General features: G+C 44.0%; 1 protein-coding gene across 1 annotated transcript; it reads right to left on the bottom strand.

The window, feature by feature from the left end:
- Nucleotides 1-12503: 12503 nt before the first annotated feature.
- Nucleotides 12504-18589, bottom strand: LOC140202047 (interferon-induced protein 44-like). The gene is made up of 4 exons (XM_072266904.1): nucleotides 18521-18589; nucleotides 13377-13539; nucleotides 13193-13290; nucleotides 12504-12834 (listed from the first exon to the last, which is right to left on the bottom strand). Exons 1-4 carry the CDS (start codon nucleotides 18587-18589, stop codon nucleotides 12670-12672), a joined length of 495 nt encoding a protein of 164 aa, XP_072123005.1. The 3' UTR covers nucleotides 12504-12669.
- Nucleotides 18590-72089: the final 53500 nt, after the last annotated feature.

The following is a 72089-nucleotide window of genomic DNA, read 5'->3' as shown; positions in this document are numbered from 1 at the left end:
AACTTGAGGGTTGTGCTTGGACTTGACTGTCCTGCTATAGGGCAGATGGAAAGATTTCGGAGGACGCTGCCAAGACTGAGGGACTGAGTTTGGGGAGAAATTGGACAGGCTAGAACTTTGTTCCTTAGAACATAGGTGACTGAGGGGTGATTTTACAGAGGTACAGAAAACCATGAGGGGCTATAAAATGCTGAATACACTCAATGCTTCCACCCCAGAGTTGGAGAAACAAGAACTGGAGGCCATAAATTTGAGACAAGAGAGGAAAGATCTGATAGGAATTTGAAAGACAACTTTTTTTTTACACAAAGGGTGACATGTATATGGTATGAGCTGTCAGAAGAACTTAAACAACAGTTTCTCAGGTACATGGATGGGAAAGGCTTAGAGGGATATGGGCCAAATGGAGGCAAAAGGGGCAAGCGTGGTTGGGGCATCTTGGTCAGTGTGGACTAGATTTGCAGAAAGGCCTGTTTCCATGCTGTTTGAGTCTGTGACGATGACTGAAGAGGTGGGGCTTGGACGATATATGTCAACACAGAACATTGGGTTAGCTGAGTGTGCACCATTGTCAACACTGGGCCGACACAGCCTACCTGTGCTTTGATGTTGCACTGTCACCAGAGTCTTCTTGTGAAGAACCTGAAATGGAAGTTCAAAACAATATGTATCTCAAATAATGATGAGTTGGCATACAGCAATGAGGCTTAGTGAGAAGGTGACTTTTAGAGTCTTCATGTCTTTCTGCTCAGTGAAAACAGAGGGGATTACCCATCGTGGAACCTGCCCATTCTCTGCAACTCCACATAATGGTGTTCACTTTGGTCAATGAGGGACCGATCACCTTGAAACTCAATCTGCCCTTTCTCCACCCATATCTGCAACTGATATACATCCAGAATTCTTTGCCAGTCTTCTGTGTATCCCCAATCCCACCAATATTCTTATCCTCATACACCTTCTAATTCAAGATAGTGTCTCTATACAATACTACTACGGTCAACATCTTCTGCATATATCATGAAGCCATATATTTCACTTCTTTTATGCTTCTTACGTTTGTTTTTAGATCTTGAATGTGATTCTGGAACTGTTGGAGATTGTTTGTGTGTTTCAGTGCTGTGTAGTCTCTGGGAGACAGAGGCAGCATGTGGGAACCTTGTGGACAGAAGGCTGTGAGCTGATGTTTGACTCCACTTCACCGAATAAAGTGACGAGGAAGATTGCAATACTGCCTGCCTGCCGTTTTATCGCTGGTGAGATTGCTCTGCATAGAGAGGGAGACTGCCTTTTAGTCACTGGTGAGATTGCTCTGTGAAGGAGAGAGAGAACATTGCCCAGGTTTTCTGTGTTTTTGGACGTGGACTAGAAATGTGGATTTTTTTCAGTCTCATGGGTTTTTTTTGTATTCTGTGTTTCTTACCCAATCTTTCTTAAAATTCATGTGTGCAGGGGATGGGTGGGGGCATAGGTGGAGAGGGATTTGAGGGCTGACGTGCCTGTTATGTTTTTGTTCATTTTTTTTGTACGTGGAGGGGGGATTTGGGTGTTGATGACTGTGCTGCCTCTCTTTTCTTTCTTGGTTTCATGGCTATCTGGAGAAGAAGAATTTCAGAGTTGGAAACTTTGATGATAAGTGAGCCTTTGAAATTACTAACCCACCTATCTACATTTTTGTACAAGTCATTTACATACATCACAACCAGCAGAGGTGCCACAATAGGTCCCTGTGGAACACCACAAATTACAGACCTCCAGCTAGAATAAGTTCCTCCAACCACTACTCTCTGTCTTTTGTAGGCAAGCTGGTTTTGAATCCAACCACCAATTAACCATGAATCTCATGCATCTCCATTTTCTGGATGAGCCTCCCATGAGAGACCTTGTCAAACAACATGCAGACAACAACCACTGTTCTATATTCATCTACCACCCTCATCACCCTGTTAAGAAATGTAATCAAGTTAGTAACACACGACTTGTTGTGCTCAAAGCCATGGGGGCTCTCCCTAATTTGGCCATGGTTTCCCTAAATGAAGAATTCTGTCCAGGAACTTCCCACCACTGATATAAGACCATAAGACCATAAGATGGAGGAGCAGAATTAGACTATTTGGCTGATTGAGTCTGCTCCACCATTCATTCATGGTTGATCCTTTTTTACTATCTCCGATATAAGACTCACTAATCTATAGCTTCCAAAAAAATCCCCAGTTTCTGTCCTGAATAATGGAACAAATTTAACTACTGGTCAGTGCTGCAGAACCTCGCCTAGAGCTAGAGGGGACAAAGTGTTTACCTGCCAGTCCTCCACGACCCAACCTATGACAAGAGCACATGAGGATATTGGTAATGACACAGAAATCTCATCTCTTTCCTCTCTCAATAAACTGGGGAATATCATATCAAGCCCTGGTGCCTCACCTTGGTGCCTTTAAGAGACCCAATATTACCTCCTCTACCTCAAAATACCCTTGCATACTAATACGCAGCATTGATCTCCCAATCCTCCAAATTCTCCTTCTTGATAAATATTGATGAAAATACTCATGGAGGACCTCACCCACGTCCTCCACATCCAAGCAAATGTCCACTGCCCTTCTCCTTGAAGGGTCCAAACCTCTCCCTAGTTATTCTCTTGCTCTTGATCTGTGTATCGAATGCCTTGGAATTCTCTTTAATCCTACTATCCAGGACATTTCACAGCCCCTCCTGGCTTTCCTAATTCTCTTCGTCAGTTCTTTTCTGGCTTCAGATGCTCTGTTTGATTCTACCTTCCTCAGCTTTATATAAACGTACAGTGTCTGGTGAATGAAATCGATGATCCCTAAGCTAGGGTGCTGAATCATTAGGACCACGTGAGTCCTTTGTTTCACGGAATCCTGATTAATCCCTTCTATACTGGATGCAGCAGGTCAGATCAATGAGTTTGCCATACATCGTCAGGATAGATCTATAGAGGCTCTCAAAAGCAGAGGTGAAGGAGTATGTCTCATGATCAACTCTGCTTGGTGCACAAATATATCAGTGCTGTCCCAGTTCTGCTCACCAGACCTGGAATATTTAGCATTTAAGTACCATCCTTTTTAACAAGAGATTTCCAGGATCATTTTGGTGATGGTATACATTCCACCTCAGGCCAATGTCAATCAGACTTTAGATGATCTGAGCAATGGGATCAATGTGCACAAAACAACGTACCCTAACACTTTCACCACCATTTTGGGGAATTTTAACCAGGCCAGTCTGAAAAAACTACTAAACAATTACAGATCACTTGCAATATCAGAGGAAACAACACACGGGACCACTGTTACACCACCAAGACTGCCCACCATGCTATTCCACACCCTCATTTTGTGGGAAGTCTGATCACCTGGCTGTACTTCTACTCCCTGAGTATAGGCAGAATCTGAAGACTGCAGCACCAGCAGTCAGGACCAAGGATGTATGGACAAGGGAAGCACAGGGGCACCTACAGGACTGCTTTGAATCGGTGGACTGGACTGATTTCAGCGATTCATCTTTGAATCTGGATGAGTATGCTGCAGTTGTTACTGACTTCATTAAAACCTGTATAGATGAGTGTGTGCCTAAAAGTTTTACTGTACATTCCCAAACCAAAAGCCGTGCATGAACCAAGAGTTACGTCATCTGCTGAAAGCAAGATCTGTGGCATTTAAGTCTGGCGACCCAGGTCTGTACCAGAAAATCAGTTATGATGTGTGGACGGCCTTTTCAAGGGCGAAGAGACAATTTCGAATGAGTTTGGGGGCAACATTGGATGTACAACTACTCTGGCAGGGTTTGCAAGACATTACTTCCTACAAAGCGAAACCCAATAACATGAATGACAGCGATGCATCACTACAGATGAACTCAACGCCTTCTATGCTCGCTTTGAAAGGGAGAATGTAACTACAGCAGTGAAGATCCCTGCTGCACCCGGTGACTCTGTGTTTTCTGTCTCAGAGGCCGATGTTAGGCTTTCTTTAAAAGGGGTGAACCCTCGCAAGCTGGAAGGTCCCAATCAAGTACCTGGTACTTGTGCCGACAAACCGGCTGGAGTATTCAAGGACATTGTCAACATCTTGCTGCTACGCGTGGAAGTTCCCAGTTGCTTCAAAAAAGCAACAAATATAACAACGTCTAATAAGAATAATGTGAGCTGCCTTGATGACTATCACCCTGTAGCATTCACATCTACAGTGATGAAATGCTTTGGGAGGTTGGTCGTGACTAGACTGAACTCCTGCCTCAGCAAGGACCTGGACCCATTGCAATTTGCCTATCGCCACAATAGGTGAATGGCAGATGCAATCTCAATGACTCTTCACACAGCCTTAGACCACCAGGACAATACAAACACCTATGTCAGGATGCCATTCATCGACTATAGCTCAGCATTTGACATCATCATTTCCATAATTCTGATTGAGAAGTTACAGAACCTGTGCCTCTGTACCTCCCTCTGCAATTGGATTCTTGACTTCCTAACGGAAGATCACAATCTGTGCTGGTTTGTAATAACATATCTTCTTCGCTGACGATCAACACTGGTGCATCTCAGGGCTGTGTGCTTAGCCAACTGTTCTACTCTTTATATACCCATTGCTAGGTATAACTCAAATACCATCTATAAATTTGCTGATGATACAACCATTGTTGGTAGAGTCTCAGAAGGAGATGGAAGTGCGTACAGGAGCGAGATATGCCAACTAGTGGAGTCGTGTCACAGCAACAACCTTGCACTCAATGTCAGTAAGACGAAAGTGCAGATTGTGGACTTCAGGAAGGGTAAGACAAAGGACCACACACTAATCCTCATAATAGAGTGATCAGAAGTGGAGAGAGTGAGCTGCTTCAAGTTCCTGGGAGTCAAGATCTCTGAGGACCTATCCTGGTCCCAACATATCGATGCAGTTATAAAGAAGGCAAGACAGCGACTATACTTCATTAGGAGTTTGAAGAGATTTGGTATGTCAACAAATACACTCAAAAACTTCTATGGATGTACTGTGGAGAGCATTCTGACAGGCTGCATCACTGTCTGGTATGGGGAGCTACTGCACTGCTCCCAAGGAAGCTGCAGAGGGTTGTAAATTTAGTGGGCTCCATCTTGGGTACTGGCCTACAAAGTACCCAGGACATCTTCAAGGAGTGGTATCTCAGAAAGGCAGCAACCATTATTAAAGGACTCCAGCACCCAGGGCATGCCGTTTTCTCACTGTTACCATCAGGTTGGAGGTACAGAAGCCTGAAGGCACACACTCAGCGATTCAGGAACAGTTTCTTCCCTCTGCAGTCCATTTCCTAAATGCACATTGAACCCCTGAACACTGCCTCACTTTTTAAATATGCAATGATTTCTGCTTTTTGCATGATTTCAATCTATTCAATATAGGTATACTGTAAAGTGATTTACTTATTTATTATTATTATGTTTTCCTTCTTCTTCTATAATATGTATTGCATGAACTGCTACTGCTAAGTTAACAAATTTCACGACACATGCCGCTGATAGTAAACCTGATTCTGATTCTGACTTTTTCCCTCACCTTCTTGACTAAATTCATCCCTTCTCCCAATGTCTAAGTTTCACTCGCCTTGTCATCGTTGTCTTTCCTTCAGAGTGGAACATACCTGTCCAGTACTGTGCTGTTGGTCTTTAAACATCCTCCATGTGTCAGACGTGGATTTGCCCAAAAACAGCTGTTCCCAATTAACTCTCACTAGTTCCTGCCTCATGCTCTGGTAATTTGACCTGCTCCAATTTATCCTTCTCCCACAAGGTCCATTCGTATCTTTATCTGTAGCTACTTTCAAACTAAAGGGATCTGGTCACTGGTTGGTCACCTGGCCGGTCTCATTGCCCAACACAAGGTCCAATTCAGCCTCTCCTCTTGTTGGACTATCTACATGTTGACTTAAGAAACCCTTCTGGATGTAACTAACCAATTCTGCCCCATCTAAACCTCTTACACTAAGAAGGTCTCAGTTTACATTAGGGAAATTGAAGTTCCCCATGATAACAACCCTGTTGATTTTACACCTTTCCTTAATCTTGGCTAGCTTGCCTTCGTATCTCATCTCTTCTCCCCGTATTGCCTTTTTAGTAAGATTACTACCAAGATTACTACCGTTGAGGTCTGGCTACTCAGCTTCCTTCCTAACTCCTGCATTCGTTTTTCAGAACCTCCTCTCTTTTTCTTCCTATCGCATTTGTACCAATATGTACCACGCCTTCTGGCTGCCCAGCCTCCCTTTTCAGGGTATCCAGAAACATCGCGGACCCTGGCACCTGGGAGGCAAACTACCACTTGTGTTACCTTTTCACACCTACAGAATCACCTATCTGTCCCCCTGACTCTATAGTCCCTTATTACTGCCACCAGCCTCTTCAGTTCCCTACACTTCTAAGCCACAGGTCTAGACTCAGTGCCAGAGGCATAACTGCTGTTGCTTCCCCCAGGTAGGATTCCACCCCCGCCCCACCCTGCCCAACAGTGCTCAGAATAGAGTACTTATTGTTGAGGGAGATGGTCACAGGTGCTCTCCACTATCTGACGTTCTCCCTTCCTTCCCCTGACAGTCACACGCTTACCTGTCTTCTGTAGCCTTGGAGTGACTACCTCCCTGTAGCTCCTGTCTATCACTGTGTCACTTTCCCTAACAAGCCAAAGATCATTGAGCTTCATCTCCAGTTCTCTAATACGGTTTCTAAGGAGCTGCATCTCGATGTACGTGGTGCAGATGTGGCGATTGCGCCGTCTGGGAGTCTCCTGGAATTCCCACATCTGAAACCCACAACAGAACACTGGCTCTGTAGACATAACCCCTATTTTCTCTAGGGTTAAATAAGATATAAGGAATGAACTTACCTAGCCTCTGCCTGTTCTTGCCAAAGCCCTGTTGAGGCAAAGCCTTACCATTCTGACTCAAGTCTACTCTGACGACCGCTCCCATGATGACCTCTCTGCAAAGTGGTACTTCTGTCTTACAGAGACTGGGTTTTTAAAAGCTCTTTGTTGGACTTGCACGGGAATGTTGTGAATGTGCTGTACTCTGCTGAGACTTTATAAGATACTGGTGAAGCCTCACCTTGACTATTGTGGACAGTTTTGGGCTCCTCATCTGAGAAAAGATGTGCTGGCATTGGAGAGGGTTCAGAGGAGGTTCACAAGATGATTTGGGAATTAAAGGGTTATCATAAGAGGAATGTTTGATAGCTCTGGGTCTACTCGCTGGAATTTAGAAGGAGAGATGTGGAAAGGGTGTTTCCCATGGTGAAGAGTCTTGGGCAAGACGCCACAGCCTCAGGATAGAGGGCGTGCAATTAAAACAGAGATGCAGAGAAGTTTCTTCAGCCAGAGGGTGGTGAATTAGTTACCACGGGCAGCTGTGCAGTTCAGGTCATTTGGTGTATTTAAGGCAGGGCTTGATAGGTTCCTGATTGGACATGGCATATGTTTAATAAGAGGGAGCATTATGGACTGTATAATTCAGAATCACTGCCTTCTGAGAGTCGACTTTCATGTGACCAAAGAAATAAAAGACAATCGAATATCTGGGTCCAAGTGTTATCTTGAATTCCCCCACAATATCAATATTTGATTCCAAATGTTATCTGATTTGCCCTTACAATTGGACATCAGAAGAATGAGGGGTAAACTTATTCTTCCTGCCCACTCACAATCGGGCAGTGTGCTGAGTGGCTCCCGCTGGAGCCAATGGTATTGCAGCCCGGATCGGTGGGACCATCCCCCAAAGGTTCGGAGAACATGGAAAGAACAAGAGCAGTTCAGTGAAAGGTGGAGAATTGATGGAAAGGTGGGTCCTGGGGCGGTGAAATGGGATGAGATAAGGAGTGATGGAGGGGAAGGATAGGTTGAGAAGGAGAGAGTGGAAGGTAGGGTGGGAGAGGCGAGGAATGACCTCTTCTCTTCTATGTGACCCTTCTGGCTACAACACCCCTCCCTGTTTCTGTCCAAGAATGAGGAGTGGGAGAGGTTTATAGGACTGGGAGCAGGTGGGTGGAGTGAGTGGGAGAAGTGGATCTACTCCCAGTTCCATAGGCATCGGTCCCTCCACTCACTAGAACATTCACTGTTCAATACCTTCCCTTAGACTCCCCATCGAAGCATCACAGGGATGTTTCCTGTGGTAAAACCACAATGAACCTGATATGTTCGCATCCCTCGGGTTCTGTGGTTCCTCAGACACAGTCTATTGACCCATGATGGTTGGCATCCATATCCAAGCTCCAGTGGGTCACAGGTCGATACTCTCGTTCTGTCTCTCTCCGACTTGATGACATTTTCTCATTGGAAGCTGTGCTGAATTTTGCCTCTTCTCTCCTATCCTTCAATAATTGTGGAACATAAAACAAACTGTGGGAGAACTCAATGGGCCAGGCGGCATCCGTGGAGGAGAATCCTGCTTTAGAATTGTGAAATGTCGCCATCCCTCTGTCTGCATAGACACTGCCTGACCCATTGAGTTCTGAATTAGGTATATTAGCAATGAGAAGAGGGCATGTCCTGGGTCAGGGATGTCTTTAATCATGAATGTCACCTTTTTGAGCCATCACTTTTGAAAATATTTTCGGTGTTGGGGAGGCTAGAACCCATGATGGAGCTGGCTGAGTTTGCAACTTTCTGCTGCTTTTCCCATTCCTGTTCTTTGGCTCCTCCATACCAGATGGTCATTCAAGTTTCAAGGACATTTATTATCAAAGAATGTATAAATTATACACCTTGAGATTTGTGTGCTTACAAAGTCACAAAGCAAGAAACCTGAAGAAACCAATTTAAAATAAAAACATAAACGAGAAAAAAACACACATCCTATAAACAACAGTATTCTGAACCAAAATGAGTCCTTAGATCTGCTCCTCAGAACAGTCGGAGTAGGCCCAAGCCTACTCATATTAGACACCTCAGTTCATCATATTAGCAGGGTAAAAATACCGCAAAACTCAGAGACAAAAGGTGCTATTTGTAATGTTTTTAGCTGTACTTCTCGCAATCTGAACTGTTGCACAACTTTGGTCGAGCCATCTTAACATTATGACCGGACAGCCAGTCAGATACTCTTCACAGTACATCTGCAGGAAATTGCGACAGTCTTTGGTGACATATCAAGTCTCCTCAAACCCCGAGTGAAATCTAGCCACTGGTGTGGCTGCTTCATAACTGTATCAAAATATTGTGCCAGGATAAACCTTATGAAATGCTGACAGAGAGGAACTGGAAACCACTCACCCTATACACAGCTGAGCCCTTGATGAGGACTAGTGTGTGTTCCTCTGATTTCCCTTTCCTGAAGTCCACAATCAATTCCTTGGTCTTACTGTCATAGAGTGCAAAGTTATTACTATGATACCAGTCAACTAGCTGATCTCTCTCACGCCTGTACATTGCCTCGTTATCATCTGAGTATCATCAACAAAATTATAGGTGGTGTTTGAGCTGTACTTAACTACACAATCATGGGTTTAGGGAGAGTAGAGCAGTGGGCTGGGCACACATCCTTGAGGTGCACCTGTGTTGATTGTCAGTGAGAAGGAGATGTTATTATCATTCCACACTGACTGTCATCTTCCGACGAGGGAGGCACAAAGGTCCAGGTTTTGAATCTTGCTGATTAGTGCTGAGGGTATGATGGTGTTGAACACTGAGCTGATCAATAAACAGCAGCCTGATGCAGGCATTGCTGTTGTCCAGGTGATCCAAGGCCAAGTGGAGAGCCAGTGAGGTTGCATCCACTGTAGACTATTGTCGCAACAGGCAAATGCAGCAGGTCCATGTTATTGCTTAGACAGGAGTTAATTCTGGCCACAACCAACCTCACAAAGCACTTCATCACAGTAGCTGTGAGTACCACTGGGTGATAGTTGTTGACGCAGAGACAGGTAAACCCTGGTGAATGAAATCTGTATAATGCCACCACAGAGAAACAAGGGGTGAAAAGAGAAGACATCAGTATTGTGATCCTGCTGGATAAGTGCTTGAATAAAGTGTATAAACCAGTGGAATTTGCTCACTGGGGAATGTTTGATGCCAACACTGTTGTTGTGTGGATTCTCTGGGAGCAGCGGTGGAATTCATCTGTTAAAATTCAGGAGAGTGCCAGCAACAAGGAGGCGATGGACAAAGTGAAAAGGAGCATCAGCAAGTGTCAGAGTGAGTAAATATTTCAACGCAGACGTTTTGCACTTGTTAATGCCAGTGTGTGATGTACAGACTGTGACGATACCTTTCACTTTGCTGAACTAGTCTGATCTCCACACCACAGGAGTCAATTCTTCACTGTACAGTGAACTGACCAGGGAAACCATTCAGTTCTACAGCAGAGAGGGACACTGTCAGGTACTGTCACATCTGTCCATGTATTAAAGATTAAATTACATTCCAGTTCCTCTTGTACTGCCCTAGAGGTGAAATACTCAGACAATGGGCTTACCGAATACTATTTTCCTTTTGGACCTGGATATCAAGTCTGTCCAAACAGTTTTCCATGATCACATTATCTCACTGGATTCCAGCATTTTCCTGAGATGGAATGATGCAGAATAACCAGTGATTCCCAGTTTCCACTCTCCTTCCCCATATTGGTTAGTTGGGAATGGGAATCACTGTCTCAGGACAAAAGTCACTGAGCACTGAGATAAGGAGATATTTGTGAAGTGTTAGATCTCTACCCCGGGAAGGTGTCATTACCCAGTCATTGGGGATATCCGATGGAAGATCGGTGGAATAAGTACCCAGAACCTGAGGACTGGTTGAGTAGGTGGAGCTGAGGTTGGTGATCATTCAGTAGGGTAGGGAGGTGCGAGGGAATGTGAGCCTCCTGCTGTTCTATTTTCCTGTTCCAGTCTTCCAAACCTCTGACAGTAACAACAAAAAACATCGTCGTTGCTCAGTGGATCTGAAGGTGAGCTTTGGACCAAGATCACTCCGTCTCTCCACACCACAATTCTGTTTCCCATCCAATGGAACTCCCATTTCTCCACATTTATTATCACCTGCCGAGGAAAGTGTCAATCAAAAAGTTGTTGTGCTGAACTATTTAAACTAGTTGACAAATGCTTAACTAAACTAACCTGTTCTACCTGTACATGCTCCATATCTCTCCATTCCATGCACATTGACGTATCTGTCTAACAAGCTCATGAATGTCTCTGTCTATTCTGCCTCCTCCACCCCAGCAGCACATTCCAGACACTCACCACTCTCTGTATATTTCGAATGGGATTGGGAATTGGAAAATTAAATGTTTGGCCACTGGAAGTTCCAGTTTTGGTGGATGCTGCAGAGGTTCTCGATGAAGCAGTCTCCCAATTTCAACAAGTCTCACCAATGTAGAAGAGTCCACATCAAAGCACAGACGTTGAACCCCTGACATCACCTCACTACTTTGTTTCTCTCTTTGCACGACATATTTAACTTCAGAAACAGCTTCTTTCACTCTACCATCAGATTTATGAATGTCCATGAACACTACCTCATTGCTTTTGTTACGCACTTGCCCTACTTTCATCATCAAATCTAACAATAAGATGGGAATTATAGGCCAATAAGCTTGAAGTTAAGGTAAGTTATTGGAATCTATTTTAAGAGACAGGATATTTAAATATTTGGATAGACAGAGTCTGATTAGAGTTAGTTAACAAGGCTTAGTTGGGTGAGTCGTGTCTCACAAATCTTAATGTTTTGCAAGGAGGTTACAAGGAAAGGCAGTGAACATGGACTGTCCACATGGACCTTAGCAAGGCCTTTGACAAAGTCCTGCATGGGAGGCTGGTCCAGAAGGTTCAGTTGCTTGGCATTCAGTAGTAAATTGGATTCAATATTGGTTTAGTGCGTGGCCAAGCGGTTAAGGCGTTCGTCAAGTGATCTGAAGGTCGCTAGTTCGAGCCTTGATTGAGGCTGCGTGTTGTGTCCTTGAGCAAGACACTTAACCACACATTGCTCTGCGATGACACCGGTGCCAAGCTGTATGGGTCCTAATGCCCTTCCCTTGGACAACATCAGTGGCGTGGAGAGGAGAGACTTGCAGCATAGGCAACTGCTGGTCTTCCATACAACCTTGCCCAGGCCTGTGCCCTGGAAACCATCCAAGGTGCAAATCCATGGTCTCACGAGACTAATGGATGCCTATATATAGCGGGAGGAGACAGGGATTTGTAGTAGATGGTTGCTTCCTAACAGGAGGCCTGTAACTGATGGTGTACTGTGAGGATCAGTGTTGGGTCCATTGTTCTTTGTCATCTACAGTATATTAACAGTTTCATGAATGATGTGGTAAACTGGATCAGCAAATAGCAGTTCAGCACAAACTAGATGGGCAGAAGGGCCTGTTTCTGAGCTGTAGTACTCTATAATTTATAATAACTTCATGTCTTTACATTGTACTGCTACTGCAAAACAATAAATTTCAGGTCATATTAATCAATGACAGTAAACTTGATTTCAAACTGTCTTCATTTTGGAGTCAGGGAATTTGTGTGACATTTTGAAACATTCTATCTATATAATTGAAAAATCCTCAGCTTTCAGTCTCCTTCACACAGCAGGTTTACAGATGTGAGCTTCTAAAGCAGGCTGAAACATTGTGCTTCTGAAACAGGAACAGGTCAACAGTTCTGTACAAGGTCAGGTGTAGCCATTACTTCATCACTTTGAGAAACTTGTCGATGTTTCTGATCATATTCTCCAGAGTGTACAGGGCAAGGATGCATTTGATCATCTCAATCTGATCACCTCTCCATTGATTCGAAACCACAAACATGGAACGCTTGTCCATCCCAGTCAAGTCTGACAACATCTTAAACTGAGAGTGAAGAAGGACAGGGGTATTAATGTACTTATAAACTCCTCAGGGTGATGACAAGTTATGCATCAAATTCTGGATTAATAAGTGGAGGAACAGTTCCTTGTCATTTATCAGTGGAATCTTGCTGTGCACAGTTTGGGTGCTGTGTTTCCCACACCACAACATGGAAAACACACCACTGACTGAAGAACAGAGAGATCGAGGGGTAGAAGATCATGATTCACTGAAAGTGGTGACACAGATAGAGAGGCCGGTGAAGGTGGTGTTTGCCTCACTTACTTCATCAGTCAGGGCACTGAGTATAGGAGTTGGGACGTCACATTACAGGTGCACAAGACATCGGTGAGATCATTACCTTGTCCTGCAGTGGCTTGTATTCATGAATTTGATTATGGCCTTTCTCTTTTATCCCTAGTAGTTCAAACTTGGTCCCAATCACAACCCTGTAAATATCTGGAAGATAAAGGTAATCAAGATATCATTGTCAATCTACCACATCATGGTGACAATGGTTACACAGACCAAAAGAAAGCACTTACATTTCTGTGCCACAATCATCTGTAACTCCTTAAACAGGTTCATTTGTTCCTTAGTGATGCTGTCTATAGTGTTCACGTCAAAAATGAATGCAACTCCATGAATTACATTTTCTGGCATAACTGGATAGTTAGCAACATCTGAGTCAGGATTGAAACTGTGTAACTAAGTGAGACAATGAAGAACTGGTTACAGAGGAAGCAGCAAGAACACTGATGATCACAATCACTCAGCACTGAGGTGAACACTGACTGGAGGGACCAGTCCCATCAGACAATGTCCAGTGGTCACGGTCACTAATCTACTGAGATCCAGATGGGCCCCGCCTTATTCTTGCTTCAGGGATCAGCGGGATCTCTCTAACCCTGTTAATCTCCAGCTGGGAATGTTGCTCTGTCCAGTTCACTGTTACTCTTCAGTTCCTTTCACTGTGGGTCCACTCTGTCCCCACGAGCTGTTTCAGAATTTGATCTGAGCTCTTCAAAACTCAGACTCTTCCTCCGTCTAATGTATCAACATTTTTATCTAATGTCAGGGCATGATAACAAAGTTTTCAAATGATCCAGAAACTGCTTGGTCCTTCACACTGCAGGATGATACAGATGGTTGGTCAGTGTGTAAACTGATGGGAAATTTAATCCTGAGGATTGTGAGCTGTTCGGTCTCCATCAGTAATGTGGGAGAGACAATCGTGTATATTGTATCCAGGATAGTGAGTGATAGGAAGGTCAATGGTGAATTCAGCAGCTTTTGTTCATGTTTGTTTCCTGAGGCCATTCAGCCTGTCTAGTCTATGCTAGTTCTCCATGAGTTCACACTTGTCTCATCTCCCCATCATCTCCCCACCATTCTGACAACCCACTGGAAATGACAGCAGCAGACTGTCCCAATGACCTACACGTCATTGGGATGTGGGTGCAGAAACCAGGTTCATCAGGGGGGAAACCCACATTATCACAGGAAGAACGTGCAAACACCACACAGACAGCTCCAGAGGCTGGGATGGAATCGGAATCACTGGATCTGTGAGGCAGCACTACTGACTGCTCCATCACTGTGTCTCACAGTAGTACAGACGACTCGCTCCAATTCTATCGGGTCCTGGTGAGGCTTGTGCACAGTTCAGGATTCCTTACCCAAGGAAGGATTGCAGCAATGGCTGACCAGGCTGATCCGGGGATGGTGGCTTTGACGAATGAAGAGAGATAAGAACAGGAATGGGAACCGTGTGTTGGGGAATGTAATGGGTGACAGACGGCACATATTGTTCTTCACAGAAACTGTCCTACATGATTCACAAACACCATCATTGCTTTGTTGTGTTCACTTTAAGAAATGGTGTCTGATATAATGACATCGGTTTAAGGTGACTGCTTGTGGTTTTTCTCTAACGGAAGTAAAGGACTTCAGATTTTGTTTAACACATAAAATGAACCTCGAATGTCTTACTCACAATATCCTAAAGGGATAAACACACCATACCCGACCTGTCCATCCACTAACCCCAGCCATCTCCTCCAATTCAGTAAGCAGAACTGATCTAGTCTGCACCTCAGCACCCTTCTTCTGATGGCCTATAGCCATTGACTCCCGAGTGTCTGTTCTCACATCAGTTTGGAAGTCAGATATGATCTCTTGGCCACACACAGAATTCCAACATCAAACCCCACATGGTGGAGAGGTTGGTCCATAATGGACGCCAGCAGAAGGCAACATGGGAGGCAAGGAGGAGCTGCTCCAGGTGAGTTGGAGCAGGGGTCGGACCATCATCGGGGCAGGTGACCCTGTGACCTTCACTAGCATTGGAGCGGATGCTGGGGTCATGTGTTGCTGGGATTGATCCATTTCCCCATTACTGCTCCGTCTCCTGACGTGTACCATGTGGAGGATGTCAGCACACCACTCAGTCCTCCCTCACATAGACAGGAGCTTAACGTGTCACAACAATGTGTAGAGGGCAGATGAGGTGGGGAGGGCTGACAGAGAGACGCCGGGAAGAGCAGTGTGTAACTCCCCAGTCAATCCCTGTCACTCTGTTCCCATGTGTTACTCTGGGACTAATCTCTGCCACTGTCCCCATGTGTTACTCTGGGACTAATCATTGTCACCATCTCCCTGTGTATTACACCAGGACTAATCTCTGTCACTGTATCCTCTTGTGATACTCATTTGTCGCTGTTATCCTGGAATTTCCATATAACTTCTTTTACAGAGTGCAACCCTCCCTCAGCTCTGCTTGTTGCTTCATCCCCATTGTAACATGAACCCCAGTCTTCTGAACCGTGGTTGTTTTGTAGAAATTTTTTCTTGGAGCCATTTCTCCTTTCTCTCTAAATTTGTTCATTGTTTAATGAAACTCCAGTGGTCTGTATCAGAAATGTGAAACACAGAGGAAACTCACGTTTATTCCCTTGGGAACTCTTCCTTCCAGGATCACCTGTAACCCTCTCTTTGACCGATCAGTGTTCTCCAGAGCATTCCATCCAGCTGAATCCTAAAACTTTAAACTCCCTGCTCTGTAGGACCTGAGCTGTAAATTTTCAAAACATTGTGCATTTGTATGGCACCTTTCATGAGAGTGAAGTTCTGTGTAATGTAGAACACAGGGCAGACAGTGTTTATACAGCAAGATTCCATAAACTACAGAACAGTGAGCAGCAGAAAATCTGTTTTGTGGTGTCAGTTGACGGCTAAAAATGTGCACCAGGACACGGGAGAACTCCCTAATCTTCCGTCAGTGACAGGACGTCCCAGGACACAAGGAAACTCTGCTTCCCTTGCTGCCATGGGAACGTTTACACCCTCCCAGAGGGCAGATGAATCCTTGGCCTACAGACCCTGAGACACTCTGACTACAGCAACATTCCTCTAGATTGCTGTGATTCAATCTCTGGATTCACCTTTCAATCTGAAACTCTCCAGCTCACTGAGAAAAACAAATGAATACAGACAGTCTTGGGATGAGAGAAACCTGGAATGTGGAATATTACAAACAAGAGAAAATCTGCATTTGCTGGAAGTCCAAGCAGCACACACAGAATGCTGGGGGAGTTCAGCAGGCCAGGCAGCATCTGTGGAAAGGAGTAAACAGTTGACATTTCAGGCTGAGACACTTCACTAGGACTGGAGAAAAATAAAGATGAGAAGTCAAAGTCAGGAAGTGGGAAGAGGGTAGGGGAAAGTACAATGTAGCAGGTGATAGGTGAAACTCCAAGGCTGGAAGGGGTGAGATATAGAGCTGGGAAGTTGATTTGTGAAAAAGTTAAAGGGCTGGAGAAGGCAGGAATCTGACAGGAGAAGACAGAAGGCTGCGGAAGAAAGGGCAGTGGGAGGAGCACCAGAAGGAGGTGGTGGGCAGGTAAGGAGATGAGGTTAGAGAGGAAAATGGGAAAGAGGAGGGGGGAATTACCGGATGTTCGAGAAACTGATGTACAAATACTCAAGAGATCAGGCAGCATCCATGAAGAAAGAAATGGGGAACGTTCTCAAGGGAAGGAATTTGTAGAATGACATTCTAACTAGGTGTTGTGAAATAAATTGAATTTGATTAGTGAGCTTAAGGTAAAGGAACACTTATGAGTCTGGGTTCATAATATGACCAAGTTCCCCTGAAGGTTTGAGAGGTAGAAACTAAAAGACGATTTATCTGGGAGGGGTGCTAGTCAAAGTTCATTAGAAGGGACAGCAGCAGGGATGACAGCAGAACAGCAATATCTGGAGTTTCTGGGAGCATGTCAGGGTGCTGAAGCAGGGACCCAATCACAGACCATGTGCACTGTGATATTCACTGAGTAGCAGACCCAGAGGGGCAACGAAGTTGGCATCAAAGTTCAGGTGGAGATCAAAAATTCCAGAGAAATCCTAAAAACAGAATCGGCAAACAGGCAGAGCCGATATTCGGATGGACAGAGTTCAGATATGAATGCTGGAAAGGCTCAGGAAAACTCATTGGCACAATCTGGCAACAAACCTGTAAATATACACTGAGCAATAAACAGAGAGGCAGATGATAGGTAGAGCACAATGAGACAGAAGTGGCGCAAAACAGGTAATAACTAGAAACAGGTGAGAGGCGGAGTACTCAGTAATACAGCGGCCGGAGTAGAACAGGGGCAGGGACAGGAGCACATGGAAAATGAAAACAAACAAGAGCACACGGCAATACAAAACCACAGACTGACGGCTCGGGGGAAAACACACAAAGCGACAAGGTTCAACTGAAGGTACTGACAGAAAATTCAAAAGGCGAAGGACAGATTCATCCCAAAGTAGAAGCATTCTAAAGGTTGGGGTATAATGAGGTAACAATGACTAACAAGGAAAGGTCAAAGACAGCAGAAAAGCAAAAGACAGGGCGTATAAAGTAGCAAAAAATTAGTGGGAAATTAGATGATTGAGGAGATTTTAAAAATCAACAGGAGGCAAATTTAAAAGCCATAAGGATAGAAACGAATAAATATGATAACCTACCCAATAATATAAAAAGGATACCAAAAGATTTTTCAGATATAAAAGTCAAACAGAGACAAGAGTGGACATCAGAGCACTGGACAATAATACTGGAGAGGTAGTAATGGGGAACATCTCAACGGCAGACGAGCTCACAAAGTATTTTGCATCGATCTTCACTGTGGAGGACATCAGCAGTATACCAGAGATTCAAGAATACTGGGGATTAGGAGTGAGTGTAGTTGCTGTTAGTAAGAAGAAGAGCTTGGGAAGTGGAAAGGTCTGAAGGTAGACATCACCTAGACCAGATGAACTGAACCCCAGGGTTCCGAAAAGGGTACCTGAAAGAATTAGTCGTGATTGTTCAAGAAACACTATATTCTAGAATGGTTCTAGAGGACCAGAAATTTGCAAATGTCACACCATACACCCATTCTCCCAATCTGTCTCAGTTCTTCTGAATACACCCTGCTTCCTCAACACTACCTGCCCCTCCACCTATCTTTGTATCATCCACAAACTTGGACATAAATCATCTTCCAAATCATTGCCATATAACATGAAAGAAAGCAGTCCCAATATCGATCTCTGTGATTACCTCTAGTCACTGGGAAAAGCCCTATCTATTCCTACTCCTGCCAGTCAGCCAATCTTCTGTCCATGCCAGTAACTTTTCTGTAATACCATGGGCTCTTACCTTATTTAGCAGTTTCATGTGTGGCTTCTTGTCAAAAGCCTTCTGAAAATCCAAGTGAGCAGCATCCATTGACTCTGCTTTGTCTTTCCTGCCTGTTACTTCCTCAAATAATGACAACAGATTTGCCAGGCAAATTCCCCCTAAAGTAAACCAGTCTGACTGTGGCTTATTTTATCACGTGATTCCCATACATCAAAACTTCATCCTTATTAATGGACTCTAACATCCTCCCAACCACTGAACTCAGTCGAATTGGTCGATAATGTTGTCATTTACAACTCCTCCATCCGCCACCCCCTCCCTTAAGTTTCCAGCCTATTGTTTACTGATATCAGGGACTTGTACCTAAATGGCACCTTTCCCAGCCTCAGGACCTCCCGGGGTGTTTTCCATACAATAGATTGAAGTGGGATTATTGGACCGTTCACTGTCTCTGATGTGGACCCTCCGGTATATCAGGGAGACAGAGAATAACAGACAGTGAACAGAGCAATGTGTGCAGTCTGTGTGCTTATATTAAATTGACAGCAGTGTATGTACCTCTGGTGTGAGAGGTGTGGGATTTGTCCCTGTCAGGACGCAGGTTATGGTCATTCCTTGTGGATCCAGAGCCGAGAGGAATGTATTGATGATGGATGATTTCCCAGACCTCGCAATACCAAAGAGCAGAATGCTTATCCCGCCTACACAGCCCTCAGGATGGTTGTAATTACAAAAATAGTTCCTCAAAGTGCCCGGATTCCTGCCAGAGACCAGGGAGACAAAGCATTAGCTGTCTGGGTAAAACGGGTTAACGAAATCATCACATTGACCTCTATCCAATTCGGATGACACACCCTGATTATGGGAAACTACCGCTCGTCCATGGTTGGATACTTTGAAAAACAGTCGTCCTTTGGAAAATCTGAAATGCAACGTGAAAGTATGTTTTTTTGTTTTTATCAAAGAAAGTCTTTGTTCTATGGGGGGGAGAGTTTCAGTAACGGATTGAGGATAAAACTCTCCACTTCCCATATTTGTCTAGGTGTAAACCCAGTGATCGACGCTGGTGTGTTGACTGCACTTTAGCCCGTGAGAATCCAAGTCTATTTATTGCTTGTACTTTCACTTTGCGACTGGTTGATGTGCAAACTTGGGCAGGATGATCAAAGTGAGACAGGAACCAATAAAGAATTTTACTGTGACATCGCATTGAGTCCACTTTTGCTATTGGTCCGGATCCAGTGACACCACTCAGGGCAGACATGTTAACTCACAAAAATAGTCCTTTCTGTTTACAATACTATCACCCACGATCAGGAAACATGACGGGACATTCCATCAGGAAAATTCTGTCGCATTGTCCTACGAGGGAATGTTGCTGACCTGCTGCCCCTACAGTACCACCGGGTGAATTCCTGTTCCTTCACTCTCCCTGTGGGTTTGGGAAAAGTGGGTGCTCGGTCTCCTCGCGGCCCCTCCCTCGTCCAACACATCGGCTTCATCTTTGCTCCTTGATCAGCTGATATTGTCATAGTTACCCATATCACTCAATCCCAATGGAAGCAATGGTTTCCCAGGGTCATTTGCACCTAGCCTGGGAACGGCTTCAGGAAATGAAGGAGTCGCTTCAAGTAAGACGTGAGTGAGGACTGTGGAAATAAACAACTCAAATGATTTTGTTTTTGCTTTGTATTGAAAGGAATGGAGGTGGCCATTTTGTGAGATGGTTCTCCAACCTCCATTTTGTGAACCATTTTGTGAGAAGCTTTTTCTCAGGAGTAGATGGATCAAAGCACTTAAAAGTAGACAAGGTGAGGCTCCTCCTGTTGATCAGATGAAATGGAGTTCAAGATCAAGATCCATTAGGTAGCTGATCATGTAGTGTAGTTAGAGATTGTTAGGTAAGTCATTGTTGGCATTAAGTCATGGCTGAAAAAATATCATAGTTGAGAGCTTAACATCCAAGAACACACATTGTATCAAAATGACAAGCAGGTAGGTAGACGGTGTAGTGAGCTCCTGTTGGTAGAAACTGAAACCAAATTCTTAGAACCGGGTGACAAGGGATCAGAAGATGCAGGATCCTCATGTGTGAAGTCAAGAAACTGTAAAAGTAAAAAGACCCTGCTGAGAGTTATATAAAGGCCTCCAAACAAAGCCATGATGTGGATTTCAAATTACAATGAGAGATAGAAAAGGCAAGTCAAGCGAGCAATGTTACGATCATAATTGTGTTTTTTCATATGCAGGTAGATTGGGAAAATCAGGTTGTGTCTGGATCCCAAGGGGGAGAACACTAGGGGAAAGGTGTCATGTAATGAACCAGATTTAATTAGGGAGATTAAGGTAAAGGAACGCTTATGAGTCGTGATTCGAAAATTATAGAATTCTCCCTGCAATTTATGAGGGAGAAACTGAAGTCAGTTCACTGAAATATCAGTGGGAAGATAGTGGACTGGGACATATTTAAAAGCCAACAAAAGACAACTAAAAAGCAATAAGGTGGGAAAAGATTAAATATGAAGGTAAATGGGCCAATAATATCAAACAAGATCCCAAAAGATTTTTCAGATATATCTAAAAAGTCAATGAAAGGTGAAAGTAGATATCAGGCCCCTGGAAAAATATGCTGGTGAGGTGGTAATGTGGGACAAGGAAATGGTAGAGAAACTGAATAAGTATTTTGCATAGTAGTAATCACTGTGGGATACACTAACAGTATGCTGGAAATTCGCGAGTGTCATGGAGCAGAAGTGAGTGCAGTTGTGATTACTAGGGAGAAGGTGCTTTGAAAACTCAAAGGCCGGAAGGTAGATAAGTCATCTGGACCAGATGGACTACACACCAGGGCTCTGCAATAAGCAGCTGAAGAGATTGTTGGGGCACTAGTAATGATCTTTCAAAAATCACTAAATTCTGGCATGGTGTGTAAGAACTGGAAAATTGCAATTGTCACTCCATTCTTCCAAAAGGGAGGCAGAAGAAAGGAAATTATATGCCAGTTAGCCCAATCTCAGTGTTTGGGAAAATGTTAGGGTTCATTATTAAGGATGAGATCTCAGGGTACTTGGAGTCTCATGATAAAATAGGGCAAAATAAGCGTGGTTTACTCACAGAAAGATCTTCCCTGACGCATCTGTTGGAAATCTTTGAAGAAACGTCAAGCAGGATAGACAAAAGAGAATCAGTTGTTGTTGGGTACTTGGATTTTCAGAAGGCCTTTGACAAGGTGCCACACATGAGGCTGTCCATGGTAATACAGTAAAGATTTCAACATGGATAAGTCTTTTGGAATTCTTTGAATAACAAGCAGGATTGAAGAAATACCAATTAGGATAGACCACATCGGTGGATGTTGTGTACTTGGAGTTTCTGAAGGATGTGGCAAGGTGCCACACGTGAGTTATTTAGCAAGATATATTTATATATATAGACATCTGTTAGTCTCATGAGACCATGGATTTGCGCCTTGGAAGGTTTCCAGGGTGCAGTCCTGAGCAAGGATGTATGGAAGACCGGCAGCTGCCCATGCTGCAAGTCTCCCCTCTCCACGCCACCGATGTTGTCCAAGGGAGGGGCACTAGGGCTGATACAGCTTGGCACCAGTGTCATCACAGAGCAGTCTGTGGTTAAGTGCTTTGCTCAAGGACATAACACGCTGCCTCAGCTGAGGCTCGAGCTAGCGACCTTCAGATCACTAGACCAACACTTTAACCACTTGGCGACGTGCCTATGGTATTACAAGAAAGATGGTAGCATGGATGGAGGATTGTCTGATTAATAGGAGGCAAAGAATGGGGATAAAGGAAGCCTTTTCTGGTTGGCTAATCAGGGGTCAGTGTTGGAACAACTTGTACGTCATGATGAAGATGATGGATTCATGGCTTTGTAGCCTAGTTTGGAGGCAACACAAGGGTAGGTGTAGGGACAGGTTGTTCTGAAGAAGCATTGAAGCTGCAGAAGGACTTAGATTAGGAGAAAGGTGCAAAGAAGTGGCAGAATGAATATAGTGTCGGAAAGTGTATAGTCATGCATTATGGTAGAAGGAATTAATGCACGGACTATTTCATAACCATGGAGAAAATCCAGAAACCTGAGGTGCAAATGACTGGGAATCCTTGTCGAGGATTCCCTGAAGATTAACTTGCAGGTTGAGTCAGTGGCGAGGAAGGGAAATGTATTCGTAATCATTTCAAGAGAACTAGAATATCAACATAATTTCTTCAGCCAGAAAGTGGTAAATCTATGGAACTCATTGCCACTGGCAGCTGCGGAGGCAAGGTCATTGGGTGTATTTAAGGTGGGGATTGATAGGTTCTTGATTAGTCAGGGTGTGAAAAATTATGGGGAAAAGGCAGGAAAATGGGATTGAGATAGAAAATAGATCAGCTGACTCAATGCAGCGGCCTCGATCAATCAAATGGCCTAATTCTACTCCTGGGTCTTATGGTTTTAAATATGATTCTGCTGTTGTTGAAGCCTGTGATCTCCATTTTGATGTTATGTTTTTGGGCTGATTGATTGATCTGGCACTTTGACAACTGCAAGACGGTTTGGTGAGGTTTGGACCAAAGTGTGCAGGCTGGAGGATAAGAAGCCTAGAGATGGGGTTCGAGCCCATAATCGACTCCATTTATCACCAAGCTCATCGATTAGAGCACCGAGGAATATTGAAACCAGCAAGGATGAGAGTGGAAGGTGAGTGGGTGTTCAGTGCTGTCTGCCTGCATTTGACCAGTCTCTCTCACTGCAGCCAGGGGAAGGTGCCTGCATTTGATTGGTCTCTCTCACTCTCTCTCTCTCTCTCTCTCTCACTCTCGCTCACTGCTCCTGGAGCAACAACACCAGACTGAACTGTGCTGAAACTGTTTTCCTCGACTGTTTTGATGACTTTGTGGTTTGATGATCTATATTCCGTGTTTTTCACTCATTTTCCTTGTCTTTTGCACAACTTGTTCTTTTGGGGGTTTGAGGTTTTCATTAACTAGTTTCTTTGTTTTTCAGAGAATTAATGTCAGAGTTGTAAACTGCACACCTACCTTGATAAGAATTGCCCTTTGAGCCTTTGAATCTCATGGTCTTATTTCTAAAGAAGTTGTTTGTGAGACATTCTCTGGTAAGATAGAACATTTATGAAGAGGGCAGTCTGTGTCTGTGATCTGAAGGTAGTGGAAAGAAATTACAATGGATTAACGAACTGTTACAATGGGATGTATGCTGGAAGGTATAATTGAAATAAAAATAGAAACCCAGAAATAGTCTGAGGAATTGTGTAAGAGTGAGGAAAAAAAGAGCAGGAGAGAGAGAAGAAAAACCATGGAAAGCTGGGCGATCAGGGTCAGGTAAATTTGATACACCAGTCAGATTCAGACTGAGTGAATGTGTGACAGGAGAAAAGGAAAGATGAGTGTAAAAGGAAAATATGGAAGCAGGGGAATGGAAAAGTCTGTGTCAGGATTTATAGACTGCTATGAGTGTCGCCCAGAAATTGCCAGGGGAGATGAAAGGCAGCGCCGATCACACCAAGTGTTTAAAACAGATCGTAAAGCTGCAGAGTTCAAACTCAGCTCAAAGGGAAGTGTTACGTACACTTGAGGTAAAGACTGGTGATGATAACACTGCTGGGGTCATTAGGAGGCAGCGAGTGGGAATAAAAGGATCCTTCTCTGGATGGCTGCCAGTGACTAGTGGTATTCCACAGGGGTTGGTGTGGAGACCACTTCCTTTTATGCTGTATATCAATGATTTAGATGATGGAATAGATTACTTTGCTGCCAAGCTTGCAGATGATACAAAGATTGGTGGAGGTGCAGGTAGTGTTGAAGAAACACTGCCCGCCCCTCCACCAATGCAGAAGGACTTAGATTAGGAGAATGGGCAGAGAGTGGAAAATGAAATACAGTGTTGGAGATTGTATGGTCACGCACGTTGGTAGTAGAAATAAATGTGCAGAATATATTCTAAATGGGGAGAAAAATCCAAAATCTGAGATGCAAAGGGACTTGGGAGTCCTTGTGCAGAGCACCCTAAAGGTTAACTTGCAGGTAGAGTCAGTGGTAAGGAAGGCAAATGCAATGTTAGCATTCACGTCAGAGGTCTGGGTACTAGAGCCAGAGGAACCAGATGTGACACGACCCTTTTTGATGTCACCCAGTTGAGTGCTATAGCTCTGAATATATCAAAGTGCAGGCTGGGAGACGATCCTCGAGAACTTTTTCAGCTCACTTAGCAGCACAAGATATTTCACGGTTTAGTTGGAGCAAAGGAGTGGAAGTTAACCCTTCGGTGTCTAACCAGTGTTTCACTCAGCCCCGCCTGACAAACAGGCACAACCCAGCAGAGGTTCTACATCAGTGGTCTCCAACCACCAGGCCGCAGACCGGTACCGGGCCACAAAGCATGTGCTACCGGGCCGTGAGGAAACGATATGATTTGGCGATATGAGTCAGCTGCACCTTTCCTCATTCCTGTCACGCACTGTTGAGCCATTACGCACACGAGGTCATTATGCACGCGTCATCCATGTCAGCGCGGGAAGAAGATCAACTCCTCGAGCTTGCAAATGACGGTGGGCTGAAAAGTATGTTTGAAATAACATCTCTGCCGGCATTCCGGATCAAAGTCAAGGCTAAATATCCTGAGATAGTCACAAAAGCACTGAAAACGTTGCTTACAACATATTTCTGCGAAGCGAAGTTTTCTGCAATGAATGCAACGAAAACTAAACTGCGGAGTAGACTGGACATAAGGAACCTCTTTGAGTATCGCTGTCTCCCATCACCCCTCGACTGGACCGTCTTGTTGCAGGGAAACAAACCCAGGGCTCTCACTGAATCAGCGATATTGGTGTGTTGCAATGATTTTATATGTTCATACGGGAAAAATATGTGCTGTGTGTTTAATATCCAAACATTACTTAAAATGTTATGACGCTATTGCCTTACTTATATAACCATATAACAATTACAGCACGGAAACAGGCCATCTCAGCCCTTCTAGTCTGTGCCGAACGCTACTCTCACCTAGTCCCACCGACCTGCACTCAGCCCATAACCCTCCATTCCTTTCCTGTCCATATACCCATCCAATTTTTCTTTAAATGATAATATTGAACCTGCCTCTACCACTTCTTTCTGGAAGTTCGTTCAACACTTACTTCAGGCTCCCCTGATAATTGACTTATCACTATATTCATGCGAGGAAAATATATGCTGTGTTTAATATTAAATTCATTAGATAAACCCTTTTAGAAACAAAATTGAGTGTATTACCCACTTATCACCTATATTCCGGTCGTGATTAACATCACCCCCCGCCCCCCCCCGAAACAGAATTGCCAAAAACGATTTGCAGGGCAAAAAATCGGCAAGCGCATGCGCAGGCCACACATGCGCACTGGTGCCCGCGCAAGGCTTCATGGTCATTGTAGTCTTTATCAGTGTAAACACAATGTATTTGACTGCTACTTTTGTCCGTTGGCAACACTGCTCCCCCCCCCCGCCCCAGGTCAGCTGGTCCGCAAGAATATTGTCAATATTAAACTGGTCCACGGTGCGAAAAAGGTTGGGGACCCCTGCTCTACATAAGTGAAGACCGTGAAAAGGAGAGCACCCCAGTGCATTTGTGATAAGGTTATGGTCGGTTTTCTCAAGCGTTTTTATTTCCATTTTGGACAGGTGGGATTTGACTCAACAACAGAGTATTAACTGGCTGAAGACTCTGGTATTTTTTGAGGATGTAACTAGTAGAGTGGATAGGGGAGAACCAGTGGATGTGGTATATTTGGATTTTCAAAAGGCTTTTGACAAGGTCCCACACAGGACATTGGTGTGCAAACTTAAATCACATGGTATTGGGGGTAAGGTATTGATGTGGATAGAGAATTGGTTGGCAGACAGGAAGCAAAGAGTGGGAATAAACGGGACCTTTGTAGAATGGCAGGCGGTGACTAGTGGGGTACCGCAAGGCTCAGTGCTGGGACCCCAGTTGTTTACAATATATATTAATGACTTGGATGAGGGAATTAAATGCAGCATCTCCAAGTTTGCGGATGACACGAAGCTGGGCGGCAGTGTTAGCTGTGAGGAGGATGCTAAGAGGATGCAGGGTGACTTGGATAGGTTAGGTGAGTGGGCAAATTCATGGCAGATGCAATTTAGTGTGGATAAATGTGAAGTTATCCACTTTGGTGGCAAAAGCAGGAAAACAGATTATTATCTGAATCGTGGCTGATTAAGAAAAAGGGAGGTGCAACGAGACCTGGGTGTCATTATACACCAGTCATTGAAAGTGGGCATGCAGGTACAGCAGGCGGTGAAAAAGGCGAATGGTATGCTGGCATTTATAGCAAGAGGATTCGAGTACAGGAGCAGGGAGGTACTACTGCAGTTGTACAAGGCCTTGGTGAGACCACACCTGGAGTATTGTGTGCAGTTTTGGTCCCCTAATCTGAGGAAAGACATCCTTGCCATAGAGGAGGTGCAAAGAAAGTTCACCAGATTGATTCCTGGGATGGCAGGACTTTCATATGATGAAAGACTGGATGAACTAGGCTTATACTCATTGGAATTTAGAAGATTGAGGGGGGATCTGATTGAAACGTATAAAATCCTAAAGGGATTGGACAGGCTAGATGCAGGAAGATTGTTCCCGATGTTGGGGAAGTCCAGAACGAGGGGTCACAGTTTGAGGATAAAGGGGAAGCCTTTTAGGACCGAGATTAGGAAAAACTTCTTCACACAGAGAGTGGTGCATCTGTGGAATTCTCTGCCACAGGAAACAGTTGAGGCCAGTTCATTGGCTATATTTAAGAGGGAGTTAGATATGGCCCTTGTAGCTAAAGGGATCAGGGGGTATGGAGGGAAGGCTGGTGCAGGGTTCTGAGTTGGATGATCAGCCATGATCATACTGAATGGCGGTGCAGGCTCAAAGGGCCGAATGGCCTACTCCTGCACCTATTTTCTATGTTTCTATGTTAAATGCACCCAATGACTTGGCCTCCACTGCTGCCCGTGGCAACAAATTCCATAGATTCACCACCCTCTGACCAAAAAAATTTCTTCACATTTCTGTTCTGAATGAGCACCCTTCAATCCTTAAGTCATGCCCTCTCGTACTCGACTCCCCCATCATGGGAAACAACTTTGCCACATCCACCCTGTCCATGCCTTTCAACATTCGAAATGTTTCTATGAGGTCTCCCCTCATTCTTCTAAACTCCAAGGAATACAGTCCAAGCGCAGACAAAAGTTCCTCATATGTTAACCCTCTCAATCCCGGAATCATTCTCATGAATCTTCTCTGTACCCTCCCTACTTCAGTTTATAACTCAGTGGACTAAGAGTAGCATTCCAGCGGAGAGGAAGGTGTGTGAGTGGCTGTGGGAGGTGTAGGAGAGGGGTGGCATCGTAAGAGTACATGTCAATGGTACAGATGTTATCAGCATGGTGTCCTGCAGGGTAATCTATGTTTAAAATGCTTCTTGGCAGCCCATAGAATAATATCGGGCAGCTTGTTCCATATACATACTGTGTGAAGAGTTTGCCCCAGAGGTCTCTTTCTGAGATGAGAAAATGCAGATGGAATAAGGAGCCTGCCCTAGCAGGGAGAATGGAGTCAAAGAAGTAGATGTAGGTAGATGTACTATGGCTACAGTTACCTAGATAAATGTTTCCATGCATTAGTTATCTTGGTTACTGTAGCCATAGAGGTTACAGTACTAGACTAGCTGGCTGATGACACCAGCGTCATTAGACGAATCGAAGGTGGTGACGAGTCAGCATATAGGAGAGTGATTGAAAATCTGTCCGAGTGGTGCTACAACAACAACCTCTCAATGGCAGCAAGAACCACGTACCTGGTTACTGACTGCAGGAGAAGGAAACCAGAAATTCACCAGACAGACTTCATCAGGGGAATCAGACGTGGAGAGTGTCAGCAACTTTAAATTCCTTGATGTTATCAACCCAGGGGACTTCCTCTAGGTCCAACACATAAGTGCAAGTATAAAAAAGGTACAACAGTACTTCTGCTTCTTTAGAAGTTTGCAAAGATTTGGCATGACATCTAAAACAATGACAAACTTGTATCAATGTGTACTGGAGAGTATATTGGCTGGCAAAGGAAATTTCTACAAAAGTAAGCGTCTACAGCCCAATCCTTCACCGGTAAAGCCCTCCCCACCATTGAGTGCATCTACATGGAGGATTGCCGCAGGAAAACAGGATCCACCATCAGGACACCCCACCTCCCAGGTGATGTTCGCTTCTCACTGTTGCCATCCAGAAGAAGATACAGGAACCTCAGGACTCACAGCACCAGGATCAGCAACAGTCATTACCACTCAACCATCAGGCTCGTGAACGAGTGGAACAACTTCACTTGCCCCATGGCTGAACTGTTCCCACAGTCTATTGCAAACAAGGGAAAATCTGCAGGTGCTGGAAATCAAAGCTACAAACACAAGGTTCTCAGCCGGAACTGTCAACTAAACTCTCGTCCATAGATGCTGCCTGGCCTGCTAAGTTCGTCCAGCATTTTGTGTGTGTTCCACAATCTATGGACTCACTTTCAAAGACTTTTCATCACATGTTCTTGACATTTGTTGCTTATTTATCTATTATTATTATTATTATTATTGCTTTATTTCTTTTGTATTGGCACAGATTGTTGTTGTTTACACACTGTGACAAGAGACCAATGGGAGGATGGTTAGGACCCGAGTGCTGGAGTATCTGAGACTAGGATCGAGACATGATACGAGACTGAAATGAAGACAGGGTTTTCAGCTGGGCGGTAGATGAGCTGATTATTGAGCTCCAAACCTCAGTTCAAGTGTTCCTTGAATATCAAATCCTTGCACCAAAACATGGCCACCAGTCAGCGGGGTGGTCGGAATATTTAAAGGAGCTGTGCCAACTCTCCATACTCCGGAGAGTTAGAGCGTCTAAACCCCAGAAGCTGGCACGGTTGAGTGTGTGTCACAATACACTGGCTGTCCACTCTGTTGGGTGTGGTATTTCATTGATTATTTCATGCTTATTGAACTTACCGAGAATGCCCACAACAAACTGAATCTTAGGGATGCATATGGTGAATAAATTAACGTTGATCTTAGTAGCAAAGCCACTAGTGAAGTCCAGGAGCTGGACTTGGTTGTCAGAGGCTATTTGAGACGCACCCCGTTAACAACATTTAATAGGTAGTGGGAGCTTATCCACACTACGACTCCCAGCTATAACGACCTTATCAACCACTATGTAGTACTAGAATCAATAATGGTACATTTATCATGCAAAAATATCCCATACATCACTGCAATGTCGAGCAGAGAAGCTGGAAATCCCCCTGAGTGTGTGTGTTGTAACAGGAAATCTGAAATTTGTTCCACATTGCCAATAAAATTAACCCTTCATGTTATGAATTATAGCTGAAATTGGTAAACATCTTAAATGTCCTTTCTTATGTGGAAATAACCGGGTATTGTTCATATCCATGGTTAACTCTAAGTTGGGACTGTCTTCAGAAAACAAAATTGTATTTTTATTTATTTAGAGATACAGCACAGACTCGGTTCTTCCAGACCTTCAAACCACAAGGCCGAGCAACACCCAATCTACCGCGATTTACCTCTAACCTAATCACGCGACAATGTACAATGTCCAATTAATACACCAATAAGAACATACATCATAGGAGCAGAATTAAGCAATTCGGTCCATCAGATCACCCCTCAGACTCAAAACTCTATCAACCTCCACCTTAAACATACTCAGTGACTTGAGCTGTACAGCCGTCTGTTGCAATGACATCCGGTACGTCATTAGACTGTGGGAGGAAACTGGAGGATGCAGACAAAACCGACACATTCCACGGGGAAGATGCACAGAGACTCCTTATAGGTGATGCCAGGATTGAACTCTGAACTCCAACACCCTGAACTGTAATATTGTCACACGAAACGCGACAACATCGTGACTCCCCAAATTATTTAATGGTTCAAGAATACACGGTTTTTGATGAGGCAATTTCTGCATTGAACAAGTTCAATAACTTCAGATCATGACAGTACCCCATTTATTCCAGACAACAAGCAGAGAGGCCACCCACTCTTTGTTTCCCTCAACTCCATGACCACTCCCTAATGCCTTACACTGTCATCCCTTCTGTTCATTACTCTCTCTTGTCTTCCACTAGTCATGTCTTTCCCCATCCTGCCTTTCACCAAGTGTACCGAATCTCTCTGACAATCTCATTTGTTCTGGGTGTCCTTTTGTTGTCCATCCGGTAGCTGATTTGAGTAAGGCTGTGACATTGATGGGGAGACAGTGTGTATGGAGATGGTCAGTTAGACCAGTCTGGGCCCTCATCACTTCCCACAGCTAACAGGGGTGTGGAAATGCTCGAGCAACAGTGGTTCATCTTTTTTCAGATTAATTAATTATCTTCCCTATTTATTTATTTATCCATTTATTCATTTATTTATTCATTAAGACACAGCACAGATTAAACCCTTCCAGTCACACTGCTCAGCAATCCCCGATTTAATAACAGGACAATTTACAATAAACAATTAACCGACAAATCTACATCTTTAGACTGCGGGAGGAAACCAGAACACTCGGAGGAAACCTACACAGTCATGGGGAGAACGTACAAACTCGTAACAGGCAATGGTGGGAATTGAACCCAGTTCACTGGTACTGTAAAGCGATGTGCTAACCACTAGACGACCGTGCAGGCCCAGTCTCATTGCTGATACGAGTGAGCACTGCTTTCTCAGTGGGGATGTCAGACAGGATGACACAGAGCTCATTGTTCCCAGCGGAATGTGTCAATGCTGCAGCTCCTCAGCTGTGTTCTCGGTGAGACCTGGAACCCCTTTCTCCATCCACCATTGATCATTTGCTCAGTCTGCTCTCCATGAAGTCACTGTTCTGAAATAATAAATTTATTTATCACGTTACGTGTACATTGAAACATACAGTGAAATCATCATTTTGCATGCAATCAGATCCGCGAGGAACATGCTGGGCAGCCGGTAAGTGTTGCCCACAACTCACTCACCTGTCTGTCTTTGGAACGTGGGAGGAAACCGCAGCACCCGGAGGAAATCCAAGTGTTCACGGGGAGAACGTACAGATTTCTCACAGGCAGTGATGGGAATTGAACCCGGATCAGTGATTGCTGGTGCTGTAACATGGGCCCTTCAATCCAGCACACCCATGCTGTCATTTTATGACCATCTACACTGATCCCAGCTTCAGCAATAGGTCCATGTCTATCTCTGTCTTGCTGAATTGCCTCATTTAAGTGTCCACCTAGATCCCTCTGAAATGAAGCGATTCCAACACCTCTTCTGGCGTAATTTTCTAGATATCAGTGACTATTTGTATAAAGAAAAGCTGTTTCTTTGTTCCCTTTTAAACCCCCTTTGCGTTACACACCATTGTTGTTAAGATCCCTCATGGTAAACAGAAACAAAATTGACTTTTTGCCTGACCTATCCTTCTTATAATCCTGTATAAGACCATAAGACATAGGAGCAGAATTAGGCCATTCAGCCCATCAAGTCACCCCTCAGACTCCTTCACCCCAGGATAAACAAACCCAGCTATAAGCTCAGCCATAACTAAAGTGCTCCACTGCAGGCAACATCCTGGTGAATCTCCTCTGCACTCTGTCCAGTGGAACTGGGTCCTTGCTACAGGATGGAGACCAGAACTGCATAGAGCCCTCCAACAGCAGGATAGCCAGTAGTTTATAATGTTACAACATAATGTCCCAATATTGCTCTTCTATGTACAGACAGATGACAATTGTTCCCAAAGTGCTGTCCCACTGACATTTCCACCAGCTACACACATCAAAGTTGCTGGTGAACGCAGCAGGCCAGGCAGCATCTCTAGGAAGAGGTACAGTCGACGTTTCAGGCCGAGACCCTTCGTCAGGACAGGACAATGGTCAGCGAAAATCAGCTGAGGAACTGAAGCAGGAGCAGAAAGTGAATCACCATCTCCCGGCAGTCTGCCAGTGGAGTGCATGCCCGAAACGTGCGAGCGCTTCCGCTTCCATGGCTCCAGCCATCAGGCGTCAGAACGGTGTGTTGATTAAATTTCCAGCATCTGCAGAATTCCTGTTGTTGCGATTTCTACCAGCTGCCCAGTTTCATTCCCAAACATAAGGTTGAGTATCGTCCCATCTCAAATAGACAATCTCCGTATTGTTTCAAAAATTCTTTTGGGCACATTTAACTAATTCCTCACAGACTGTGCCCTTTGCACTAAGGCAACCCCAGGAAATGGTGGGAGGGTTAAAATTCCCCACAGCTCTAACCCTATTCCCACTGTTTGATTTGTTGACATTTTGTATCTATACTATTCAAGCATATGGTACAACGCCAGCAAAGTGATCTCCATCTCGTATTTCTCGATTCCACATATTTGTTTCACTGGATGACCCCTCCAGGATCCCCTCTCCAGGTATCACTGTCCATTATCTCTGACATCTCTTCCTGAAAACACTCGGCATAAGGCATTGGGTCCTGACTACTTGTCTTCCATTAGCCCTGTGATTTTTACAGGTTCTTCCTTGTTATTTCAATTTAGTGTGCATTTTCAGTGGGAAACTTTGTGACCTACAAAGTGAAGACTGATGGAAAGTTTTCATTTAATGTAACACATACAAAATTCTGGAGGAAATCAGCAGGTCTGGCTGCATCTATGGAAATGAATAGACAGTCAACGTTTTGGGCCATGGCCCTTCATCAGGTGAGGGGGGATGATGCCAGAATAAAAAAGTGGGGAAGGGGGAGGGGTCAGTTTGGTTTGTCCAATCAATATGTGGATTAAGATCTCCCAGGGTAATTACAGTCCTTTCAAACACACTTTTCATATTTTCTTCATTGATACTTTATCAAGGAGAGGACTCAGTCTGTAGTCTACAGACCAACCCCACCTCTGTCTTCCTCCCCCACTCCTCGTGTTCATTATTTCCTCTCCAACAGATGTCCCACTAGTGACTGCTACATTAGCTCCATTACTGCTTCCACTGCCCCGTGAAACTGAACGCAGCAGAGTTGATAGTTTCATTAATATCTCTCTTCATCCTTCCTCTCAGTTTAAGAAATTGTCTGTGTTTACTGGGGTAGACAAGCATGCCACATTTGTGGTTTTGAATCAATGGACAGGTGAATGGATGTAGATGATAAAATGCATCCTCACCCTTCATGTTCTGGTTAATATGATCAGAAACATCTACAGTAATCTCAGAGTGACTTTGTAATTGCCACATCTGACATTCTACAGGGTGTGGAACTGACCCAGTCTCAGAACCCCAATCACTACTGTTGGATTGTTATTTTAATTGTGTTTTCCCTTGTAGTTTTAGCATTCTTTACCCTTGTTTACATATTTGTATAATCATCCGTTGTCATAAACTTTTTGTAACTTGAACTATATTTGGTTCTATATTTCTGTCTTTTCTTTCCCTGAAAATTTGAAAGATTAATCAATCAGTCAATGCTGAACATATTTCTTATCTAAACTGTCCTGGACTGACTGATGGTGTGAAAGGAAACCAGGTGCTTACGTTTCCTAGTTACAGCCGGTCACTATTTGTTCCTCCTCTGCCTTTCTTGTCAGTGTAACTGACCCTGTCTGTCGTGTTCCATTTAATGAAACAGCTGGAATTGTGAAGTCTGTCTATCTAGGTACTATATCCGATGCGGACTTTTGTGACCATGATTTTCCATATAGATCTATCCTTCATTTTTTGGATGACTTCCATTTCCTCAATGTGTAGCCACCTGGCTATGCTTTTGATGTACATAAGCTGAGGTCTTCCTCTAGGTTTACTCCCCTCAATCTTTCCAGAGAGTATGAGTTTATGAGGAATTGTAATAGGTGCCTTGTTCTTGACTTCCAAAAATCCTTCTGTGCAACATCATCTCCAGATGGACAGGAGCACAGTTAATCTTTCTGGAGTCACGGCAGGAGCATGAGTGTTTCATGTTGTCCTGTTCAGTGGAGCAGAGTGGGATGTGCAGCAGATAAATTAACCTTCTGAAGGGTCTTAGTCAGAAATGTGGATACAAATTATAACAGAAGAAGGTAAAGTTATATATAAAGGGCAATTCTACAACAGTCATGTGGGATTTCAATATGCAGATTGATTGGGAAATCAAGTTGATCCTGGATACCAATAGATGGCATTTGTAAATGATTTTTAGAGCAGCTTGTGGTTGAGCCAACTGGGGAAAGGCAATTCTGGATTGGGTGTTGTGTAATAAACCAGATTTGATTTGGGAGCTTAAGGTAAAGGAACACTTAGGACGCAGTGATCACAATATGCAAGATTTCATCCTGCAGTTTGAGAGGGAGAAGATAAAGTCAGATGTATCAGTATTGCAGTGGAGGAAATTAAATTATAGAGACATGAGAGAATTGCTGGCTAAAGTCAATTGGAAGGGAACACTCGCAAGGATGATAGCAGAGCATCAATGACTGGAGTTCCTGGGACAATTTGGAAGGCACTAGATTGATACATCCTAAAGATGATGAACCAAAGGGAGGATGTTGCAACCATGACTGCTAATGGATGTCAAAGACAGCAACAAAGCAAAAGAAAGGTTACATAATATACAACAATGAGTGGAAAGTTAGAGAATTGGAAAGATGTTAAAAACGAACAGAGGGCAACTAAAAATCCAAATGGAGAGGAAGGATTAAATAGGAAGGTAAGTGAGCCAATAATATAAGAGAGGACAGGAAAAGCTTTTTTTCAGACATATGAAGAGTAAAAGAGAGGTGAGAGCTCCACTGCCTCAGTTGAGCCTGTACGTGCCACACTGCAACTACCCTGCAGCTTCTAGTCTTCAGTTCACACCAAAAATGACAAATTGTACAGGCATATCAAAAACTTAATTCTGACAGAATAATTACAGGCTATTGATTACAGTGATCATTTTCAACAAAAAATGTGATTAACAAAATAGTAAATAGTTGTATATGTTGCCAACAAGTCAGCGCTGTACTTCACCAGAACCATATTAATCTGGAAGTTTTGCTGACATTGGGGAGGATCCAGAGGAGATTCATGAGAATGGTTCAGGGAATGAAAGGGTTAATGTATGAGGAGCTGGGAAATCAGGTACATAGCTCTGGGCCTGTTTTCCCTGGAAGTTAGAAGAATGAGGCGGGGTGTCTCATTGAGACCCATTGAATATTTTAAGGGTTAGATAGTGTGGATATGGAATGGATGTAGAGTGGATGTGGAGCTTAGGATCAGAGTGCACAGCCGTGGAGTAGAGAAGCATACCTTTAGAAAACAGATGATCAGGAATTTCTTAAGCTGGAGGGTGGAGAACCTGTGGAATTCATTGCCATAGACAACTTTGGATTCCAAGTTATTGGATTATACTTAAAGTGGTAATTGATGGGTTCTTGATTAGTCAGGGCGTTAAAACCTACAGGAGAGAGTAGAAGAATGGATTTGAGAAGGATCATAATCAGCCATGATGGAATAGCAGTGGAGACTCAATGGGCCGAACGGCCTCATTCTGCTCCTATGCCTTAAGGTCTTAACGCACTTGGGAAACTGTACATGTTCCAGGTCACTGTGGTTCTGAGTATTATACTCAATGGGAACATTTAATTTGAAGACAAATTACAATGAATTGCAGTACGGTAAGGAGATATAGAAACATAGAAACATAGAAAATAGGTGCAGGAGTAGGCCATTCAGCCCTTCGAGCCTGCACCACCATTCAGTATGATCATGGCTGATCATCCAACTCAGAACCCTGTACCAGCCTTCCCTTCATACCCCCCGATCCCTTTAGCCACAAGGGCCATATCTAAATCCCTCTTAAATCTAGCCAATGAACTGGCCTCAACTGTTTCCTGTGGCAGAGAATTCCACAGATTCACCACTCTCTGTGTGAAGAAGTTTTTCCTAATCTCGGTCCTAAAAGGCTTCCCCTTTATCCTCAAACTGTGACCCCTCATTCTGGACTTCCCCAACATCAGGAACAATCTTCCTGCATCTAGCCTGTCCAATCCCTTTAGGATTTTATACGTTTCAATAAGATCCCCCCTCAATCTTCTAAATTCCAACGAGTATAAGCCTAGTCGATCCAGGCTTTCATCATATGAAAGTCCTGCCATCCCAGGAATCAATCTAGTGAACCTTCTGTGTACACCCTTTATGGCAAGGATGTTTTTCCTCAGATTAGGGGACCAAAACTGCACACAATACTCCAGGTGTGGTCTCACCAAGGTTTTGTACAACTGCAGTAGTACCTCCCTGCTCCTGCACTCGAATCCTCTTGCTATAAATGCCAGCATACCATTTGCCTTTTTCACCGCCTGCTGTACCTGCATACCCACTTTCAATGACTGGTGTATAATGACACCCAGGTCTCGTTGCACCTCCCCTTTTCCTAATCGGTCACCATTCAAATAATAATCTGTTTTCCTGTTTTTGCCAGCAAAGTGGATAACCTCTCATTTATCCACATTAAACTGCATCTGCCATGAATTTGCCCACTCACCTAACCTATCCAAGTCACCCTGCATCCTCTTAGCATTCTCCTCACAGCTAACACTGCCGCCCAGCTTCGTGTCATCCGCAAACTTGGAGATGCTGCATTTAATTCCCTCATCTAAGTCGTTAATATATATTGTAAACAACTGGGGTCTCAGCACTGAGCCTTGCGGTACCCCACTAGTTACTGCCTGCCATTCTGAAAAGGTCCCGTTTATTCCCACTCTTTGCTTCCTGTCTTTCTCTATCCGTATCAATACCTTACCCCCAATACCATGTGCTTTAAGTTTGCACACTAATCTCCTGTGTGGGACCTTGTCAAAAGCCTTTTGAAAATCCAAATATACCACATCAGCTGGTTCTCCCCTATCCACTCTACTAGTTACATCCTCAAAAAATTCTATGAGATTCGTCAGACATGATTTTCCTTTCACAAATCCATGCTGACTTTGTCCGATGATTTCACCGCTTTCCAAATGTGCTGTTATCACATTTTTGATAACTGACTCTAGCATTTTCCCCACCACCGATGTTAGGCTAACCGGTCTATAATTCCCCGGTTTCTCTCTCCCTCCTTTTTTAAAAGAGCTTAATTACATGGTGTCATGACAACTAAACAGAACTACAGTGTCAACCAAACAGAAGATCATTGAGTTCAGGGAAGAGACGGGTGCAGAGCATATGTCCCTGACTACATGAAAGTTTTTGAGGTTCAGAGGGTAGATAACAGGTAGATAGGGCCCTGAAGAGAGCTTTTGGTACATTGGCCTTTATTAATCAATGTACTGAGTATAAGAGCTGGAATGTTATGATGAAGTTGTATAAGGCATTGGTGAGGCCGAATCTGGAGTATTGTGTTCAGTTTTGGTCACAAAATTACAGGAAGGATATTAATAAGGTTGAAAGAGTGCAGAAAAGGTTTACAAAGATGTTGCTGGGACTTGGAAAAACTCAGTTACAGAGAAGGGTTGAGTAGGTTAGGACTTTATTCCCTGCAGCGTAGAAGAATGAGGGGAGATCTGATAGAGGTATATAAAATTATGGTGGGTATAGATAGAGTGAATGCAAACAGGCTTTTTCCACTGAGGTAAGGGGAGAGAAAAACCAGAAGACATGGGTTAAGGGTGAGGGGGGAAAAGTTTAAAGGGAACATGGGGTGGGGGGCTTCTTCACACAGAGAGTGGTGGGAGTGTGGAATGAGCTGTCAGACAAGATGGTAAATGCAGGTTCTTTTTTTAACATTTACATTTTAACATTTTTAACATTTAACACTACATGGATAGAAGGTGTACGGAGGGATATGGTCCGTGTGCAGGTCAATGGGACGAGGCAGAAAATAGTTCGGCACAGCCAAGGAAGGCCAAAAGGCCTGTTCTGTGCTGTAGTTTTTCTATGGTTTCTATGGTTCCTAATTTCAAGTTCCTAGGAGTGAGCATCTTCAAAAGCCAGTCAAGGTCCAACCACGCAGACATCAAAGGGACAGAAGTTCACCAGAGCCTCGACTTCCTCAGGACGTAAAAGAAATTTAGTACATCCCCCTCGACGCTCACCAATTTTATCAGTACACTGCAGAAAGCATCCGATCCACAAGCATCATGGCTTGATATCTCTGCCCATGACTGAAACAAACTGCAAAGAGTTGTGGACACAGCTCAGCACTTCACAGAAACCGATTTCCATCCACTTACTCTGTCTCCACTTATTGCTGCCTTTGGAAAAAAGCCAGAATTTTCAAAGGCCCAGCTACCCTGGACATTTTATCTTCTCCCTGCCTCCATATCAGCCTGAAGATAGAAAGCCTAAACCCACATGCCTCCAGGCTCAAGGGTAGTTTCTACCCCACATTTATGAAGCTATTAAATGCTCCCCTAGTTCAAAAGGTTGGACTACTGACTTCACGATCTAACTCAGTTTGACCTTGCACCTTATTGTCTAACTGCATGACACTCTGCTTCTGTTGCTGCCTCACTTCACTCTGCATTCTGTTATTGTTTTGCCTTGAACTACCTCAATGCTCTGTGTGATGAATCTGATCTGTATGAACAGTATGCAAAAATAAATTTTGCTCTGTATCTTAGTACACGTGACAACAACAAACCAATTCCACTTTGTACACACCTTGCCCCATTAGTGATGACCAGATCCAAGATCCTGGGTTGGATCCATGAAGCACTGCTCCAGGAAACCATTCAGGAACTGTTCTCACAGCTTCCTTCTCCAGTTGTGGATTGCTGATTCCATTGAAGTGGCACATCAGAAGAGGATTTTTCTCATGTCACCTCTAACTCTGTTCCCTTTTATATTTGTGACCTCTGTCCTTGACCCCTCCACCAAAAAAAGAACATCAGCCCAATATTCAATACCCAGAGCCCTGTCATTTTCTATTCAACTTCCCTTTGATGTTCCCCAAAGAAAATCCCCCTCTCCAATCTCTCCTGGAATAATGAGGGCATTTGTCAGAAAGGATAACCAGCATTTAGATTTCCAAAGTCTATCTGACAACTTGCCACATAAGAGGAATTGTGTTGGCATGGATGGAAAATTGGCTCCTTCATTGAAACCAGAGACATGGAATAAATGGGTCTTCTTCATAAACACAAGAGATTTTGCAGATGCTGGAAATCCAGAGCAATATGCACAAAATGTTGGAGGAATTCAGCAGGTCAGACAGCAAATATGAAAATGAATAAACAATCGATTTTTGGGCCATGACCATTCATCAGGACTGGAAAGAAAGGGCAGACGCCAGAATGAAAAGGTGGGAGGTTGGGGGAAAAAGGACAAGTTTTAAGGTTACAGGTGAAGCCAGGTGAGTTGGAAAGTGAAGGCCTGGAGAAATAGGAATCTGATAGGAGAGGAGAATGGATCATGGGAGAAAGGGAAGAACAGGGCACCAGGTGGAGGTGATAGGCAGATGAGAGCAGGTGAGAATCCAGAGTGGGGAATAGAAGAAAGGGTAAGGGGAGAGGAAAAGAAAAATATATATTGGAAGGAGATTCACGGCCTCCTCTACTGTAAAGATGAAGCCACACTCAGGTTGGAGGAACAACACCTTATATTCCATCTGGGTAGCCTCCAACCTGATGACATGAATATTGACTCCTTTAACTTCCATTAATGCCCCACCTTCCTCTCGTACCCCATCCGTTATTGCCCACCCTCTGGGCTTCCCCCCCTTCCCATTTCTTTCTCCCTAGGCCACCAGTGCCATGATCCTCTGATATCCTTTTTGCCAATCAACTGTCCATGTCATGGTCCGGATCGGGGTCCCTTTAAATTTACCTTCTTTATGTTACGATCCGGACCATTGATTCCCTGTTTTCCCGTGTCCCTCGGCTTTGGTGATTAGAGGCAATTAACGCTCGGCTGAATCGGTAGTTTATAATCTCCGGCTTTCAGCCGTTCGGCGCAGGAGCGTCTGCAAAGTTTGCAAAGTCACGGCGTGTCAATGTCATCTGGCTGGAACAAGCCTTGTCTGCGCCCAAAGCGAGTGCCGGTAATTCGCCTCTCCTCACCGGAGCAACCCTGTCCAGTTACCTCGCCAAAGCGAGCCTGCAAAGTTTCCTCACCGAAGTGGATCCGTCAGTTAACCTGCCGGAGGGAATCAAGAACCGCTGTCTACTGTTCCCGGGCCGAATTGAAAGCTCACCACTACCCGGAGGCTCCAAGTCAAGTCCTTTCCCTGGCAGCATTCAAGTACCAAGTCAAGTCCTGGTCCTGGCGGCATTCAAGTACCAAGTCAAGTCCTGGCCCTGGCGGTCTATGATTCCTGTCCTACCACCCTGTCTGAATCCCTTCTCTGCCCCTCTCACCTCTAACCCTTGTCTGTAGCCCTCGCCTGCACATCGGTCTAGTCCTATTGCTGGAGCTAGACAGGAACTGTGTTGTTCTTTGGTGTTTGTCTTGTCTTGTCCTCGCCTCCGTGGGGTAAGTCAGGCCGTCTTGTCGTTGACCCGTGGGAGTCATGAGTCCTGGCCCTATGTCCTGTACTCAAGGAGGGGTCCCAGCTCTCTCTTCTGTGTGTGAGTCCCGGCCCTATGTCCTGTACCCAAGGAGGGGTCCCGACTCTGTGTTCTGTGTATGTGTCCATGGTTTCATGTACCTGCTCCCCGAGACTGAGGCTCTGTGTTCCCATGTTCCTCCTCTCCCTAGCCCATGTCATATCCTTGCCTGGTTCTGGGGTCCGAGCCCGAGGCAGGACCCAGGTACTGGGTCCTTGCCCAGTCTCTGGCTCGGAGTCCATACCCTAGCCTCTTCATGTCTCCTCTAGTTCTGGGAGCCGATTCTGAATCCTAGCCCAGACCCTTAGTCCCAGCCTAGTCGTAGTCCTGAGTCCTTGTCCAGTTCACTACTCCTGCTCCTGCCTAGCTCTCCTGATATCAAACAATAAACTAAATTTAATTAACCTCACAAGATGTGTCTTGCATTTGGGTCCACCCTTGCTCCCAATGCCCCACCACTGTGACAGTCCAGCTCTTGGCTCCATTCCCCCCCACCCTGTCTTCTCTTATCATTTCGGATATCCCCCTCCCCCTCCCCCTCCCTCTCCTACTTTCAAATCTCTTACTAGCTCTTCTTTCAGTTAGTCCTGAGGAAGGGTCTCGGCCCGAAATGTCAACTGTACCTCTTCCTAGAGATGCTGCCTGGCCTTCTGCGTTCACCAGCAACTTTGATGTGTGTTGCTTGGAAGGAGATATTGCTCATTCCATCAGATTGGAGGTTACCCAGATGGAATATGAGGCGTTGCTCTTCCAGACTGAGAGTAGCCTCATCGTGGCAGAAGCAGAGGCCGTGGACCACCATGTCGGAACAGGACTGGCGATGGAAATTAAAATGGTTGACACGGGGAAGTTCTGCTTTTGGTGGATAGAGTGGGGGGGGGGGGTGTTTTTTAAACTGAGTGGAGGTGAAGAGTGGCCTGAAATTGTTACTATTTATATTAATGCAGCACACAAGACAATTACTTTGCCTAACAACTATACTTTATTAAACATGATTTGTTTAAACAACTCAGATATTCTCTATCTAGTTTCAAAAAAGACCCGTTCAGAAAGCTCCATCATGGACACAAGCTTCCCCAGCTTCGAGGATGCTCTCGAAAGGCCGTGTCTCAATCATCCGTCATTAAGGACCCTCACTCTCTCTGCTCGGTACTGCCATCAGGGAGAAGGTACAGGAACTTGAAGACCCACACTCAGCCGTTCAGTAACAGCTTCTTCTCCTTTGTCATCAGAACTCTGAATGGTCCATGAACCCATGAACACTGCCCCCCTATTCCTTTTTTGCATGATGTATTTATTGAGTGTGATTTACAGTAATGTTTGTGTCTTGCACTGTCCTGCTGCCACAAAACAACAAATTTCACAATTTGGTGCCCCACCAAACTCATTCCTGCATACCTCGACCTGTTTTATCCCCCCCTTGTTCAATCCCTTCCTACCTATGTTGGTGACATTTCTCATGTTCTGAAACTTATCGATGATTTTAAGTTCCCTGGCCCCCACCGCTTTATTTTCACCATGGATGTCCAGTCCCTATATAGAAACATAGAAAATAGGTGCAGGAGTAGGCCATTTGGCCCTTCGAGCCTGCACCGCCATTCAGTATGACCATGGCTGCTCATCCAACTCAGAACCCTGCACCAGCCTTCCCTCCATACCCCCTGATCCCTTTAGCCACAAGCGCCATATCTAACTCTCTCTTAAGTATAGCCAATGAACTGGCCTCAACTGTTTCCTGTGGCAGAGAATTCCACAGATTCACCACTCTCTGTGTGAAGAAGTTTTTCCTAATCTCGGTCCTAATAGGCTTCCCCTTTAACCTCAAACTGTCACCCCTCGTTCTAGACTTCCCCAACATCGGGAACAATCTTCCTGCATCTAGCCTGTCCAATCCCTTTAGGATTTTATACATTTCAATCAGATCCCCCCTCAATCTTCTAAATTCCAATGAGTATAAGCCTAGATCATCCAGTCTTTCATCATATGAAAGTCCTGCCATCCCAGGAATCAATCCCAGGAACCTTCTTTGTACTTCCTCTATGGCAAGGATGTCTTTCCTCAGATTAGGGGACCAAAACTGCACACAATACTCCAGGTGTGGTCTCACCAAGGCCTTGTACAACTGCAGTAGTACCTCCCTGCTCCTGTACTCGAATCCTCTTGCTATAAATGCCAGCATACCATTCGCCTTTTTCACCGCCTGCTGTACCTGCATGCCCACTTTCAATGACTGGTGTATAATGACACCCAGGTCTCGTTGCACCTCCCCTTTTCCTAATCGGCCACCATTCAGATAATAATCTGTTTTCCTGTTTTTGCCAGCAAAGTGGATAACCTCTCATTTATCCACATTAAATTGCATCAGCCATGAATTTGCCCACTCACCTAACCTATCCAAGTCACCCTGCATCCTCTTAGCATTCTCCTCACAGCTAACACTGCCGCCCAGCTTCGTGTCATCCGCAAACTTGGAGATGCTGCATTTAATTCCCTCATCTAACTAAGTCATTAATATATATTGTAAACAACTGGGATCCCAGCACTGAGCCTTGCGGTACCCCACTAGTCACTGCCTGCCATTCTGAAAAGGTCCCGTTTATTCCCACTTTTTGCTTCCTGTCTGCCAACCAATTCTCTATCCGTATCAATACCATACCCCCAGTACCGTGTGCTTTAAGTTTGCACACTAATCTACTGTGTGGGACCTTGTCAAAAGCCTTTTGAAAATCCAAATATACCACATCCGCTGGTTCTCCCCTATCCACTCTACTAGTTACAGCCTCAAAAAATTCTATGAGATTCATCAGACATGATTTTCCTTTCACAAATCCATGCTGACTTTGTCCGATGATTTCACCGCTTTCCAAATGTGCTGTCATCACATCTTTGATAGCTGACTCTAGCAGTTTCCCCACCACCGATGTTAGGCTAACCGGTCTATAATTCCCTGGTTTCTCTCTCCCTCCTTTTTTAAAAAGCGGGGTTACATTAGCCACCCTCCAATCCTCAGGAACTAGTCCAGAATCTAAAGAGTTTTGAAAAATTATCACTAATGCATCCACTATTTTTTGGGTTACTTCCTTAAGCACTCTGGGATGCAGACCATCTGGCCGTGGGGATTTATCTGCCTTCTATCCCTTCAATTTACCTAACACCACTTCCCGACTAACATGTATTTCCCTCAGTTCCTCCATCTCACTGGACCCTCTGTCCCCTACTATTTCCTGAAGATTATTTATGTCCTCCTTAGTGAAGACAGAACCAAAGTAATTATTCAATTGGTCTGCCATGTCCTTGCTACCCATAATCAATTCACTTGTTTCTGTCTGTAGGACCTACATTTGTCTTTACCAATCTTTTTCTTTTCACATATCTATAAAAGCTTTTACAGTCAGTTTTTATGTTCCTCGCCAGTTTTCTCTCATAATCTTTTTTCCCCTTCCTAATTAAGCCCTTTGTCCTCCTCCGCTGAACTCTGAATTTCTCCCAGTCCTCAGGTGAGCCACTTTTTCTGGCTAATTTGTATGCTTATTCTTTGGAATTGATACTATCCCTAATTTCTCTTGTCAGCCACGGGTGCACTATCTTCCTTGATTTATTCTTTTGCCAAACTGGGATGAACAATTGTTGTAGTTCATCCATGCGATCTTTAAATGCTTGCCATTGCATATCCACCGTCAATCCTTTAAGTGTCATTTGCCAGTCTATCTTAGCTAATTCACGTCTCATAGCTTCAAAGTTACCCCTCTTTAAGTTCAGAACCTTTGTTTCTGAATTAACTATGTCACTCTCCATCTTAATGAAGAATTCCACCATATTATGGTCACTCTTACCCAAGGGGCCTCTCACGACAAGGTTGCTAATTAACTCTTCCTCATTGCTCAATACCCAGTCTAGAATAGCCTGCTCTCTAGTTGGTTCCTCAACATGTTGGTTCAAAAAACCATCCCGCATACATTCCAAGAAATCCTCTTCCTCAGCACCCTTACCAATTTGGTTCACCCAATCTACATGTAGATTGAAGTCACCCATTATAACTGCTGTTTCTTTATTGCACACATTTCTAATTTCCTGTTTAATACCATCCCCAACCTCACTGCTACTGTTAGGTGGCCTGTACACAACTCCCACCAGTGTTTTCTGCCCCTTAGTGTTATGCAGCTCTACCCATATCGATTCCACATCTTCCCGGCTTATGTCCTTTCTTTCTATCGCGTTAATCTCCTCTCTAACCAGCAACGCCACCCCACCTCCTTTTCTTTCATGTCTATCCCTCCTGAATGTTGAATATCCCTGAATGTTGAGCTCCCATCCTTGGTCACCCTGGAGCCATGTCTCTGTGATCCCAACTATATCATAATCATTAATAACAATCTGCCTTTCAATTCATCCACCTTGTTACGAATGCTCCTCGCATTGACACACAAAGCCTTCAGGCGTCCTTTTACAACTCTCTTAGCCCTTATACAATTATGTTGAAAAGGGCCCTTTTTGATGCTTGCCCTGCATTTGTCGGCCTGCCACTTTTACTTTTCACCTTACTACTTCTTGCTTCTACCCTTATTTTACACCTCTCTGTCTCTCTGCACTGGTTCCCATCCCCCTGTTGTGAACTAACCTCCTCTTGCCTAGCCTCTTTAATTTGATTCCCACCCCCCCCCCCAACCATTCTAGTTTAAAGTCACCTCAGTAGCCCTTGCTAATCTCCCTACCAGGATATTGGTCACCCTAGGATTCAAGTGTAACCCATCCTTTTTGTACAGGTCACGCCTGCGCCAAAAGAGGTCCCAATGATCCAAAAACTTGAATCCCTGCCCCCTGCTCCAATCCTTCAGCCACGCATTTATCCTCCACCTCATCGCATTCCTACTCTCACTGTCGCGTGGCACTGGCAGTAACCCCGAGATTACTACCTTTGCGGTCCTTTTTCTCAACTCCCTTCCTAGCTCCCTGTACTCTCCTTTCAGGACCTCTTCCCTTTTCCTAGCTATGTCATTGGTACCTATATGTACCACAACCTCTGGCTCCTCACCCTCACGCTCACCAGGAAGGTCTCAAAGCTCTCTGCTTCTTTATGGATTCCAGACCTAATCAGTTCCCCTCTACCACCACTCTGCTCCGTCTAGCGGAATTAGTCCTTACTCTTAATAATTCTCCTTTGGCTCCTCCCACTTCTTCCAAACTAAAGGTGTAGCCATGGGCACCCGTATGGGTCCCAGCTATGCCCGCCTTTTTGTTGGCTTTGTGCAACAATCTATGTTCCAAACCTATTCTGGTACCTGTCCCCCACTTTTCCTTCGCTACATCGACGACTGCATTGGCGCTGCTTCCTGCACGCATGCTGAGCTCGTTGACTTCATTAACTTTGCCTCCAACTTTCACCCTGTCCTCAAGTTTACCCGGTCCATTTCCGACACCTCCCTCCCCTTTCTAGATCTTTCTGTCTCTGTCTCTGGAGACAGCTTATCTACTTATATCTACTATAAGCCAACTGACTCTCAAAGCTATCTGGACTATTCCTCTTCTCACCCTGTCTCTTGCAAAAATGCCATCCCCTTCTCTCAATACCTCCATCTCCGCCACATCTGCTCTCAGGATGAGGCTTTTCAATCCAGGATGAGGGAGATGTCCTCCTTTTTTAAAGAAAGGGGCTTCCCTTCCTCCTCCATCAACTTTGATCTCAAACACATCTCCCCCATTTCACGCACATCTGCTCTCGCTCCATCCTCCCGCCACCCCACTAGGAATAGGGTTCCCCTTGTCCTCACCTACCACCCCAGCAGCCTCCATGTCCAACAGATAATTCCCCGTAACTTCTGCCACCTCCAATGGGATCCCAGCACTAAGAACATCTTTTCCTCCCCCCCCCTGCTTTCCGCAGGGATCGCTCCCTACGCGACTCCCTTGTCCATTCGTCCTCCCCATCCCTCCCCACCGATCTCCCTCCTGGTACTTATCCTTGTAAGCGGAACAAGTGCTACACATGCCATTACACTTCCTCCCTTACAACCATTCAGGGCTCCAGACAGTCCTTCCAGGTGAGGCGACACTTCACCTGTGAGTCGGCTGGGGTGATATACTGCATCTGGTGCTCCCGGTGCGGCCTTCTATATATTGGTGAGACCCGATGCAGACTGGGAGATTGTTTCGCTGAACACCGATGCTCTGTCCGCCAGAGAAAGCAGGATCTCCCAGTGGCCACACATTTTAATTCCACGTCCCATTCCCATACTGATATGTCTATCGACGGCCTCCTCTACTGTTAAGATGAAGTCACACTCAGGTTGGAGGAACAACACCTTATATTCTGTCTGGGTTGCCTCCAACCTGATGGCATGAACATTGACTTCTCAAACTTCCGCTAATGCCCCACCTCCCCCTTGTACCCCATCTGTTATTTATTTTTATATACACATTCTTTCTCTCTCTCTCCTTTTTCTCCCCCTGTCCCTCTGACTATACCCCTTGCCCATCCTCTGGGTTTTCTCCCCCTCCCCCTTTTCTTTCCCCCTGGGCCTCCTGACCCATGATCCTCTCATATCCCTTTTGCCAATCACCTGTCCAGCTCTTGGCTCCATCCCTCCCCCTCCTGTCTTCTCCTATCATTTTGGATCACCCCCTCCTCCCCCCACTTTCAAATCTCTTACTAGCTCTTCCTTCAGTTAGTCCTGACGAAGGATCTCGGCCAGAAACGTCGATGGTACCTCTTCCTAGAGATGCTGCCTGGCCTGCTGCGTTCACCAGCAACTTTTATGTGTGTTGCTTGAATTTCCAGCATCTGCAGAATTCCACGTGTTTGCATTTTTAAATTTCACAACATATGTTAGTAATAATAAATCCAAATCTGATTAAGCCTTTAGTTTCACAACTGTTTTCATTGTGTAACTCCTTAGTGTTACATCCCTCATGGATATCTTGTGACTGTCTTATGAGGATGATGTAATGGCATTTTGGAGGTCACCTGATGTAATTTTCCCGCCGACGTGAGGTCACGTGATGACCTGTTCTCACCAGGTATACAAGTGTGGACCTCTTGTGACGCAGTTAGTTTTCTAGTTAGAACGTTAGCCAGATATTCCGCTCCGTATTTGCTTTATGATGCAGTTTTGATTTAAGACTGAGTTTTACATTCTATTGTAAGGTACAAAAGTGCTGGACAGGCAGCTTAACCAATTTCTACCAGGTTTGTTGATGTATCTTTTCAGTAGTATTGGAGAGTGAAGGCGGGAACCTGAAGGAGATGTTTGACCGTTAAAAGGATTGACCATTATTGAATTTGTTCAAGAAAGAGTGATCTGCATGAGATAGCCCCTGCTACAAGTGGCAGAAAAGGTTGTGCAGGATCTATTATCCAGAGGGAAGGTCAGTGCCTTGAAACAGTTTTATTTCCGTCGTTGTGAATCCTGTGGACGAGGCAGGATCCGGCTGGGACTGGCATTGCGTTGTGTCTTCGAGGAATTCTTTACTTTAGAAAAGTCTCTCTTTATTGACTATATAAATCTCTTGGACTTTTGAATTTACCATTCTAAGAACTGTGTTTGAATTTACCGCTTTAAGAACTGTTTTCACATTTATCGCTTTAAGAACTAGTACTGAGTGGCGGTTTGTTAAATAGCCACATAGCAGTTTATTTCCGGTTAAGATTTTCATTTGTTTATTTTTTTTATGTTGAGCAGAGTTTAATAAATGTTTGATTGTTTGATAAAACCTGACTCAATTCCATTCTATATTCATTGTTGCCGGTCACGTGACATAAATTTGGGGGCTCATTCAGATATGTTCTGATTTTGAGCTTAAGTGCTTGCTTAAGTATCAACCTAATTTGGAAAAGGGGATGTACCCGATTCTTTTGTTTGAATGGTGTGTGAGTGGTATTCGGCAGCAATGAATATTAACGACTTTATGGATTCGCCTGACCCGGTGTTTTTAGCGAATGCGAGAAAACCTGAGGTGTTGGAGATTGCTAGGAGGTTGGATATTAAAGGTATTAACGAAGGGCACAACAAACCTGTAATTCAGAGAAAATTCGCTGAGCATTACATAAATTTGGGAAAGTTTGATGATGAGGTGTTAGGGAGGTTTCCACTGAGTACACTGGAAATGCAGTTACATCTTGAACAGTTAAAGTTTGAGAAATTTAAAGCAGAAATGGCTGAAAGAGAGGCAAATAAACAGAGGGAATTTGAAGAAAGAGAAGTTGAGAACCTGAGGAAATTTGAGCTAGAGATGGAGAAATTAGATTAGATTATGAGGGCACGCAGTCCTCTTTTATTGTCATTTAGGAATGCATGCATTAAGAAATGATACAATGTTCCTCCAGAATGATATCACAGAAACACAAGACAAACCAAGACTGAAAAAACTGACAAAAACCACATAATTATAACATATAGTTACAACAGTGCAAAGCAATACCGTAATTTGATAAGAACAGACCATGGGCATGATAAAAAAAAGTCTCCATGTCTCTCGAAAGTCCTATCAACTCACGCAGATGGTAGAAGGGAGAAACTCTCCCTGTCATGAGCTTCCAGCGCCGCAAACTTGTCGATGCAGCATCCTGGAAGCACCCAAGCACAGCCGACTCTTGAGTCCGTCTGAAAACTTCGAGCCTCCAACCAGCCCTCCGATACCGAACACCGAGCACCATCTCTGCTGAGCGCTTTGACCCCGGCCCCAGCAACAGGCAATAGGCAAAGCCGAGGGCTCGGGATCTTCCCCTCCAGAGATTCTTAATCACACAGTAGCAGCGGCAGCGAAGCAGGCATTTCAGAAGTCTCTCCAGATGTTCCTCCATGCTTCTCACGTCTGTCTCCATCAAATCAGGATTGTGCATGGCCCCTACTTAACAAATACAATATCATTTTGGAGCGGCCGCACGCGCTGCCATTAAGGATGGGAAATCAGTCTTCTGGTTCTAGGAAACAGTTTGTAGCTAGTCGTGAGATTATTTTGGCTCCTCCATTTAATGAAACAGATGTGGATAAATATTTCCAACATTTTGAAATTATTGCTCTGAGTTTAGAGTGGCCAAAAGAGCGATGGCCAGTGATGTTACAAAGTGTAATTAAAGGCAAAGCACAACAAGTTTATACAGCTTTAAATGCTAATCAAGCACTGGATTATGATATTGTTAAACAGCATATATTAAAGGCATATGAGTTGGTTCCAGAAGCGTATAGAGAGATTCAGAAATTTGAAGAAATCAGTGGAAAAAAACTTGTGTGCAATTTGCCTATGAGAAATCTGTGTGTTTTGAAAGATGAGTTTCCTCTAAAAATGTGAATGGGGAGTATAATAAATTAAAAGAGTTGATTTTACTGCAGGAATTTAAAAGGAGCATTCTTGTTCCTGGGACACTGCTGCATTGCAGGAGTCTGCTAAATTAGCTGATGAGTATGCTTTAATTCATAAGAATAAATTTTCTCCAGGTACAATTTTTAAAAGGAAAAATAGCACAGAGCCTCAAGGTAAACCAGAAATTGAATCTGAAGTTAGTGAGAAAGGTAAGGATGAAGGGAGACATGTGAAGGAAAGACATTTTGGCCCTATTTGTAATTATTGTAAGAAACCTGGACATGTATTAGCTAACTGTTTTCGATTGAAAAAGAAAGAGAAGGAAGCATTCCCAGATGCTTGTGTTCAGCATATTGAAACACCTGTAAATCCACAGGGTTCAGAAAATACTAATGAAGTTTTGTCAAAGTCAGACCAAGTTGAGGTGGGATATGAACGTTTTATAACCGAAGGATTTGTATCCTTGAAAGAGGGATCCAATCCTGTACTAATAAGAATACTTAGAGATACTGAAGCTTCTCAATCACTAATGTTAGACAGTGTTCTAAAGTTTAGTGATGAGTCTGACACTCCTGAGGTAAACTATATAAGAGGAGTTGGGAGTGCCCTTATGCCAGTACATTTACATAGAGTAAATTTAAGGTCAGGGTTAGTTACAGGGCCTGTTAAAGTAGGACTACAACCTAGTTTACCTGTGAATGATTTTGCTCTATTGTTAGGGAATGACTTAGCTAATGGACAAGTTTTTCCTGATGTACATTTGACAATAAAGCCTATTTCTGAGGAACCACAGAGGGATTCTAACACCGATACTTCCTGTGTTGTAACAAGAGCTCTGGCTAAGAAGACTGAGATACAGGATGAGGTTGTTACTAATGACTGTTCAACTCGGGATACAAATTTTGAGGATGTATCAGAAACTTCCTTACCTTCATTCTTTCATCAGGATTTTGGTAGTAAGTCTGACCATGAAGATTTATCTTTATCTCGGAAGGAGATGATAGCAGAGCAGGGTAGAGATCCTGAGATAGTTAAATTAAAGGAACAAGCTCTTCCAGATAGTGAAATTGAGAAAGTGGCAGTAGGATATTATTTTGAAAAGGGAATATTAATGAGAAAGTGGAGATCACCTACAATTCCTGCAAGTGAAGAGTGGGAAGTTAATCACTGGGTAGTTGTTCATAAAGATTATCAAAATGAGATTTTAACTATGGCTCATAGTATTCCTTTGGGTGGTCATCTAGGTGTAAAGAAAACTATGTATGAGGTTTTTAAACATTTTTATCGGCCTAGTTTAAGAAAAGATATAGTGACATTTTGCAGAACATGTCATACGTGTCAAATTGTGGGTAAACCTAATCAAGTTACTCCAGTTCCCACTGCAACCGATTCCAGCATTTGGTGAGCCATTTTCCAAAATTATCATAGGTTGTGTAGGCCCATTGCCAAAAACTAAAACTGGACATCAATTTTTGCTGACCATTATGTGCACAGCTTCTAGGTTTCCAGAGGCAATACCTCTTAGGAATATAACAGCCAAAACTGTGACAAAGGCTCTAATAAATTTTTAAATTTATTTTGGGTTGCCTGAGGAAATACAATCAGATCAAGGTAGTAATTTTATGTCTGGATTGTTTCAGCAGATAGTTTATAAATTGGGAGCAAAACACATTACCTCATCTGCATATCATCCAGAATCGCAAGGAGCCTTGGAAAGATTCCATTCTACCCTTAAAAATATGATTAGCATGTACTGGTTGGAAATTGAAAAGGACTGAGATGAAGGAGTACATTTACTGCTTTTTGCAGTAAGAGAGGCAGTGCTGGAATCATTAGGTTTTAGCCCTTTTGAACTTGTGTTTCGACATAGAGTTTGAGGATCTTTGGCCTTGTTGAAAGAACATTGGATTAATAAAGAGGTATACACAAATTTGCTGGATTATGTTTTAAAATTCAAGGAAAAATTATATAAAGCTTGTAGCTTTGCCAAGGAAAATTTAAAATCAGCTCAAGGGAAGATGAAGACTTGGTATGATACGGACACTAGAATGAGGTCATTTAATCCTGGAGATAAGATGTAGGTTCTTTTCCCGGTGCAAACAAACCCATTACAAGCTAAATTTCATGGTCCTTATGAGATTAACTCTAAAGTAAATGATGTGCATTACGTGATAAAAACTCCAGATCGGAGAAAGCTAACACAGCTGTGTCATATAAATATGATAAAACCATATTATGAGAGAGAAGTTGCTACTATGACTGTTGTGGTCAATAATGAGTCTGATCTTTCTAAAAACTTAATGGATGATTCATCTGAAACTCATCTTAAACTCAACATTATTTCAGCCAGGTTACCAAACTCAACAATTCTGCAAAATACTGATGAGAAATTAGCTCGTTTACATCCAGAGCAGAGAGAGCAGATGAAACAGTTAATTTTTAAATATAGAGATTTATTTTCAGACGTCCCTAGAAGAACCACCGTAGCTACACATGATGTAGATGTTGGAGATGCAAAACTTATAAAACAATGTCCATATCGAATGAACAGGGAAAAATGTGAACTTGCTGAACAAGAAATTAAGTATATGTTAAAGAATGATATTATTAGACATTCTAATTTGAATTAGAATTCACCGTGTGTTATGGTACCTAAACTAGACAATAGTATTATATTTTGTATAGATTACAGGAAGGTGAATGCTGTGACAAAAACTGATGCATATCCAATTCCTAGGGTAGATGATTGTGTGGATAAAGTTGGACAAGCCAAATTCCTTATGAAAATTGATTTGATACAAGGTTATTGATGTGTTCCATTGATGGATGGAGGTAGAGAGATTTCTGCATTTGTAACCCCATTTGGGTTATATGAATATAATGTTCTTCCATTTGAAATGAAAAATGCACCAGGTACTTTCCAAAGGATGATTAATAGTGCGATTCATGGGTTGAATATCATATGTGTTAAGTAGGGGGCCGTGCACAATCCTGATTTGATGGAGACAGCCGTGAAAATCACAGAGGAACACCTGGAGTAACTTCTGAAATGCCTGCTTCGATGCTGCTAACTGTGTGATCGAGAATCTCCGTAGGGGAAGGCCCCAAATCCTCGGCTTTGCCTATTGCCTGTTGCTGAGGCCGGGGTCGAGGCTCTCAGCAGAGATGGTGCTCGGTACTCAGTGTTGGAGAGCTGTTCCAGGCTCAGAGTTTTCAGACGGATACGGAGTCGGACTGTGGTCGGATGCTTCCAGTATGCTTCATTGGCACGTTGGCGGCGCTGGAGGTTTACCGTCTGCGTGAGTTGATGGGACTTTCAAGAGACTTTGAGACTTTTACCGTGCCATGGTCTGTTCTTATCAAATTACGGTATTGCTTTGCACTGTTGTAACTGTATGTTATAATTATGTGTTTTTTGTTAGTTCTTAAGTTGGTTTGTCATGTGTTTCTGTGATATCATTCTGGACAAACATTGTATCATTTCTTAATGCATGCATTACTAAGTGACAATAAAAATGGACTGCTGTCCTCATAATCTAAAAAAAAGGATACAGATGCCTATATTGATGATTTAGTTACAGGAAATAATACATGGAAAGCACATGTTACTGCAGTGGAGAAACTATTTGAGAGACTTTCAAAAGCTAACTTAACTATGAACTTAGCTAAAAGTGAATTTGGCCATGCCACAGTGACCTACCTTGGTTATGTTGTGGGTCAAGGAAAATTAGCTCCTGTTCAGGCAAAAGTTCAGGCAATTTTAGAAGTACCCACTCCAACTGGTAGGAAAACTCTTAAAAGATTCTTGGGTATGGTAGGATATTACAGAAAATTTTGTAAGGGTTTTGCGAACATTGCCCTTCTATTAACTAACCACCCGAAGAAAAATGAAAAGTTCGTTTGGACAGAACCTTGTTAAGAGGCCTTTGAAAAATTGAAAACTATAGTATGTAGTCAACCTGTGCTCAAATCCCCTGATTTGAAAAAACATTTTCATTAGCTGTAGATGCTAGTGATGAAGCTGCAGGAGCAGTGTTACTTCAAGGAGATGAGGGTGATGAAGTTGATCATCCGGTCGCTTACTTTTCTAAGAAATATAATGCCCATCAAAGGAATTATTCAACAATAGAAAAGGAATGATTATCTCTTGTTCTGGCTTTACAAATTTTTGAAGTGTATGTTGGTACTACTCAGAAACCACTCATAGTTTATACCGATCATAATCCGTTAGTGTTTTTGAGTAAGATGAAAAACAAAAATAGAAGATTATTAAATTGGATGTTGATGTTACAGGAGTATAATATTTTGATAACCCATATTAAGGGTAAAGATAATGTGATCGCTGATTGTCTATCTAGATGTTAAATGTACAATCTAATTTTTTTTATGGAGTGATAGTTTAACCTTTGTAACACTCCTACTGTATATTACTTTGTAAGTGCTGTATGATGATACTGTGTATACTGTGTATGTTGTAAATTTTATACATTTGTATTCTTTTCTGTAAATAGTTCATTGTTAAAATTTTACTCTTAAAAGACCAATTTATTTTTTTGGAGGAAGTTGTTACATACCTCATGGATATCTTGTGACTGTCTTTTGAGGATGATGTAATGGTCTTTTGGAGGTCACATGATATAATTTTCCCACCGATGTGAGGTCTCGTAATCCACTATCTGTATGGATGAACCCGGCCAGGAATTGAAGCGTCGAGATCCTTTTCTGAATCACCGAGTCGGGGTCTTCTTCAGTAGTTGCTCTCTGGAGTCTCTGCCATTGGTTACCTTGTACGGCACCTTTCTCAAGAAGAGAGCGATAGCGATGGGGTAATTCATCAGTTAAGGAAGCAGACAGAAGATTCTGCAGACACAAAAGAGACTTGCAAATGATATGTTGCCGCTCAGGTGTCAGATCTCACATCTAGTACAAATTATTCTTGAGTGGAACATTACGAAGAGGGAGGACACCTTCAAATGAGGGATGCCCCTGGTGCACCTCTTCCCAGTGACTCTAATGTCTAGTGTCCCTGTGAGACAAGCCGGGGAGAAACTCTCGTCGAAAAAGGGAAAGTTGACTGCTGAGTCATTCAACTTTGGGGATTCCCTGGTATGGGGAGGAGGTTGATAGAGAAAATATTGAAGCTGGAAGGTGTCTTTTCTACCGACAAGTTTGAAGTGGGTTGTTCCAAGAGCACTCGCCACACTATCTGGGTGACTGAGGACACACCGTTCAGAGAAGGGTTGCGGCGATTGGCCCCTGCAGAGGTTGAAGATGATTGGCAGCATTTGTCAATTGAAGACATGCTGCCCTGTCTGAAAGGTGCAAAGTGGTTCAGTGTGCTGGACTTGAGGGGTAGATATTACCAAATCCCCATGAGTGAGGTTGACAAAGAGAAGACGGCATTTCTATGTTCACTGGCATTCTTCCAGTTCGAAAGGATGTCCCATGACTAATCGGGAGCCCCTGCAAATTTCCAGTGTGTCATAGAGAAAACGGTGGGGTTGTGAAATTGCTTGAGGTATTGGTGTATCTGGGTGACCTCATAGTGTTCAGGTCCACAATGCAAATACATAAAGTGAGGCTAATGAAGGTGCTGGGCCACCTGAAAGCTGAAGGGTTAAAACTTTCTCAGGACAAGTGCCAGTTCTGTAAGATGTCTGTCAGCTATGTTGGGCATATAGTCGCAGGGGATGGAGTAGCTACAACTCTAAATGTGATGGACTTTAACTGTGATTGGCTCTAACTGTTACCACTCAAACTGTGACCGGCTTTAACTGTGACTGGCTCTAACTGTGACCACTCTATCTATGACCTGTTCTAGCTGTGACCAGTTCTAACTGCTACCACACTAACTGTGACCACTCTAACTATGACCGAATCTAACTGTGACTGGCTCTAACTATGATGGACTTTAACTGTGACCAGCTCGAACTGTGACTGCTTCGAATTGTGACCACTCTAACTATGACCGGCTGTAGCTGTGACCGGCTCTAACTGCGACCACTCTAACAGTGACTGACACTAACTGTGACCACTCTATCTATGACCGGCTCTAACTGTGAGCAGCTCTAACTGTTACCACTCAAACTGTGACCGGCTTTAACTGTGACCGACTTTAACTGTGACCGGCTTTAACAGTTGCTGGCTGTAACTGTGACTGGCTCTAACTGTGACCAGCTCTAACTGTGACTGGCTCTAAATGTGACCACTCTTACTGTGACAGGCTGTAGCTGTGACCAGCTCTAACTGTGATCACTCTAACAGTGACCAACACTAACTGTGACCACTCGAACTGCGACCACCCTAACGATGACCAGATCTAACTGTGACTGGCTCTAACTGTGTCCAGCTCTAACTGTGACCACTCTAATAGTGACCGACACTAACTGTGACCACTCAAACTGCGACCACTGTAACTATGACTGGATCGAACTCTGACTGGCTCTAACTGTTACCACTCTAACTGTGACGGACTTTAATTGTGACCAGCTCGAACTGTAACCGGCTCTAACTGTTACCACTCAAACTGTGACCGGCTTTAACTGTGACCGACTTTAACTGTGACCGGCTTTAACATTTGCTGGCTGTAACTGTGACTGGCTCTAACTGTGACCAGCTCTAACTGTGACTGGCTCTAAATGTGACCACTCTTACTGTGACAGGCTGTAGCTGTGACCAGCTCTAACTGTGATCACTCTAACAGTGACCAACACTAACTGTGACCACTCGAACTGCGACCACCCTATCGATGACCAGATCTAACTGTGACTGGCTCTAACTGTGACTGGTTCTTACTGTGACCGGATCTATCTCTGACTGGCTCTAACTGGGATGGGCTCTAACTGTGACCAGCTTGAACTGTGACCATCTCTAACTGCGACCACTCTAACAGTGACCAGCACTAACTGTAACCACTCAAACTGCAACCACTCTAACTATGACTGGATTTAACCGTGACTGACTCTAACTGTGACCACTCAATCTATGATCTGTTCTAGCTGTGACCGGTTCTAACCGTTACCACTCTAACTATGACTGGCTCTAGCTGTGACCGGCTCTAACTGTGACTGACAATAACTGTTATCACTCGAACTGTGACCACTCTAACTATGACCGGATCGAACTGTGACCGGCTCTAACTTTGACCACTCTATCTATGACCGGCTCTAACTGTGACCAGTTCTAACTGTTACCACTCTAACTGTGATGGACTTTAACTGTGATTGGCTCTAACTGTTACCACTCAAACTGTGACCGGCTTTAACTGTTGCTGGCTCTAACTGTGACCACTCTATCTATGATCTGATCTAGCTGTGACCGGCTCTAACTGTGACCACTCTAACAGTGACCGACAACAACTGTTACTACGCAAACTGCGACCACTCTCACTATGACCGGATCAAACTGTGACCAGTTCTAACTGTTACCACTCTAACAGTGACCGACTCTAACTGTGAACGGTTCTAACTGTGACCGGCTCTAACTGTGACCACTCTATCTATGACCGGCTCTAACTGTGAGCGGTTCTAACTGTGACCGGCTTTAACTGTTGCTAGCTCAAACTATGACCACTCTATCTAAGACCTGATCTAACTGTGACCGGTTCTAACTGTGATTGGCTCTAACTGTGACTGGCTCTAACTGTGACCGACTATAACTGTGACCGACTCTAACTGTGACCACTCTAACAGTGACCGACACTAACTGTGACCACTCTGACTGTGACCGGATCAAACTGTGACTACTCTATCTATGACCGGCTCTAACTGTGATCGGTTCTAACTGTGACCACTCTAACTGCAACCACTCTAACTGTGACCAGATCTAACTGTGACTGGCTCTAACTGTGATGGGCTCTAACTGTGATGGGCTCTAACTGTGACTGGCTCTAACTGTTACCACTCAAACTGTGACCGGCTTTAACTATGACCGGCTCTAACTGTGACCGGCTCTAACTATGACTTGATCTAGCTGTGACCGGTTCTAACCACTACCACTCTAATTGTGACCTGCTCGATCTGTGACCAGCTATAACTGTGACCACTCTAACAGTGACTGACAGTAACTGTGACCACTCGAACTGCGACCACTCTATCTATCACCTGCTCCAGCTGTGACCGGTTCTAACCGTTACCACTCTAACTATGACCGGCTTTCACTGTGACATGCTCGAACTGTGACCGGCTCTAACTGTGACTGGCTCTAACTGTGTCCGGCTCTAACTGTGACCACTCTAATAGTGACCGACACTAACTGTGACCACTCAAACTGCGACCACTGTAACTATGACTGGATCGAACTCTGACTGGCTCTAACTGTTACCACTCTAACTGTGACGGACTTTAATTGTGACCAGCTCGAACTGTAACCGGCTCTAACTGTTACCATTCAAACTGTGACCGGCTTTAACTGTGACCAGCTTTAACTGTGACCACTGTAACTGTGATTGACTCTAACTGTGACTGGCTCTAACTGTGACCGGCTGTAAAAGTTACGCTTTTAAAATGTGACTACTGTAACTGTGACCTTCTGTAACAGGGACTGATTGTAACTGTGACTGCTTGAGCAGTGTCTGGCTGTTGCAGTGACAGCTGTAAATCTGACCAGTTCTAACTGTGACTGGCTGTAAAAGTTTCTGGCTGTAACTGTGACTGCTATAACTGTGACCTGCTCTAGCAGGACTGACTGTAACTGTGTGCACTGTTTCTGTGATTGGCTGTAACTGTGATCGGCTGAGCAGTGACCGGCAGTATGAGTGACGGGCTGTAACTGACCAGCTGTAGTTATGACTGACTGTCACAGCAATTGGCTGTAACAGTGACTGATTGTAACAATGACCATCTGTAACTGTGATTGACTGTAAATGTGACAAGCTTTAACGATGAATGGCTGTAACTCTGACCACTATAAAACTGTGACTGTCTGTAACTGTGACCAGCTATTACTGTGACTGATTGCAACTGTGACTGGCTGTAATTGTGGCCACTGTAACCATGATCATCCATAACAATGACCGGGGTAACTGTCATGGGCTGTAACTATGACTGTCTGTAACTCTAACCGTCTGTAACGCTGACCAACTCTAACAGTGAGTACATGGTTTGCTTCTATTTTGCCAAGGGGTGTGGGCCACTTTATTTGAGAAACCGTTTCGGCAGATACTAACTGATTCCCCCTTCAGCTTTGCAGGGAAAGAAACTACAGAAGAAAGGAACAATTATACAACAAGTTACTAAAAGTCTACAGACAAACAGGTGATTGTACAAATATATAAACAAGCATAAAGAAAACATTTATACTTGTTTACATATTTTCATATATAAACATTTCATTTTAAAAATCTTTTTTGTTATTATTAAAGATCAACAAAAAATACATTAAGATAATCAAGTCAATATGTCAATATGTACAATAAAGAATTAAATTAGCTCAATAACTGATTAACAAAGCTTAGTAATATATCAATAATAATAAGAAAAAATACAATGTTAAGAATTTTTTTGGAAGAAAAAAAGAGAGGAAAAAAACCCTACTAACTAAAACAAAAGCCAAAAAAAAACCCCATTGGGGGCACAACCCCGAAGCTATACGCCATACAAGCTTCCATAAAAGAAAAACATCAATCCACCAACACAAATCCATTTAAACAAAAATCCAAAGGAAACCATATTAATTAACTCAAATCAGATGATAATAGCAGGCAAAAGAACCACCACCTTTTCTCGAAATCAAATCGAGGATCAAAAGTTTGACTTCTGCTTTTCTCCAGACTAAGACATAACATCACCTGAGAGAACCATTGTATCAAAGTGGGAGCAGAAGCACCTTTCCACTTGAACAAAAAAGCCCTTCTGGCCAATAATGTGACAAATGCAATTACATGTTGGTCTGATAGAGAAATACCATGAATATATTGAGGGATTATACCAAACAAAAATGTCAATTTATTAGATTGTAAATTAATTTTGAAAACTTTAGAAATTGTAGAAAAAATAGATTTCCAAATATGTTTCAATACAGAACATGACCAAAACATATGTGTCATATGGTTTACATCTATCACACTGACTATCAATATTGGGAAACATTTTAGACAGTCTCTCCTTTGTCAAATAATAACAATGTACAATTTTAAATTGAATTAAAGAGTGACTGGCACAGATAACCAACTTCAAAATTCGCAACCAATCCTCTGTTATCAAGGTCATGTTAAGTTTTCTCTCCCAATCTTGCTTAATCTTAAGTAAAGGATAGTTATCCTGTTGTAACAATAAATTATAAATTTTCTCAATAAAACCTTTCACTAAAGGGTTCATTTTTAAAATAATATCTAACAGGTCAGAATCCTGTATATATGGAAAATTACCTAAATAGTCTTGTAAGAAATGTCTGACCAAACGATATTGCAGGAAATGTGAATACAAGAGAGAGTATTTAGTTACTAATTTCTCAAAAGACATCAATCGGCCATCTTGGAAAAAATCCATGAAGGAATAAACTCCTTTATTCCTCCAAAGAAGAAAGGTAGGATCACTTAATGAAGGTTTAAATAAATAATTTCAATAAATGAAACCCAAAAAAGTTTAAATTTTTTAAGATTCAAAAAAATTACAAAACTGGAACCAAATTTGTAATGACTGCTTAATCACAGGATATAAATTTAAATTAGCAATTTTGGCCAACTCTACCAGTAGAGAAGCTCCTAATAACGAGGTTAAGTGAAACTCTTTCACAGCTTTCAATTCCAAATCAGCCCAAGGTGGTCGTTCATTTTTATCAGCCCAATATAACCAAAAACACATATAACGTATATTAACAGCCCAATAATACATTCTTAAATTAGGCAGAGCAAGACCGCCATCCATTTTTTAAGGTACAGGACTGATGGCAGGTTGTTCAACCTTAGGCGCCTGCAGGCAGTTACAAAGGTGCGAGAGACTGTCATCAGAGACTTCTTGTTTGCTGATGACTGCTCACTCAATGCCAGCACAGAGCAGGAGATGCAGCGTGAAATGGACTGCCTCTCACAAGCCTGCGACAACTTCGGTCTCACTATCAGCACCAAAATGACTGAAGTTATGTACCAGACTGCCCCAGGAAAGCCATACCAGGAGCCGCGCATCACGGTGAAGGGCCAGAACCTCCAGGCAGCCGACAACTTCACCTACCTGGGCAGCATACTCTCTTGTGCAGTGAATGTAGACGCTGAGGTCAACAACAGGGTTGCCAAAGCCAGCGCCGCCTTTGGGAGACTCCGTGAGAATGCCTGGGAGCGGAGAGGACTCAGCCTTACCACCAAGCTGAAGGTCTACTGTGCAGTGGACCTTACCACCCTCCTTTACGCCAGCGAGACCTGGACTGTCTACAGCAGACACGCCAAACAGCTCAACCACTTTCACCTGAGCTGTCTCCGTAGACTCCTCCACATTAGGTGGCAGGACAAAGTCCCCAACAGGGAAATCCTGGAACGAGCTGGGCTCTGCAGCGTCTACCCCTCCTGCTGAAAGCCCAAGCCAGGTGGGCTGGACATGTGGTCAGAATGCCAGACAGCCGATTGCCTAAGCAGCTGCTGTACGGAGAACTGTGTCAGGGCAAGCGCTCAGTTGGGGGGCAGAAGAAACATTACAAAGACTGCCTCAAAGCGTCCCTCAAAGGCCTGGGTGTTGACATCAACACGTGGGAGACGCTTGCCCTCGACCATCCAGCTTGGAGCAGCAAGATAACCACAGGAGCCCGTGCAGCTGAAGTCAGGCGCATCATCAAGGCGCAACGAAAGCGTGCTGTGCGCAAGGCCCGAGCAGCATCCACTGCCACAACAGCACCTACCCACTTGTGTTCCACATGTGGGCGAGCCTTCAGGGCCCGGATTGGCCTCATCAGTCACCTCCGGACCCACAGCCACCAATCTCCCATTTGACTTTGAAGCCATGGTCATCTTCGACTACGAAGGACGAACAGCAGCAGCATGAAACACAGTCAGTAGGGTCTTTATCTTTCTTAAGAATTATAGAAACAGAAGCTTCATAAAATGTGGAAGGTAACCCTCCCAACAGAAATGAATCTTTAAGCATTTCCAACATATAAGGAGTAAGCAAATCTTCATTTTTTAAATAGAATCCTTCAGAAGAACCATCCATCTCTCGTCCTGAAACGGTGGCCATGGAGGAATACATAAAGGAGGTATTGAGCATGGGGTTTATCCGTCCGTCAACCTCGTCGGCAGGAGCGGGATTCTTTTTTGTGAACAAGGAAGATGGCGAGCTCTGTCCCTGCATCTATTATCGGCCCCTGAACAACATCACCATGAAGAACTGCTACCCTCTTCCCTTGCTGGCGTCTGTATTTGAACATCTCCAAGGAGCAACCATATTTTCCAAAATTGATCTGCGCAATGCTTACAATTTCCTTCGCAAAGAGAAGGGGAGGAGTGGAAAATGGCTTTCAGCACCTCTAATGGCCACTGCGAATACCTGGTGATGCCTTTTGGTCTGTCTTCGTTCTTGGTTAACGATGTACTCAGGGACATGTTGAATCAGTTTGTATTTCTGTATTTAGATGACATCCTTATCTATTCCCGTTCTCATCAGGAGCACATCCAGCATGTCTGGAGAGCACTCAGACACCTTCCTGAAAATAACCTGTACGCCAAGCATGAAAAATGTGAATTCAATAAAGACCAGATGCTGTTTTGGGCTATATACTTACCCCATCCAGAGTTCAAATGGACCCTAGTCAAGTTCAGGCAGTTGCAGAGTGGCCCAAACAGCCTACAGTCAAACAGATATGGTGCTTCATGGGGTTTGTGAACTTTTATCGCCGTTTCATCCGGAATTTCGGCTCCATCGCAACTGCAATTATGATTATGAAGACACGTAGTTCTCTTTTATTGTCATTTAGTAATGCATGCATTAAGAAATGATACATTATTTCCTCCGGTGTGATATCACAAAGCACAGGACAAACCAAGACTGAAAAAACTGACAAAACCACATAACTATAACATATAGTTACAAACAGTGTAACAATACCATTACCTGATGAAGAAGTCCGTGAGCACAGTAAAGTTCAAAGTTTCTCATATGTCCCACATCTCATGCAGACGGGAGAAGGAAAAAAAACTCTCCTTGCCACACAGACCACAATCCAACTCTGAGTCACCCGAAAACTTCGAGCTCTGATTAGCTCTCCGACACCGAGTACTGAGCGCCATCTCTGTCCGAACGATTCGACCTCCTTCTCAGTCGCCAAAAGCAGGCAAGTCTGGGGATTTTGAGGCCTACGCTCCGAAAGAGTTCCAACCACACAGTAACGACAGCAGCGAACAGGCGTTTCAGAAATTTCTCCAGATGTTCCTCTGTGCTTTCACGTCCATTCTCCATCAAATCAGAATTGTCCACCGGCCCTATTTAACAGATACGATATCATTTTCACCGGAGGGCTGCACACGTGCGGCGCGCTGCGGTCTTCTCCTCCTGTAATTAATGCACTCACCAAGAAGACCTCGGCAGGATTCCATTGTACGGACGGTGCCGACAAAGCATTTTCAGAGCTAAAGCAACATTTCACCACTGCCCCGCTGCTGCAACACCAGACCCATCTCAGCCATTCATTGTCGAGGTGGAATGTATCTGATGTAGGCATTGGAGATGTCCTCTCTCAGCGCTCGTCTGCAAATAACCGGCTGCACCCTTGTGCCTTTCTTTCCCGTCACTTGATTCCGGCTGAGAGGAATTACGACATTGTGAACCAGGAGCTTCTGGCTGTCAAGGAGGCCCTGGAGGAGCAGCAACACTGGCTGGAGGGGGCAGAGCATCCATTCTTGGTCTGGACAGATCGCAAGAATGTCTCCTATAGTCAGGATGCTAAGAGACTCAACTCTCATCAGGCTCGATGCGCTCTCTTCTTCAGACAGTTCAATTTCATCCTCTCTTATTGTCCCGGCAGCAAGAATATAAAGGCCAACACTCTCTCCAGGCAGTTGGACGGATCTGAGGACAATGCCGATCCAGAGCCCGTTCTTCCTCACTCGTGTATCGCGGCTCTGGTAATCTGGGGAATAGAGGCAGGGGTGAGGGCCACCCAACAATCAGATCCAGGCCCGGATGGGGGATCTCCCAACAGGCTGTTTGTCCCTGCTGCGGTGCGTTCCAAATTGTTGTAATAGGGTCACTCTCCCGTCTGGCTGGACATCCATGAATTCAACAGACTCTGGAGTTTATAAAGAGACAATTTTTTTGCCCATCTATGTCCCAGGATATCCACGACTTTGTATCTGCCTGTCTCACCTGCGCTCAGAACAAGACATCACGCCAGCGTCCTGCGGGTCTGTTATGTCCACTGCCTGAGACCCACCAACCTGGTCCCACCTCTCAGTAGATTTCATCACTGGTCTGCCCCTGTCTAATGGAAACACCACCATTTTGGTCGTTGTGCATCGATTTTTCCAAGGCTGCTCACGTCATTGCAGTCCCCAAGCTCCCATCAGGTCGTGAGGCTGTCACACTCAGTTCAACATGTGTTCAGGCTTCATGGCTTTCCTCACAACATAGTGTCTGATTGTGGACCACAGTTCACTTCCCGCTTTTCGAAAGCTTTCTGCTCTCTCGGAGGAGCCACAGACAGTCTCTCGTCTGGCTTCCACCCGCAATCTAATGGCCAGACTGGGAGAGTGAATCAGGAGTTGGAGACAACCCTGCACTGTCTTGCCTCTTCTGACCCCACGTTCTGGTGCTTCCAACTGGTTTGGGCAGAGATTGCCCACAATAATCTCCAGTTGTCCTCCACTGGTATGTCTCCCTTTGAATGCCAGAAAAAGGGAGATCAGGAGATCGACGCAGGAGTTCCTGCTACTGAACAGCTGATCCAGCGCTACAAGCCCACCTGGAGACGAGCCAGGGCTTCTCTGCTGCCTCAGAAACAGCACTCCCGGCAGGCTGATCTGCTCCGTTGACAGGTAAGGCCATTCCAGCCAGGAGAGGAGGTCCGGTTGGCATCAAGGAATCTTCCCCTGAAAGTCAAGAACTAGAAATTGGCACCATGCTACGTGGGACCGTTTGTAGTGGAAAAGGCTGTCAACAAGGTATCCTATAGATTGTGTCTACCAGCATCACTGAAGATCCACCCAGTATTTCATGCTTCCCAGCTCAAACCAGTTACCACCTCTCCCCTGGCCCCAATCACCCACCTCCCCCTCCTAGTGGATGGTTCCCTTGTCTATATGGTGCAGTGCCTCCCAGCATCTTGCCGGGTACGTGGTAAGGTCCAGTACCTTGTGGACTGGGAAGGGTATGGTCCAGAAGAACATACTTGGATCCCAGCGAAGGACATCTTTGACAAGTCGCTGATCCGGGACTTCCAGCGGACACAGGTCTGTGGCGCCTCAGGGGCTGTGCCTGGGGGGCGGGGCCATGTCACAACCACGGACTCAGCAGCGCAGTAGATACGGCAATTGCACTTGTGAATTTGCACGTGTCAGGTAATTATTATTTAATCGTGATAGTACTTAACTCCATTCTTGTCATCGTAGTGCTTGCTGAGATTCGGACAGAGCATAGCAATGCTTCACTGCTGTTTTGTATTCGGCCTTCACTGCGATATTGGACTTTCAAATCCACTGACTCTGAAGACTTGTTGTATTCGTTTAAGGTTTAGATATTTTTTCAGCCGCAGCGTAGGCTTCACTTTCCTTTGAGGGTTTTAGTTAACGGCCCTGTTTGGCCTCACATTTATTGTTTTATTTTTCCCTTTAACACCGTTCACATTAAAGTCTGTGAACTATCAACCTGCTTCAGTGTCTCGCAATCTGCACTTGGGCCATACCGGAACCGAGGTGACGGCTGTGCTTTGTATCACGAGGTGACACCATGAGGACATGACTAATTATATTGGAGAGAGAGTGCAACACCCTGGGAAAGGTTTCACTGCCAATGCAATGGTCATTCTGTAGAAGCCGTGTTTGGGTTATGGTTAGAGATAACGGGTGCTTTGGAATGTGAGCCATCCAATGAAGGGAGTGGATTTTGTGTTGTGTACCTGACACCGGTGTGATCTAGGTCCTTTATTCAATGGGAGGTGAAGGGAGAAGATGCTGAAGAGAACCAGTGATACGATTTGACCAGGTGGTGATTCGATGGAGCAAGGTGCCAAGATCAACTGAGGATCAGTGAATATGAATTTTGGGAAGAGTTGAGCTCCAACTCGTGCACATTTGACTGTTTAATCATAATGGGTCCTATTTGTTTCCTTCTTTCTTTTCATTCCTAACCCTTTAGGTAAGTGAAGATTCATCAATATAATTCATTTAATCGTACACAGTGTGCTGTCTGTTATTTTTTGGCACTGAGTTGTAACAGGGCAGCAAATTACACAGCATCCACACAAACCGGGATCTGGGGTGGAAGAGCCGTCTCAATCTCACGGGTTTGCAGCACCAGAGTGTGTCTTCCCTAGACCTACATAGCCAAGGAAACCGGGGGATTTCACTGGAAAGCAGCATCCACCATCAGGGACAAACACCTCCCAGGACATGCTCTCTTCTTGCTGCTGCCATCAGGAAGAAGGTACAGGAGCCCTAAGACTCACTCCACTGGGCTCAGGAAGTTGATGCCCTCAATCATCAGGCTCTTGAATCAAAGTGGATAACGTCACTCAACTTCACTTGCCCCCTTCATTGAGATGTTCCCACACCCACTGGACTCACTTTTAGGGTCTCTATATCTCACGTTAAAATGGAGGGAAAGGAGGATTTGTTTTTTAGCCAGACAGTAGTGAATCTGTGGACAGAGAGAGGTGGAGGCCAAGTCCATGGGTGTATTGAAGGCAAAAGTTGATGGCTTCTTGATTGTTCAGAGCATCAAAGGTTCTGGCAAGAAGGCAGATGTATGGGGTTGAGTGGGATCCGGGATCAGCCGTGATAGAATAGCAGGGCAGACTCAGTGGGCTGAACAGCCTAATTCTGCTCCTATGTCCAATGGTCTTATGGTTTTGATATTTATTGTTTAGTTATTTATTTTATTATTATTTCTTTCTTTTTGTATTTGCTGTTTGGTGTCTTTTACACACTGGTTGAACACCTGAGTTGGTGCTGTCAATCACTGATCCTGTTATGGTTCATATTCTATGAATTATTGAATATGCCCACAGGAAATGAATCTCAGGCTTGTGTATGGTGACATTTGTATTCTTTGATAAATAAGTTTACTTTGAACTGAGGTTTCTCCTGTGGTTATAAATACAATGGCATGGAAATGATGGTTCACTGTTACCTGTCCGAGTCTGATCAAGGATGGACAATAAATGGTGGATGTGTCTGCACACTCACAAAGTGGGACTGTTACACTGTAAAAATACCATATTGATACACTTCTCCGGTTCTACAGATTATTACCTTCCTCTGCAGTGGCTCATATTCATAAATCCATGCGTTGTGTTTCTCTGGTATCCCTAATAATTCAAACTTGGTGCTAATCACAACCCTGTGAACATCTGGAAAAGAGAGATGATCCAGATATCAATATGAAGCTGCAATGCTGAGGTGACAATGGTTACACAGACCAAAAGAAAGCACTTACATTTCTGTGTCATGACCATCTGTAACTCCTGAAACTCTTTCATTTTATCGTCACTGATGAAGCCTATGACGTCGATGTTAAATATGAACGCGACTCCGTGAATTACATTTTCCGGAGTAACAGGATAGTTGGAAACGTCCGAGTCAGGGTTGAAGTGCGATAACTGAGTGAGACAATGAAGAACTGGTTACAGAGGAAGCAGCAAGAACACTGATGATCACAATCACTCAGCAGTGTGGTGAACACTGACTGGAGGGACCAGTTCCATCAGACAAAGTCCAGTGGTCACGGTCACTGATCTACTGAGATCCAGATGGGCCCTGATCTCACTCAGTGGGGTCTCTCTGTCCCGGTCAATGTTGCTCTCCCCAGTTCACTGTTACTTTTCAGTTCCTTTCATCATGTGTCCACTCTGTCTCCACGAGCTGTTTCAGAATTTGCTAAGCTCTTCAATACTCAGTCCCTTGCTCTGTTTAAAGAATCAACATGTTTACCTAAATGTTGGGACATGATAACAACATTTTCAAATTATTCGGTTTGTTCCTTCAATGTATTATGCTTGAACAAGCGAGACTATAACAGGATGAGGGAGGAGTTGGCTAATGTGGATTGGGAGCACAAGCTGTTTTGTAGGACAGTTGAGGAACAGTGGAATACTTTCAAAGAGATTTTTCACAGTGCTCAACAAAAGTATATTCCAGTCAAAAGTAAGGACAGTAAGTGTGGGGAGAACAAGCCTTGGATAACTAAGGAAATAAAAGATAGTATCAAACTAAAAGCTCATGTGTACAAAGTTGCAAAGAGTAGTGGGAGATTGGAGAATTGGGAAAACTTTAAAAAGCAACAGAGAACAATCAAACAAGAAATAAGAAAAGGGTAGATAAAGTATGAAAGTAAATTAGCACAAAATATAAAAACAGGTAGCAGAAGTTTTTATAAATATATAAAGAGGAAGAGGGTGGCTAAAGTCAATGTAGGTCCCTTGGAAGACGAGAAGACGAAATTGATATTGGGTGATAAGGAAATGGCTGAGGCATTGAATGACTAATTTGTGTCGGTATTCACTGTGGAGGACACATCTAATATACCAAAGAATGATGTTATGGATGAAATGAGAGGTGAAGACCTCGATAAAATCACTGTCACTAAAGAGATAGTGATGAGCAAACTAGAGGGCCTGAAGGTAGATAAGTCCCCTGGTCCTGATGGGATACATCCCAGGGTGCTGAAGGAACTGGCGGAGGTTATAGCAGACCTGTTGGTAATCATTTACAAAACTCTCTAGACTCTGGGCAGGTCCCGGTGGATGGAAAACAGCAAATGTCAAATCACTTTTTAAAAAAGGATGTAGGCAAAAGACAGGCAAATATAGGCCAGTTAGCTTAACATCTGTAGTCAGGAAAATGCTCGAAGCTGTCATTAAGGAAGAAATAGCAAAACATTTAGAAAGGAGTGGTTCCATTAGACAGACGCAGCATGGATTCAGAAAGAGCAGGTCCTGTTTGACAAACTTACTGGAGTTCTTTGAGGACATAATGAGTGCAGTGGATAGAGGGGAACAGATGGATGTTGTATACTTGGATTTCCAGAAGGCATTCGATAAACATAGAAACATAAAAAATAGGTACAGGAGTAGGCCATTAGGCCCTTCGAGCCTGCACCTCCATTCAGTATGATCATGGCTGATCATCCAACTCAGAACCCTGTACCAACCTTCCCTCCATACCCCCTGATCCCTGTAGCCACAAGGGCCATATCTAACTCCCTAATAAGGTGCTGCACAAGAGACTTATAAATAGGATATGGAGTCGGAGGAAATGTATTGGCATGGATAGTGGATTGGTTAACCAATAGAAGGCAGAGAGTTGGTATAAATGGGTGTTTCTCCGGTTGGCAGTCAGTGGTGAGTGGGGTGCCGCAGCTGTTTACCATTTACATTGATGATTTGGAAGAGGGGACTGAGTGTAGCGTAGCAAAATTTGCTGATGACACTAAACTGAGTGGAAAAGCAAGTTGTACAGAGGATATGGAGAGTCTGCAGAGGGTTTTAGATAGGTTAAGTGAGTGGGCCAAGGTCTGGCAGATGGAATACAATGTTGGTAAATGCGAGATCATCCACTTTGGAAGGAATAATAGAAGAGCAGATTGTTATTTAAATAGTGAAAGATTGCAGCATGCTGTTGTGCAGAGGGACTTGGGAGTGCTTGTTCATGAATCGCAAAAAGTTGGCTTGCAGATACAACAGATTATTAAGAAGGCAAACGGAAAGTTGGCCCTCATTGCTAGAGGGATTGAATTCAAGAGCAGGAGGTCATGCTGCATCTATACAGGGTACTGGTGAGGCTGCACCTGGAGTACTGGGTGTAGTTCTGGTCTCCATACTTGAGGAAGGATATACTGGCTTTGGAGGCAGTGCAGAGGAGGTTCACCAGGTTGATTCCAGGGATGAAGGGGTTAACCTATGAGGAAAGATTGGATCGCCTGGGACTACACTCTCTGAAGTTCAGAAGAATAAGAGGGGATCTTATAGAAACATGTAAATTTTGAAAGGGATAGATAAGATAGAAGTAGGAAAGTTATTTCCATTGGTAGGTGAGACTAGAACTGGGGGACACTGCTTCAAGATTAAGGGGAGAAGAGTTAGGACAGAGGTGAGGAGAAACTGCTTTTCTCAGAGAGTGGAGAATCTGTGCAACTTTCTGCCCAGGGAAGCAGTTGAGGCTTCTTCACTAAATATATTTGAGATACAGTTAGATAGATTTTTACAGAGTAGGGAAGTTAAGGGTTATGGGGAAAAGGCGGGTAGATGGAGCTGGATTTACAGACAGATTAGCCATGATCTTATTGAATGGTGAGGCAGGCTCGATGGGCCGGATGGCCTACTCCTGCTCCTATTTCTGATGTTCGTATGTTCACACTGCAGGATGATACAGAAGGTTGGTCAGTGTGTAAACTGATGGGAAATTTAATCCTGAGGAGTGTGAGCTGTTCAGTCTCCATCAGTAATGTGGGAGAGACAATCGTATGTATTGTATCCAAGTTAGTGGGTGATAGAAAGGTAAATGGTGAGTTCAGCAGTTTTTATTCAAGTTATTTTGCTTTGGCCATTCAGCCAGTCTAGTCTTTGCTAGCTCTCTGTCAGTTCACACTTCTCTCATCCGCCTATGAACTCCCCACCATTCTGACAACCTACTGGAAACGACAGCAGCAGACTGACCCAATGACCTGCACGTCATTGGGATGTGGGAGCCGGAAACCAGGATCATCAGGGGGGAAACCCACATCATCCCAGGAAGGGGAATGTAATGGGTGACAGATGGAAAATATTGTTCATAATAAAAACTGTTCTACATAATTCACAAACACCAGCATTGAGTTGTTGTGTTCACTTTAAGAAATGATGTCTGATATAATGACATCAGTTTAAGGTGACTGCTTTGGTTTTTCTGTAATGGGAGTAAAGGACTGTGGATTTTGTTCAAAACATAAAATGACTCTCGAATGTTTTACTCAGAAAATCCTACAAGGGAAAACACACTCCACCCCACCCGTCCCCCCACTAACCCCAGACCTCTCCTCCAATTCAGTAAGCAGAACTGATCTAGTCTGGACCTAAACACCCTTCTTCTGTTGGCCCATGGCCATTGACTCCTGAGTGTCTGTTCTCACATCAGATTGGAAGTAAGACATGATCTCATGGCTACACACAGAATTGCAACATCAAACCCCACACGGTGGAGAAGTTGGTCCATAATGGACGCCAGCAGAAGGCAACATGGGAGACAAGGAGGAGCTGCTCCAGGTGAGTTGGAGCAGGGGTTGGACCATCATCTGGGCAGGTGACCCTGTGACCTTCACTAGCAGTGGAGTGGATGCTGGGGTCATGTGTCGCTGGGATTGATCCATTTCCCCATCACTGCTCCGTCTCCTGACCTATACCATGTGGAGGATGTCAGGACAACACTCAGTCCTCCCTCACGTGGACAAGAGCTCAACGTGTCCCAACATCGTGTAGAGGGCAGGTGAGGCGGGGACATCCAGCGGTGAGACAGGCGGCAGAATGGTGTGAAACTCCCCAAACAATCTCTGTCACTGTCCCCATGTGTAACTCCAGGACTAATCTCTGTCACTGTCCCCATGTGTAACTCCAGGACTAATCTCTGTCACTGTGTCCCA

The sequence above is a fragment of the Mobula birostris genome, chromosome 8 (genome assembly GCF_030028105.1).
Source record: "Mobula birostris isolate sMobBir1 chromosome 8, sMobBir1.hap1, whole genome shotgun sequence".
NCBI lineage: Eukaryota > Metazoa > Chordata > Chondrichthyes > Myliobatiformes > Myliobatidae > Mobula > Mobula birostris.
This window is presented reverse-complemented; position numbering and strand designations above follow the sequence as displayed.

What these genes read in the sequence shown, in the direction of transcription:
- LOC140202047 (XM_072266904.1), bottom strand. Translation starts at nt 18,589, where the DNA reads ATGGATGCTGCTCACTTGGATTTTCAGAAGGCTTTTGACAAGAAGCCA. An exon ending in ACATGAAACTGCTAAATAAG is followed by an intron (nt 13,540 to 18,520) that starts GTAAGAGCCCAT and finishes TGTCTCACTTAG; the next exon opens with TTACACAGTTTCAATCCTGA. An exon ending in GATGATTGTGGCACAGAAAT is followed by an intron (nt 13,291 to 13,376) that starts GTAAGTGCTTTC and finishes TTTATCTTCCAG; the next exon opens with ATATTTACAGGGTTGTGATT.